Consider the following 72,089-nt stretch of genomic DNA (forward strand, 5'->3'; position numbering starts at 1 on the left):
GTTGGAGGCTACGGAAGGAGAATTGTATGGCATTGAAGCTCGTCTGGAGGGTAGTTAACACAGTGTCCATAGAAGGACCTGAAGTATACAGAATGGTGACCAAGGAGCTCTCCAAACAGGTCAGGGACAAAATGTGCAGAAGTACAGATCAGGGTTGGGTTATAAAAAAATATCAGAAACTTTGAACACCCCACGGAGCACCATTAAATCCATTTTTTTTAAATGGAAAGAATATGGCATCACAACAAACCTGTCAAGAAAGGGCCGCCCACCAAAACTCACAGACAAGACAAGGAGGGCATTACTCAGAGATGCAACAAAGAGACCAAAGAAAACCCTGAAGGAGCTGCAAAGCTCCAGAGTGAAGATTTGTGTATCTGTCCATAGGACCACTTTAAGCCACACACTACACAGAGCTAGGCTTTACGGAAGAATGGCCAGAAAAAAAACTATTGCTGAAGAAAAAACTAAGTGAACACGTCTGGGGTGCACCAAATGTCATGTGGAAGACTCCCCAAACATATGCAAGAAGGTGCTCTGGTCAGATAAGACTAAAATTGAGCTTTTTTTCCATCAATGAAAGCACTATTTCTGGCGCAAACCCAAGACCTGGTGGCAGCATCATGCTGTGGGGATGTTTTTCATCGGCAGGGACTGTGAAACTGGTCATAATTGAAGGAATGATGGATGTCGCTATTCTTGTGGGGAAACCTGTTTCAGTCTTCCAGATATTTGAGACTGGGATGGAGGTTCACCTTCTAGCAGGACAATGACCCTAAGCATACTGCTAAAGCAACACTTGAATGGTTTAAGGGGAAACATTTAAATATCTTCAAATGGCCTAGTCAAAGCCCAGACCTCAATCCAATGGAGAATCTGTGGTATGACTTAAAGAATGCTGTGTACCAGAGGAAGCCATCCAACTTGAAGGAGCTGGAGCAGTTTTGCCTTGAAGAATGTGCAAAAATCCCAGTGGCTTTATGTGCCAAGCTTATAGAGACATATCCCAAGAGACTTGCAGCTGTAATTGCTGCAAAAGGTGGCTCTACAAAGTATTGGCTTTAGGGGGGTGAATAGTAATGCACGCTCATGTTTTTTTTTTTTTTTTGGTCTTACTTCTCATTTGTTTGACAATAAAAATAATTTTGCATCTTGAAAGTGGTAGGCATGTTGCATAAATCAAATAATACAAACCCCCTAAAATCCGTTTTAATTCCAGGTTGTAAGGCAACAAAATAGGACAAATGCCAAGGGGGGTGAATACTTTCACAAGCCACTGTAAATCATCAGAGAACAACATGTACTTAGTTTTACTTGCATTCAATACTAATTTCAATGAAGGCAGACTAGTTCAAATAGAGCCTGGTCAACCATAGGGACAATAGCATACACAACAGTATCATCGGCGGGATATCTTTCGTAATATCCAGGAAACCTACCTAACACCATCAGTAGATACACATTGAGTTCTGTCTGTCAAGTCATTTTAAACCTGTTACATAAATCCTGGTCTAGGCCAATTGAGGAAAACCTCTGAATTAGCAGTGAGTGATCAACAGTATTGAAAGCGTTTGGCAGGTCAATGAGGAGGGCAGAATAATGTTGCCTTTTATCCATACAATTAACGTCATCATTTATAACTAGGGATGCAGCAGAGATAGTGCTATGGTCTAAAACCCGACTGATGTACATTTAAAATACATTTCAAAGATAAGAACGATCGTAGCTGATAATGAATCAAGGACTCTAATATTTTAGCTAGGCAAGAAAGATTAGAAATAGGGCAATCATTATTTAGGTCATAAGGATCACCACTTTTGTGAAGGGGGAGTACATGGGCCACGTTCCAAACCTTGGGGATAGTACCAGATATAATTGTTAGGTTAAAAATATGGGTTAATGATTCAGCAATCAAGGGGTAAGAGAGCTGCAGCAAAAATGGATCAAGCATATCAGCCCCAGTGGATTCTTTTCACATCAATCTTGAGCAAGGCATCTAGCACGTCACAGATAGTAAATTGCTGAAATGAAAACAAAGATTCAATTGAAGTTGACGTGTTAACCATCGAGTCAGCTAGAGGCTGGCAGAGGGACGAGCAGTCGATTGACTGGCCAGGGTCAATTAAACCACTGTTTCTCTTAAAAGCATCACTTGTCCCCTTCTTCTCAGTTATGATGCCAGAGTCAGACAGAACTTGTTTAGGCAGGGAAGAAGAGGATTTTTTTTATATCAATCTTGAGCATGGCATCTAGCGCCTCACAGATAGTAAATTGCTGAAATGAAAACAAAATTCACTAGAAGTTGACGTGTTAACCATCGAGTCAGCTAGAGGCTGACAGAGGGAAGGGCAGTTGATTGTCGGGCCAGGGTCAATTAAACCACTGTTTCTCTTAAAAGCATCACTTGTCCCTTTCTTCTCAGTTATGATGCCAGAGTCAGACAGAACTTGCTTGGCACTGAAGAAGAGGAATTTGTCATCTTTAATGCATGTACTGTTTTCCAAACAATTTAGAAGGATCACTAGCAGTGTCAGAGATTGAGTTTAAAACGTTGCTTGATTTAGCTTTCTTAATCGAGATATTACATATTATTGCATATATATTATGCTTCTCAATTGTCTGAAAAAATTGCAGTCCACAACAGAGTCAGTATTATTTGCTTTGGCTCAGACTCAGGCCTGATTTCTCATCTGAATGAGCAAGATAGTTCAGATGAAATCCAAGCGTTAGATCTATCTTTCACTCTGAATTGTTTATAAGGGGAGTGTTGATCTGCCAGATGAATAAATATGTAGGAGAAATTTCCAAGAGACAACTCAGGGCCAGGAATACAGGAGACAGTGGCTCAATCAGAGTAGAACATGACATGTAAATCAAATCAAATGTCATTGGCCACATACACATGGTTAGAAGATGTTAATGCGAGTGCAGCGAAATGCTTGTGCTTCTAGTTCCGACAGTGCAGTAATATCTAACAAGTCATCTAACAAATTCACAACGACTACCTTATACACACAAATGTAAAGGGATGGAAAAATAACGTATATATATATATATGGATGAGCGATGGCTGTGCGGCATAGGCAAGACACAATAGATGGTATGAAACACAGTATATACATATGAGATGAGTAATGTAGGTTATTGGTTGTGTCTTTGGCTATGCCGGATTAAGTGATATGACATGCTATTCTATAAAATAATTTCTCCGTAATTAATATTACCTGATTGAGCTAATCATGTAAATGTAATTAACTAGAGAGTTTGGCACCACAAAATAATATTTTTAGAGCTGTTATCTTCCGAATAAACTCTTAAAGACCTAGTAATATTTTACATCAATAGCAGTCAATATTAATCGCCATCTTAATTCAGTCTCATCTGAAAGTTATTATTGGTTATCTACACGAACAGATATGACAGCTGGTTACACAAAGAAAAGGGGCTGGGTTTGAGTGAAAGAGCGGAAAGACTGAGGAATAAAGGGTGAAGTTGTGCTTTCGTAAATACAGTATATTATGCATTCTAAATTACCGCCCATTTGGAAAAGGAAAATGCAATAAATATTTACTCTGAGATGCGCTTCGGTAGGTTGGTGGTAGATGGAAGGCTGTGTTGCCCAACCGAGTCCTTTGAAGAATGTCTCTGGTGGTCAATTGGATACGTTGTCGTAAAGTCATTGTGTGGTAGACGGGATACTCTGTCTGTTCCTTCCTAACCCTCGTTTGCATCTGCTGTTGCTAACTCAACGGCTAGGAGGTATCACTTCTGTAGTGAATAAGAGCTCAAAGTTCATAACATTCGCAATCAAAGCTCACGCTGATGTTGGCTTCGTTAGGTAGTTATTATCTGAACCATTCTGACATAGGACCGTCGTCCTCACGTTCTCGAGAACAGGAGGTTATGTTGTCGTCAAGGGCTTGTGTAGGAAGGGAGAGGAGGGCGTGTTTGAAAATGTTTATGTCCCTTCACAGGGGCGGGCCACTGATTGAGCAGAGCCCTATCTTATGAAAACCCAAATCTCATATTTTCGAAGCTAAAATCACATTTAATCCCATCACGAATAATTTCATATTCAAACGCTTAAATTGAACAACAATTCCATGTGAATCCGATAACTCTGGTGTGTAGACTTTCCATTGTAGAGCTTATGTCATCTTATCATTGATGAGAATGTCTCAGATGACAACCGAACTGACATCATTTACATTAAGTACAACCGCATATGTTCCATTGGTCGGATTACCAGAATAGAGTTAATTTCCCCCCACCTTCTAATGTTCCCAGAATCTCTATGCTAACCAAGGGTTTTGCAAATGTAACATCAGTAGGGTAGAGAGAGGAGAAAGGGGGGAAAAGGTATTTGAGACTGTCATAAACCTACCCCCCAGGCCAACGTCATGACAATATGTAAACATTATTAAAGTGGCATTATTTAAAGTGACTTTATTAAACCTTTATTACCTTTATTAAAGTGGCCAGTGATTTCAAGTCTGTATGTTGGCAGCAGCCTCTCTATGTTAGTGATTGCTGCTTAGCAGTCTGATGGCCTTGAGATAGAAGCTGTTTTTCAGTTTCTCCGTCCTGGCTTTGATTCGACTGTCCTGACCTTACCTTCTGGATGGTGGCGGGGTGAACAGGCAGTGGCTCGGGTGGTTGTTGTCCTTGATGATCTTTTTGGCCTTTCTTTGACATCGGGTGCTGTAGGTGTCCTGGAGGGCAGGTAGTTTGCCCCAGGTGATGCGTTGTGCAGACCGCACTACCCTCTGGAGGGCCTTGCGGTTGAGGGAGGTGCAGTTGCCATACCAGGTGGTGATACAGCCTGACAGGATACTCTCGATTGTGCATCTGTAAAAGTTTGTGAGGGATTTAGGTGACAAGCCACTTTTATTCAGCCTCCTGAGGTTGAAGTGGCATTCTTCACCACGCTGTCTGTGTGGGTGAACCATTTCAGTTTGTCCGTGATGTGTAAGCCGAGGAAATTAAAACTGTCCACCTTCTGTCCCGTCAATGTCATACAGGTCGCAGTTGTGGGTGGTATAAGGTGATTTGGTAACAAAACGGATGGCACTGTGATGGACTGCATCCAGTTTGCTGAGTAGAGTATTGGAAGCTATTTTGTAGATTACATCGCCGAAGTCGAGAATTGGTAGGATAGTCAGTTTTACTAGGGTAAGTTTGGCGGTGTGAGTGAAGGAGGCTTTGTTGCGAAATAGAAAGCTGATTATAGATTTGATTTTAGATTGGAGCTGTTTAATATGAGTCTGGAAGGAGAGTTTACAGTCTAGCCAGACACCTAGGTATTTATAGGTGCGGGAAGACACCTAGGTATTTATAGGTGCGGGAAGCGAACAGTTGAAAAGCATGCATTTGGTTTTACTAGTGTTTAAGAGCAGTTGAAGGCCACGGAAGGCGTGTTGTATGGCATTGAAGCTCGTTTAGAGGTTAGTTAGCACAGTGTCCAAGGAAGGGCAAGAAGTATACAGAATGGTGTCGTCTGCGTAGAGGTGAATCAGGGAATCTCCCGCAGCAAAAGCGACATCATTGAAATATACAGAGAAAATAGTCTGCCCGAGAATTGAACCCTGTGGTACCCCCATAGAGACTGCCAGAGGTCTGGACAACATGCCCTCCGATTTGACACACTGAACTCTGTCTGCAAAGTAGTTGGTGAACTGTTGGCCGGGGTGGGGAGTAGCCAGGAGGAAGGCATGGCCAGCCGTTGGGAAATGCTTATTGAAATTTTCGATTATCATGGATTTATCAGTGGTGACCGTGTTACCTCAGTGCAGTGGGAAGCTGGGAGGAGGTGCTCTTGTTCTCCTTGGACTTTACAGTGTCCCAAAACCTTTGGGAGTTAGAGCTATAGGTTGCAAATTTCTGCTTTTGCTTTCCTGACAAGCCTTTACTTTCCTGACTGACTGCGTGTATTGGTTTCTGACTTCCCTGAACAGTTGCATATCGCGGGGACTATTCGATGCTATTGCAGTCCACCACAGGATGTTTTTGTGTTGGTCAAGGGCAGTCAGGTCTGGAGTGAACCAAGGGCTAAATCTGTTCTTAGTTCTACATTTTTTGAACAGGGCATGCTTATCTAAGATGGTGAGGAAATTACTTTTAAAAAATGACCAGGCATCCTCGACTGACGTGATGAGGTCAATATCCTTCCAGGATACCCGGAACAGGTTGATTAGAAAGGCTTGCTCACAGAAGTGTTTTAGGGAGCGTTTGACAGTGATGAGGGGTGGTAGGATGAGGGTACGGCTAAAGGCTATCTAAACTGGTCGCCTGGAGTGTTGGGGACAAAGAATAAAAAAAGGAGCAGATTTCTGGCTGTGGTTGAATAGATTCAGGGCATAATGTGCAGACAGTGGTATGGTGGGGTGCGGGTACAGCAGAGGTAAGCCCAGGCACTGAGTGATGATAAGAGAGGATGTATCTCTGGATAAGCTGGTTATAATGGGTGAGGTATCATGAGTGGAACTAGGGGCTCCATTGTAAACTAAAACAATGATAACTAACCTAAACAACAGTATGTAAGGCACAGTTGTCACACCCTGGTCAAAGTATTTTGTGTTTATCTTTATTTATTTGGTCAGGCCAGGGTGTGGCATGGGTTTGTGTATGTGGTGTGTATGTATGGGGATTGTAGCTAGTGGGGTGTTCTAGCTAAGTCTATGGCTGTCTGAAGTGGTTCTCAATCAGAGGCAGGTGTTTATCGTTGTCTCTGATTGGGAACCATATTTAGGCAGCCATATTCTTTGAGTTTGTCGTGGGTGATTGTCCTTAGTGTCCTGATGTCATTGTTCTGTGTTAGGATACACAAGTATAGGCTGTTTCGGGTTTTGTTAAGTTTATTGTTTTGGTAGTGTTTGTGTTTAGTGTGTTAATTCATTAAACATGGATTGCAATAGACACGCCGCATTTTGGTCCGACTCTCCTTCTCATAAAGAAAACCGTTACAGAATCACCCACCACAAAGGGACCAAGCAGCGTGTCAACAGGCAAGTACAGCCCAAAGTGGAGTACAGTATGGACTATACTTCTTGGGAGGAGATAGACAGGTGGGCGGTCGACCCAGGGAGCGTGCCGGAGCCCGCCTGGGATTCGATGGAGCAGTGCGCGGAAGGATATAGGAGAATGGAGTTTGCGAAGCAAGCAAGGCGGCGCGGACGGAGGCCCCATTGTCAGCCCCAAAAATTTCTTGGGGGGGGGCTCAGGGAGAGTGTGGCAGAGTCAGGAGCCAGACCTGAGCCAACTCTCCCTGTTTATCGTGAGGAGCCAAGGAGGAGACCAGAGCCGGTGTTGGAGGTGAGCGAAACAGAGACTGTGAAGGAGTTAATGGGGAAATTGGAGGAGAGAGAAATGAGGGAGTTGCTGTGTTGGTGTTTTAAACATGGAATTCGTCCGACGGAGCGTGTCGGGGATTTGATGGCACCTGGGTCAGCGCTCCATACTCGTCCTGAGGTGCGTGTTAGTCGGCTGGTGAAGATGGTGCCAGTCTCACGTACCAGGCCTCCTGTGCACCTCCCTAGCCTTGCACGTCCTGTGCCAGCACCGCTCTCAAGATCTCCAGTACGCCTTCACGGTCTAACCCATCCTGTGCCTACTCCACACCCCAGCCCTCCGGTAGCAGCTCCCCGCACCAGGCTTCCTGTGCGTGTTCTCGGCCCAGTACCACCAGTGCCAGCACCACGCATCAGGCCTACAGTGCGCCTCGCCTGTCCAGCGCTGTCGGAGCCCTCCTCCTCTCCAGCGCTGTCGGAGTCTCCCGCCTGTTTAGCGCTGTTAGAGCCTTCCTTCTCTACAGCGCTGCCGGAGTCTCCCGCCTGTTCAGAACTGCCAGTTTGCAAAGAGCTGCCAGTTAGCATAGAGCTGCCAGTTAGCATAGAGCTGCCAGTTAGCATAGAGCTGCCAGTCTGCAAGGAGCTGCCAGTCTGCAAGGAGCTGCCAGAGCTGCCTGTCTGCAGGATGCCGCCAAAGCTGCCAGTCTGCAAGGAGCCGCCAGAGCTGCCAGTCTGCAAGGAGCCGCCAGAGCTGCCAGTCTGCAAGGAGCCGCCAGAGCTGCCAGTCTGCAAGGAGCCGCCAGAGCTGCCAGTTAGCATGGAGCAGCCAGGGCCGCCAGTCAGCATGGAGCAGCCAGGGCCGCCAGTCAGCATGGAGCAGCCAGGGCCGCCAGTCAGCATGGAGCAGCCAGTCAGCATGGAGCAGCCAGTCAGCATGGAGCAGCCAGAGCTGCCAGTCAGCATGGAGCAGCCAGTCAGCATGGAGCAGCCAGAGCTGCCAGTCAGCATGGAGCAGCCAGTCAGCATGGAGCAGCCAGAGCTGCCAGTCAGCATGGAGCAGCCAGTTAGCATGGAGCAGCCAGAGCTGCCAGTCATCATGGAGCAGCCAGTCAGCATGGAGCAGCCAGAGCTGCCAGTCGACCAGACTCTCCCAGATCTGCCAGTCGACCAGACTCTTCCAGATCTGCCAGTCGACCAGACTCTTCCAGATCTGCCAGTCGACCAGACTCTTCCAGATCTGCCAGTCGACCAGACTCTTCCAGATCTGCCAGTCGACCAGACTCTTCCAGATCTGCCAGTCGACCAGACTCTTCCAGATCTGCCAGTCGACCAGACTCTTCCAGATCTGCCAGTCGACCAGACTCTTCCAGATCTGCCAGTCGACCAGACTCTTCCAGATCTGCCAGTCGACCAGACTCTTCCAGATCTGCCAGTCGACCAGACTCTTCCAGATCTGCCAGTCGACCAGACTCTTCCAGATCTGCCAGTCGACCAGACTCTTCCAGATCTGCCAGTCGACCAGACTCTTCCAGATCTGCCAGTCAGCCAGGATCTGCCAGTCAGCCAGGATCTGCCGAAACCACCAGCCAGCCAGGATCTGGTAGATTCATCAACCTGCCTGAGCTTCCTCTCACTCCTGAGCTTCCTCTCACTCCTGAGCTTCCTCTCACTCCTGAGCTTCCCCTCAGTCCCGAGCTGCCTCAGTCCCGAGCTGCCCCTCAGTCCCGATCTGCTCCTCAGTCCAGTGGGGTTCTGGGTGAGGACTACTAGGCCATGGTCGGCGGCGAGGGTGGACTATCCAGGGACGCGAGGAGAAGGGACTAAGACATTGATTGAGTGGGGTCCACGTCCCGCGCCGGAGCCGCCACCATGGACAGACGCCCACCCGGACCCTCCCTATTGTTTTGAGGTGCGTTCGGGAGTCCGCACCTTAGGGGGGGGGTTCTGTCACACCCTGGTCAAAGTATTTTGTGTTTATCTTTATTTATTTGGTCAGGCCAGGGTGTGGCATGGGTTTGTGTATGTGGTGTGTATGTATGGGGATTGTAGCTAGTGGGGTGTTCTAGCTAAGTCTATGGCTGTCTGAAGTGGTTCTCAATCAGAGGCAGGTGTTTATCGTTGTCTCTGATTGGGAACCATATTTAGGCAGCCATATTCTTTGAGTTTGTCGTGGGTGATTGTCCTTAGTGTCCTGATGTCATTGTTCTGTGTTAGGATACACAAGTATAGGCTGTTTCGGGTTTTGTTAAGTTTATTGTTTTGGTAGTGTTTGTGTTTAGTGTGTTAATTCATTAAACATGGATTGCAATAGACACGCCGCATTTTGGTCCGACTCTCCTTCTCATAAAGAAAACCGTTACAACAGTGACCTATGAGAGAGACATACAGCGAGGCAAAGTAATCACAGGTGTTGATTTGGACAACAACAGCTAATCAGCTAAAACAACAACAGGTAAAATGGCGATGAATGGGCAGAGAGGGTCGGTTAACTACACACAGGGCCTGAGTTTGCGGCTGGGGCCGACAGATAAACACAAAAATAAAAAGAATGGAGTACCGTGATTAATGGACAGTCCAGCAGGCATTAGCTATGTAGCCAAGAAATCATAGGGTCCAGGGGGCAGCAATAGATGGAACAGGGAAGCCGCGGAGTAGTCGCTACTATGCTAGCACGCGGGCAACACAGAGTTTAAAGTTAGTAGCCCGGGACTGGTAGAAGCGTCTGCTCCGACGTCCGACGGAGGCCGGTTGAAGGCACAGCGGATGGAGTATTCGTCGGCAGGCCAGTCGTGGTGGTGCGGCAGGCCGCCGTTTCGACTGAGGATACAAGCCAGATTGCGAAAGAGGAATTGTAGTTGTAGTAATTTAGTTTTCTAGCCCGGGAGATGTGCCTGGCTCACGGCTAACTGGTGCTAGCTTCGGGGCAGGAGCATTAGCCACTATAGCCACTCGGTAGCAGCGGTGATCTGTTGCCAAGGTCCAGAGCATACGGCAAGGATCCTGTGGAGTAGTGTGTTCTAGCCGTGTTTGGGTGGAGTCCGGTGAACAACTGAGTAGGCCGGGAGGTGGGCCTCAGGGATAGCTTTGGTACTGGGTAACTTGGTGGGTGTTCGCTAGCTGTGAAGATCAGGAGTAATGGTCTAGGGATTACGTCAGGAATCTGGCGTTGTAGTGGAGAGACAGTCCGTTACTGGTAGGCTGGCAAGTATTATCCTGGCTAAAAAAATTACATTTAAATTAAAATTTCAAAAAGGGCTGGTACCTGTGCAGTAGGTAAAGGCCGCTAGCAGTGGCTAACAATGACTAAATAGCTTGTAGCTAATTAGCTGGGTAGCTTCTGATGGCTAGGTGGTTCTTGCTATAAATTTAAAATAATAGCGGTTCCCTATCACATTGGGTGAGGCAGGTTACCGGAAGGTATAATTGAACTAAAATAGAGAAGAGATTGAAAATAACATTGAAAAATATACAAAAAATACGAAAAAATACAAAAATACACGAGAGGACGAACAAAACTCATACCCTAATTTCGTCCACCTTGTTGTCAAGAGACCGAACATTGGCGACTAATATGCTCGGAAGCGGTGGGTGGTGTGCTCGCCTGCTAAGTCTGACCAGGAGGTCAGACTCTCCTATGGCAACGACATTGTTTTGGGTCGGCCTCTGGGATTAGATCGAATGTCCAGAGTGGAGGTCCAAACAAAGGATCCGCTTCGGGGGAAGTCATATTCCTGGTCCTAATGCTGGTAAATGGACTATGCTCTTATATCCAATAGTTTTTCCCGGCTGTATGTAATAACACTTAAGATTTTCCGGGCCAACAATGTAAGAAATAATACATAAAAAAAAAAAAATACTGTTACAATAATGCTTGTACGAACTCAAACCCAGGCGCAGAGAAACACAGCAAGCAGAGGTAAGTGTAAATTCAGATATTTTGCTTAAAGTTTTGACAAAAACAAGGCAACCGCACAAGAGCACACTAACAAAACATGAGACCTAAGCACAGATACAGGCCAACTGAGGTACCTAGCAACCAGCAACCAATAGCAAGGCAACCAGGTGAACAGAGAAGGTAATTAAACACAGGTGAAACCAAGTAATAATCAGGGTAACCTGTAAACTAGAAAACAAGGTAAAGGTGCCCTCCAGCAGTAACCTAAGGAAACAACAAATAAAACAGAAACTGTGACAATTACTGCATAGTTTCCTAAGAACTTGAAGCGAGGCGACCATCTCTGTCGGCGCCATTTTGAATCCTTGATGAGAGAACTTTTTAAAATTGATCTTCTTAATTAAACAAGGGTTAGTATTTTGCTGTTTCGTATTTATAATACATACTATGGGACAATGATCACTGAGATTATATGCAAATGCTCCACTAGACAAATAATTTTGGGGTTATTTGTAAGAAATAGCAGCAATAACATCCGCCATGACAACAGGGAGGCGGTAAATCCCAGCAACAAATAAATGTGCATTCTGGTTTATGGACATCTACTACAACCAGGAGCTTGATTTTTCTTGGTAACAGAAATATACAAAAAATTGAGATGACAGGAAATTTGATTTTACATGTATGGCCACTCCCCATTTCTGTAACCTGTCACATATACAGAACCATTAAACCATGTTTCTGAGAGAACCAAAATGTCAGGACCTAAGTTCTGTACCCAAATGTCAATTGTGTTCATTTTTTAAATTATACTTTGCACATTTAGGTGCATTAGCCCAAACCCTCTACGAGATTTCAAGTCACCTGCAGTTATTTGTTGAGTGAGCTGAGACTTTGCCAAGGTCCCTGGCCAACCACGTGAGAGCAGTGCAGACTGAGCATTTGACAGACCTCCCTCAAGTCGCTTGATGCAGGGGCTGGGGCGGGAACTGGAAGAGCAGTTTTGGCAGAACTCAGTCCACCCTGATGAAGCTCCCGCTGGAGCTGCTGCAGGGGACTGGAGTGGCTGCCAATGCTCCATTCTGGGTGTGCGCAGGAGGCCTTGTTGTGGCTCCTGTTGCAGGGTTGGGGCTGCCATTCGGAGAAGAAGTGTCCCAGGCCTGTCATGGTGATGGGAGTAGGTAGGGTAACCAAAACTAGCCTGGGAGGGAGGTTGTGGGGGGAATTGAGGAGGGTGGTGTGGAGGACAATTTGGCTAGTGAAGCTCCAAACTCTCAGCATATGAGGGTTGATGATGAGAATGATACATGGTGTGGATCATGTGGTGCACCACCCTCAAAGGTGTTTTACTAGACTGGTGTAGTGGTCGTGCTGTGTAGAACGGAGCTGTGCTGATGCGGCCCGGGTATGGTTGTCTCTCCGATGGCTGAAGGGTCTAAATGTCTCTTACCAGAAGCTGCCTCTGCATATGTGGGCTGGCAGTGAGGCTGAGGTATGGTCTGGGCCGGAGTACCCTCCTGTTGGCCACAATTTGCCCTACCCCTAGAGTACAGTCCAGTGCTGTGAAGGGTTGTGTTGGGCTGAGCTGAGCTGAGCTGTGACCAGCACCGCTAGGTTGAGCCGGGCTGGTTCCAGCACCGCTGGGCTGAGATGGGTTGGTCCTGGCACCACTTGGCTGAGCTGGGTTGGTTCTGGCACCGCTGTTCTGAACAGGTCTGGGTCTAGCACCGCTGGGCTGAGCCTGGTTGGTTCTGGCACTACCGGGCTGAGCTGGTCTAGGTCTTGCACTGCTGGGCTCTGACATGTTGGTAGGAGCCGGAGATGTCTAATGTGGCATCCTTCAGGTTCTTGGCAAAGACTCCCTCATGGTCCAGGTGTACATGGTCGTACAAGTGCTCACATGTCAGGATGTGGTGGTGAGAGGTGCTGACATTTGTTAGTGACGAGCAGTCCATGGGGATTTTTTGGTTGACATTTTGGATCATTTGCCAGGGGAGACATCTCCTTGGTAGAAGCGTGGATATAATAATGTTTCAGACAGAGAGAAAGCGAAAGAGAAAGAGACAGAGAGAGACAGAGAGAGAGAGAGAAACCAGTGAAGTACAAACACCATTGTAAATACAACCTATATTTATGTTTATTTAGTTTACCTGTTGTACTTTATCTAGTTGCACATCATTACAACACTGTATAAAGACATAATATGACATTTGGAATGTCTTTATTATTTTGTGAGTGTATTGCTCACTGTTAATTTTTTATTGTTTATTTTACTTTTGTTTATTATCTCTTTCACTTGCTTTGACAATGTAAACACATGTTTACCATACCAATAAAGCCCCTTAAATTGAAATTGAATCGACAGAGAGAAAGAGAGATAGAGACAACGTAGAGTGTGGCAGCGCCTACAGATGAGCCCTTATCAGAGTGGCCATGGAAGCCAGGGGAGGATTGGTGGGAATTAAAAGGACGACATGCCATTAGTCAAATGAAACCAAAAACAGGGTGAAGAAAATATACTTTCTCATAATCCAATATCTGCTAAAACACACATAGTCACGTAATGTAGAGAGACCATAGATACTGAGCTGACTATTTTTCTCAGTATCATTATCTCAGCTTGGAGCACACTTAACCTAGCTGATATTACACAGCAGACTAATTTCAAATAGATTGATGGGGAATGGACCACACTTGCTGTGTGTGTGTGTGTGTGTGTGTGTGTGTGTGTGTGTGTGTGTGTGTGTGTGTGTGTGTGTGTGTGTGTGTGTGTGTGTGTGTGTGTGTGTGTGTGTGTGTGTGATTGGGGGGGTGCAGCTTTCCTCCCGTTGGATGAGGAGGAGCTGTTCATCAGCACCACGGATAGAGTGAGGAAAGCAGTTGGGAGGGGTGGAGAAAAGGATGGGATAGGAAAGTATAGCAGAGACAAGACACACCTGCTGCATAGAAATGAAGCCAAATGGAGTCCCATCCCTCAGCCATCCAGGCAGTTTGATCTCTATGGGCTCCCAAGTTCCATTATGTGCTCTATAGGGGGGACACATTTTGATGTCACTCCAGACACAGGATGTATCTCCCTGTCGTCTGTGTTGTGTAGAAGTGGGTGAGGCTTCCAATCGCTCACCCTGTCACTCGTCTGCATGGTTACCGACTAAGTGTCACCATAACGGATTACACTGTTACAGCATGTGGAGCGGTCACCAACCACATCAGACTAAAGCCCTGAGTTCTGCCTTCTTGATGCATTCATTTCACACACATCAGTAGGTCCTTCACAGGACAAGGCAGTCTATTGAATTGCCCGTCTCAATCACAGCCCTTCATTACTTATACAGAGGAATGAAGTTCCGTTTGGCACCTCTGTTGGATGTCATTAGAATTCTTAAACCACACACACACTTTCTCAGCCTCTCTCTAACATAAAAGTTTGAGGCCAGAGATAGCATCAGCATGCTCTGACTGCTCTGATTGCTCTCTCTCTATCTGTCTCTTCTCTCTCACGATCTGTCTCTCTCGCTCTCTCTCACAATGCAAAGCAGAAAAACTACTTTATAGCACACTGCGTTCAGAGAGAAGCTCTCTTCTGTTATGTAAATCAGGAAAGATATTGCCAGAGACTCAAGGTTAGCCTAACACCAGCTTGTTTGGTCGCTATGCTGTAAGTGTTTTCATTTCCTCACAAACAACACACTCACTCTGGTACTGCAGTCAAAGTCATTATGTGACGCTGTTAGTAAATGTGTTTTTCAAACTGACGAAGCCTGTAAGTGATATAGGACTGTGTCAGATTCTATTGAATGACAGGTAGGATGGAATTTCATCCATTACGTGGTGTGGGTGGGTGTAAATGCTTAGATAAGTACATTTTAAAAGGTGCTTGATAGACATTCTACCAATGAGCATCCTAAGAATCAATTCCTTTATAGTGGTAGATGGGTCATTTAATGGGATTATGAGTCTTAATTGACACTGTGTGTGTGTATGTGTGTGTGTGTGTGTGTGTGTGTGTGTGTGTGTGTGTGTGTGTGTGTGTGTGCGTGCCTGCGTGTGTGTGTGCATGCGTGCACGTGTCTTGTTGCTGACAAGGGGAAGGGGAATAAGCTCTAGAGAAAATCGTGAGGAAAGCTGTGGTCGACAGGTTGACAACACAGACTCCCTTACTCCTCTCTAGTTTTACCTTTATTGGTACATTCCATTTGGGATGCAGATGCTGGTATCAAGCCAATGGATGAGACCTAGAATTGCCTCTATACAGCACACCACTTTACATTACAGTATATGGAGGGAGGAAGTACATAAACAGAAACCTCCATCACCTCTTAGGAGGATGAAATTGGGTGTAAAACAAATAATTAATTGCGAAATTCCAATAAATAAATTTGCACGTGATCGATTTTGGGGCTGGGAGTAAATTCAATAGCATCTCCATCCTCTTCCCCATCAAACAACTAATGTCATCAACTGCAAACCTGTGCCAATTGAGTTATGCTGGAGGGAAATGTATTAGCTTGTCTCCAATTTACACAATAGGGAGGACGGAAAGTCGTTTCTATGCTAATGGCGTTGACAAATGCCTTGTAGACTTTCCATTTGTTGAGAGGATCTGAATTGTCTCTAAATTGAATTGTACTCTAAATTCTCACTTAAATCGTGCTCCATAGTGATTTATGCATATACGATGGAAGACTCGTTTGTTGTCTTTGGATGGTAGGAGTCTTCAGTTGGTCTGGGAGCTAACTGAATATTCCTCTCCATCAGTAAACATCCACTTCCTTCCCCCGCCATCGTTTTCTCTCCCTGTCTTTCTTTCTCTTTCACTCTCTATGCTGTATTACCAGGATGACAAAGAGTAGATTAGACCCAGGGTTCTCTCTCTCTCTCTCTGTCTGTCTGTCTGTCTGTCTGTCTGTCTGTCTGTCTGTCTGTCTGTCTGTCTTTCTGTCTCTCGCTCTCTCTCTCTCTCACAAACACACACTCTTTATCTGTGCACTATTGTTCTCCTGCCAGTGTCTGGTGATGCTACCTTCTTTTGTGTGTGTGTGTGTGTGTGTGTGTGTGTGTGTGTGTGTGTGTGTGTGTGTGTGTGTGTGTGTGTGTGTGTGTGTTTGTGTGTGCGTGCGTGCGTGCGTGTGTGTTGTCTATTACTGAGGCCTCTCCAGACAGGTGAGATAGGCTATACACTTAATTGTTGCCTCTAGCAAACACATCACTCTGTTTCATGCTCCCTTGTCTCTCTAACTCAGACCAACTCCTGTGACATTTGACATGATGTCAGATAATAGCCAATCCCCTGGGCTAAGAAGCAACAGAACAGAACAAAGCTCTGATTTCCACCATCAGAACTGATAGTGAGGCATCCATTTCTCATAGAACCCCTCGTCATGTAATTCCCAATCGCAGAGAGCACTGTCACATGTCAATACCCAATAAGAATGGAGTATCTGATGAAACTGGGGCACGGACAAGGCAGTCTGACAGTTGAATGACAGGTACATGCTGATGGCACAGAGCCTATGCGGGGGAGAGGAGGGTGGGGCTAGATGTGGGGAGTGAGTAATTGACTAGTCATAACTCAAAGAAGAGATTTCACATGCTGACATTGAAAAATGCACTCAATATTTATGTACTGGTATAGATGTAATCTTTTAAACCAATTGACAATAATGAAATGTAAATCAGGCTCTATTTTTCTGCTCTATTAATAAAATACCAGAGTCTGGCATAACAGAAGCTACAGTCCAATTTAGACTGTTAGGCTATATACGAGATTAGGATCCATATCAGTGTTCCTTATCATGATAGGAGAAGAAATAACCATCATTGTTTTCAATATTTTCCAAGCACAAGCAATTAATTGCATCTGAACAAATAGGGTACCAGATATGGGAAACATCTCCTGAATATCCACATAGCTGGTGACAGGTGTCCAAAACCATGTAAGGGTGACCAGCATCAAACTGAAATCCTATTTCCTGCAACTAATATAATACACACTTGTTCACATTAGTAATTAGTGTTTATTTCAAGATTATTTACGATAGTGGGTTGCAACGAGACCGAGTCTAAATTAATGTCATGCTGATGGCTACTGATTGCCCTAGCTTCAAGAGAGATGTCTTTATTTCTATTCATTGAATTCTGCCAGCTCAATTGGTCTGGTGTGGACAACTTGCAGTGCAAATCAAAGTTCCGATTATCATTTAGAACGAAAGCAAACGTTTTATCAAAAGATGGTGCTTCTCTCTCTCTCTCTCTCTTTCCATCTCTCTCTCTCTCTGTCTGTCTGTAGGGTGAGTTTATCTCCATCCTCAGCGGACACTGACGTGCTTCTCTAGCAGCATAACAAAGTCTCCCTTTCTCTCTCCCCTCCTCCTCTCTTTCTCTCCCTGTCCATTCCAATCTTTCCCGTCCCCTCTCATCGCTGTCTCTCCTCTCTCTGCACTGACGCTCCCGCACCTGCTTCTCCCCACTGCCCATCAGACACCGAGTTAAGCCGCATTCATCCCGGGAATGATGTCCCTTTCTCCCATACACTACGGGAGTAGCGGCCGGTGGATATCTGCGAAAAGCTATTTCTGGTTTATCGAAACTGTTGTGGGTTGAAGGCATGTGAAGATTGCGTTTGGGATTAAATGTTGGTTTTTGAGGGGTTCGTTTCGTCGCTCTCGTTCGAGGGATATGAGGCACTTCTCCACTTTCATCTGGGAGGAGACTCATCAGCAAACAGTCCCTACGGGACGCGGACGTGACTATGTTTTCATAACCCTAAACGGGATGAATTTTGATATTTATTTGTTTATTGGAGATAAACAAAGTCTTAATTTCTAAAAATGGGACTTACGTGTTCTCTTAAAATAGCTTTGGAGAGTGCAAATTGTTGTTGCACGATCGTGGTGGGATGCTTGGATATGATGGAATGAGTGAGATAGAGTGAGTGCACCGCCCGTTTATCACCTAACTTCGGCAAAATGAAATCGCTCTTCTACAGCCGCTTCTTCATTCTCCTGCCCTGGGTCCTCATCGTCATCATCATGATCGATATTGACACCAAGAGGACACCCGTGCGAAGTCCAGTCCTGGGCCGCCCCGGGGGCGCACAGCGGCATGACAGAACCAGACTTCCTCGGGCCAATCGCTCCGCTCTCCCAGTAATATACGCCATCACTCCGACCTACAATCGGCCAGTCCAGAAAGCTGAACTTACCCGGCTGGCTAACACCTTCTGCCAGGTTCCTCGCTTCCACTGGATCGTAGTGGAGGACTCGAGCGTGCGCACAGAGCTGGTGGCGCGCTTTCTCTCCCACTCCGGGATGCCATACACACACTTGAACATCTTTACGCCCCGCCGGTTCAAACGGACCGGGATGCCTCGTGCTACTGAGCAGAGGAACACTGCTCTATCGTGGCTACGGTCACATCGCTCTCGGAAGGACGTGGGGGTAGTATTCTTCGCAGATGATGACAACACATACAGTCTGGAACTGTTTGAAGAGGTAATAAAGCACATTAATGACAGATAGGCTACATGGCATCACTCACACAAACAACAAAGTTTTGTAGTACAAGAGTTTTCAGATAGCCTATCTGTGCAATCAGGCAAAGTATTGAAATAAGCCTGGGATATATTCAAGGGTCATCTCTGGTCCTTGAGGGCCACTGTGTCCAGACACTGATTCTGGATAGAACAAAAACCTGCACATAACTCAACCCAGAGTTAATTTGCCTAAAACTTGTTTTGAGCAAGTTGGCTCTGTGATCTTCTAAATAATTTTCTCTTCAAATAACCTAATTGACAGCAGGGGCTCATCTCTCATTGATTTAAAAATGTGGTTGTGCATCAGCAGTTTTTCGCTTGTTATGTCAGTCACTGACAGTCACTCAATTAGCCCATGTCAGCTAAAACGTTTTAGATTGGTAAGTTAGCCTAGCAGCCTGCTATCTAAATTTTTTGTAATTATGGTCGAATAACCGACTGGGGGGTGGCGCCATTGATCATAGATATCACATTAAAAACTGCAAACATTGTGTCCACCCTATGGCAAAAAAATGTAGAATTGTAGGAAATTAGCTGTAAAACTGCACATTTTTCTCTCCACCTCACGGAAAAGATTATAAAAATGCATGAAATTAGTTATACAATTGCAAAATATTCTCTCCGCCCCATGACATAATGTGTAGAATTGCAGGAAATTAGCTGTAAAACTGAAGATTATTCCCTCCGCCCCACGGAAAATGTTCTAGAAATGCATGAAATTAGTTATACAATTGTTAAATATTCTCTCCGCCCCATGGCAAAATGTGTAGAATTTCAGGATATTTTCTTTAAAACTGCACTTTTTTCTCTACTCCCCACTGATTTTTAAAAGAAATTGCATGAAATTAATTTGAAAATTGTTAAATCTTCTCTCCACCCTATGGAAGATATGTAGTATTACGGCAAACTTGCTTTAAAACTGCAACAATTTCGATGCCCCATGACAAAATGTGTACAATTGCAGGAAATGTACTTTAAAACATAAATGTTTTCTCTTCACTGTCAAGAGGGTGGCCTTAGGTTTTTAACCTAAATGCTATCAGACCTCAGGATAAGACTCAGATGCTGACAGTTCGAAGTAACAAATGTTTATTACAAAAACAGGGGGCAGGCAGATGTCAGTATTCCAGCTGGAGTCCGAAAGGTACAGAACGGCAGGCAGGCTCAGGGTCAGGGCAGGAAGAATGGTCAAAACCGGGAAAACTAGAAAACAGGGACAAGAGAGAAAAACAGGAGTACGGGAAAAAACACCGGTAGGCTTGACGAGACAAGAAGAACTGGCAACAAGAAAACCAGAAAACACAGGTATAAATGCACAGGCGATAATGGGGAAAAAGGGCCGAAGCCTGGTGGGGGGGGAGGAGACAAGCATAAGACAGGTGAAACAGATCAGGGTGTGACAAATGCACTGTAATTTAAGATTTGAAACTGCTAAACTGTCTCTATGCCCCATAGGAAAATGTGTAGAATTTCATGAAATTACCTTGAAAACTAGAAAGAAATGATTGGATTTGAAGAGGGGGCCCCAAGACTTGGTTAGTCAAATCAAATACATTTTTTGGGGTCATATACACATGGTTAGCAGATGTTATTGCGAGTGTAGCGAAATGCTTATGCTTTTAGTTCCGACAGTGCAGCAATATCTAACAAGAAATCTAAAAATTCCACAACAACTACCTAATACACACAAATCTAAGTAAAGGAATGGAATAAGAATATATACATATAAGTATATGGATGAGCAATGACTAAGCGGCATAGGCAAGATGCAATAGATGGTATGAAATACAATATATGCATATGAGATGAGTAATGCAGGACATGTAAACATTATTCAAGTGGCATTATTAAAGTGACTAGTGATCCATTTATTAAAGTGGCTAATGATTTCATGTCTGTATGTAGGCAGCAGCATCTCTGTGTTAGTGATGGCTGTTTAACAGTCTGATGGCCTTGAGATAGAAGCTATTTTTCAGTCTCTCGGTCCCAGCTTTGATGCACCTGTCCTGACTTCACCTTCTGGATGGTAGCGGGGTGAACAGGTAGTGGCACGATGGTTGTTGTCTTTGATGATCTTTTTGATCTTCCTGTGACATCAGGTGTTGTAGGTGTCCTGGAGGGCAAGTAGATTGCCCCGTTGATGCGTTGTGCAGACGACACCACCCTCTGAGAGCCATGAGGTTATGGGCGGTGCAGGTGCCATACCAGGGGTTGGTGTAGCCAGACAGGAAGCTCTCAATTGTGGATCTGTACAAGTTTGTGAGGGATTTACAGTGAGGGAAAAAAAGTATTTGATCCCCTGCTGATTTTGTAAGTTTGCCCACTGACAAAGACATGATCAGTCTATAATTTTAATGGTAGGTTTATTTGAACATTGAGAGACAGAATAACAACAACAAAATCCAGAAAAACGCATGTCAAAAATGTTATCAATTGATTTCCATTTTAATGAGGGAAATAAGTATTTGACCCCCTCTCAATCAGAACGATTTCTGGCTCCCAGATGTCTTTTATACTAGCAATGAGCTGAGATTAGGAGCACACTCTTAAAAGGAGTGCTCCTATTCTCAGTATGTTACCTGTATATAAAACACCTGTCTACAGAGCAATAAATCAATCAGATTCTAAACTCTCCACCATGGCCAAGACCAAAGAGCTCTCCAAGGATGTCAGGGACAAGATCGTAGATCTACACAAGGCTGGAATGGGCTATAAAACCATCGCCAAGCAGCTTGGTGAGAAGGTGACAACAGTTGATGCGATTATTCGCAAATGGAAGAAACACAAAATAACTGTCAATCTCCCTCGGCCTGGGGCTCCATGCAAGATCTCACCTCGTTGGAGTTGCAATGATCATGAGAACGGTGAGGAATCAGCCCAGAACTACATGGGAGGATCTTGTCAATGATCTCAAGGCAGCTGGGACCATAGTCACCAAGAAAACGATTGGTAACACACTACGCCGTGAAGGTCTGAAATCATGCAGCGCCCGCAAAGTCCCCCTGCTCAAGGAAACACATATACATGCCCATCTGAAGTTTGCCAATGAACATCTGAATGATTCAGAGGACAACTGGGTGAAAGTGTTGTGGTCAGATGAGACCAAAATGGAGCTATTTGGCATCAACTCAACTCGCAGTGTTTGGAGGAGGAGGAATGCTGCCTATGACCCCAAGAACACCATCCCCACCGTCAAACATGGAGGTGGAAACTTTATGCTTTGGGAGTGTTTTTCTGCTAAGGAGACAGGACAACTTCACCGCATCAATGGGACGATGGACGGGGCCATGTACCGTCAAATCTTGGGTGAGAACCTCCTTCCCTCAGCCAGGGCATTGAAAATGGGTCGTGGATGGGTATTCCAGCATGACAATGACCCAAAACACACGGCCAAGGCAAAAAAGGAGTGGCTCAAGAAGAAGCACATTAAGGTCCTGGAGTGGCCTAGCCAGTCTCCAGACCTTAATCCCATAGAAATTCTGTGGAGGGAGCTGAAGGTTTGAGTTGCCAAACGTCAGCCTCAAAACATCAATGACTTGGAGAAGATCTGCAAAGAGGAGTGGGACAAAATCCCTCCTGAGATGTGTGCAAACCTGGGTGGCCAACTACAAGAAACAGAAGACCTCTGTGATTGCCAACAAGGGTTTTGCCACCAAGTACTAAGTTATATTTTGCAAAGGGGTCAAATACTTATTTCCCTCATTTCCCTCATTGTTGTTATTCTGTCTCTCACTGTTCAAATAAACCTACCATTAAAATTATAGAAGGATACTTTCTTTGTCAGTGGGCAAACATACAAAATCAGCAGGGGATCAAATACTTTTTTTCCCTCACTGTAGGTGACAAGTCAAATTTCTTCAGCCTCCTGAGCGCTGTTGCACCTTCCTCACCACACTGTCTGTGTGGGTGGAACATTTCAGTTTGTCCGTGATGTGTACGCAGAGTAACTTAAAATGTTCCACCTTCTCCACTGCTGTTCCATCGATGCCCCCTCGGCTGTTTCATTAAGTCCACGATAACCTATTTTATTTTTGTGACGTTAAGTGAGTGGTTGCTTTACTAACAGCACATTCCGAATGCCATCACCTCCTCCCTATTATCTGTCTAGTTTGTTTTGGTAATCAAGACTACTACTGTTGTGCCATCTGCAAACTTGATGATTGCGTTGGAGGCGTGCATGGCCATGCAGTCATAGGTGAACAAGAAGGTACAAAAGGGGGCTGAGCACACACCCTTGTGGGGACCCAGTTTTGAGGATCAGTGAAGTGGAGATGTTGTTTCCTACCTTCACCACCTGTGGGTGGCCCGTCAGGAAGTCCAGGACCCAATTGCACAGGGCGGGGTTGAGACCCAGGGCCTCAAGCTTAATGATGAGCTTGGAGGGTACTATGGTGTTGAATTCTGAGCTGTAGTCAATGAACAGCATTCTTACATACAGTTGAAGTTGGAAGTTTACATACACTTAGGTTGGAGTCATTAAAACTCGTTTTTCAACCACTCCACAATTTTCATGTTAACAAACTATAGATTTGGCAAGTCGGTTAGGACATCTAATTTTCCAACAATTGTTTACAGACAGATTATTTCACTTACAATTCAAATGTTTCAGAAATGTACATACACAAAGTTGACTGTGCCTTTAAAGAGCTTGGAAATTCCAGAAAATATCATGGCTTTAGAAGCTTCTGATAGGCTACTTGACATTATTTAAGTCAATCGTAGGTGTACCTGTGGATGTATTTCAAGGCCTACCTTCAAACTTAGTACCTCTTTGCTTGACATCATGGGAAAATCAAAACAAATCAGCCAGACCTCAGAAAAAAATTGTAGACCTCCACAAGTCTGATTCATACTTGGGAGCAATTTCCAAATGCCTGAACGTACCACGTTCATCGGTACAAAAAAAATAATACGCAAGTATAAACATTATGGGACCACGCAGCCATCATACCACTCAGGAAGGAGACACGTTCGGTTTCCTAGAGATGAACGTACTTTGCTGCGAAAAGTGCAAATCAATCCCAGAACAACAGGAAAGGACCTTGTGAAGATGTTGGAGGAAACAGTTACAAAAGTATCTATATCTACAGTAAAACGAGTCCTATATCGACATAGCCTGAAAGGCTGCTCAGCAAGGAAGAAGCCTCTGCTCCAAAACCACCATAAAAAAAGCCAGACTACGGATTGCAACTGCACATGGGGACAAAGATTGTACTTTTTGGAGAAATCTCCTCTGGTCTGATGAAACAAAAATAAAACTGTTTGGCCAAAATGACCATCATTATGTTTGGAGGAAAAAGGGTGAAGCTTGAAAGCTGAAGAACACTATCCCAACCGTGAAGCCCGGGGGTGGCAGCATCATGTTGTGGGGGTGCTTTGCTGCAGGAGGGACTGGTGCATTTCACAAAATAGATTGCTTCATGAGGAAGGGAAATTATGTGGATATATTGAAGCAACATCTCAAGACATCAGTCAGGAAGTTAAAGCTTGGTCGCAAATGGGTCTTCCAAATGGACAATGACCCCAAGCACACTTCCAAAGTTGTGGCAAAATGGCTTAAGGACATCAAAATCAAGGTATTGGAGTGGCCATCACAAAGCTCTTACCTCAATCTTATAGAAAATTTGTGGGCAGAACTGAAAAGTGTGTGCGAGCAAGGAGGCCTACAAACCTGACTCAGTTACACCAGCTCTGTCAGGAGTAATGGGCCAAAATTCACCCAACTTATTGTGGGTAGCTTGTGGAAAGTTATCAGAAATTTTTGACTCAAGTTAAACAATTTAAAGGCAATGCTACCAAATACGAAGTAAGTGTATATAACCTTCTGACCCACTGGGAATGTGATGAAATAAATACAATCTGAAATAAATTATTCTCTCCACTATTATTCTCACATTTCACATTCTTAAAATAAAGTGGTGATCCTAACTGAACTAAGACAGGGATTTTTTACTACAATTGAATGTCAGGAATTGAGATAAACTGAGTTTAAATGCATTTGGCTAAGGTGTATGTAAACTTCTGACTTCAACTGTAGGTCTTCCACTTGTCCAGGTGGGATAGGGATGTGTGCTGTGTGATGGCGATTGCATCGTCTGTGGACCTATTGGGGCATATGCAAACTGAAGTGAGTCTAGGGTGACAGGCAAGGTGGAGGTGATATGATCTTTGACTAGTCTCTCAAAGCACTATATAATGACCGAGGTGAGTCCTACGATAGTCATTAAGTTCAGTTACTTTTGCCTTATTGGATACAGGAACAATGGTGGCCATCTTGACGCATGTGTTGACAGCAGACTGGGATAGGTAGCGATTGAATATGAGACTGCCGTCTGGGCTGGCAGCCTTGCGAGAGTTAACACGCTTAAATGTCTTACTCACATTATGCCATGGAGAAGGAGAGCCCACAGTCCTTGGCCGTGTCGGTGGCACTATATTATCCTCAAAGCGGGCACAGAAGGCGTTTAGTTTTTTTGGATGCATGACGTCGGTGTCCGTGACGTGGCTGGTTTTCTTTTGGTAGTCCATGATTGTCTGTAGTCCCTGCCATATATGTCCCATGCCTGAGCCGTTAAATTGCGACTCCACTTTGCCTCTATACTGACATTTCGCTTGTTAGATTACCTTGCGGAGGGAATAACTACACTGTTTGTATTCAGCCATATTCCCAGTCAACTTTCCATGGTTAAATGCGGTGGTTTGCACTTTCAGTTTTGTGCAAATGCTGCCATCTATCCACGGTTTCTGGTTAGGGTAGTTTTTAATAGTCACAATAGGTACAACATCTCCTTGGCACTTCCTAAAAAACTCACTCACCGAATCAACAAATAAATCAGTATTATTATCTGAGGTTATCCGGAACATGTCCCAGTCCACGTGATCAAAACAATTTTGAAGCGTTGATTCCGATTGGTCAGACCAGCTTTGAATAGTCCTTGTCACAGGTACATCCTGTTTGAGTTTCTGCCTATAGGAAGGGAGGAGCAAATTGGAGTGGTGGTCAGATATGCCGAAGGGAGGGCGGGGGAGTGCCTTGTATGCATCGCGGAAGTTAGAGTAGCAGTGATCCAGAGTTCTGCCAGCACGAGTACTGCAATCAATCAATATGCTGATAGAATTGAGTTGGTCTTGTTCTAAAATTTGCTTTGTTAAAATCCCCAGCTACAATAAATGCTGCCTCAGGATATATGGTTTCCAGTTTGCATAAAGACCAGTGAAGTTCCTTGAGGGCCGTTGTGGTATCGGTTTGAGGGGGGATATGCTAAGGACTAGAAGTGAGGCGGCCCTCTCTGTTGGCACCATCTTGTCCGGTCATGTCCTGCAGCAGTCATAGTAAAACTCCTTGTATGCTATTTTTAATCGCACTCTAAAGGTCGGAGTTGTGTTATGATTTTGAACGGGTCCCTAATGAAAGTGCTATCAAAAAAAGGGGTCCCCGGCCCCAACAAGTTTGGGAAAGTTTGTTTTAAGTTACGATTTGGGGAGATAAAGAGCCTTAATCTGTGCCTAATTGCAATGTCTAGCCGCAGCTCCAACGATAGGCCTGTGTAAATATCAGTTATTTGATTGGCTGATAGTCAGCCTGCTCGCCCCACATCAACCAGGACATTACAGAACTAATCTCTATGGTAATAATCTGTCGTAGTTTGGTAATGACCATATATTATATATATCATATAGTGTTAATAACCTGACATATAGTGGTAATAACCTGTCAAACCTGTTATGCAGTTGATTTTAGCATTGCACAGATGGTGCCGCTGTCAAACATAGGCACATTTTTTCATATAGCAGCTTTGTGTCCAAAATAAATAATATAGAGATGGACCACATTAGAACTGAATTTGTAGTCAATGAGCAAAAAACATTATGAATAGCCTATAAATGCATACTTAATATCATCCTATTCAATTCTCTCACAATACCAACACCATTCAATTAATACTAAGTGAGTGATGTCACTATAGGCTTACTGATTTTAGAAGAGGTATTTGATCATGCTAGACGCGATGAAACAACACCTGAAAGAGATTCTGTTATTTCTCTCTTATGTATTATGTCTGAGTTGAAGAGGAAACCATCCAGAAACAATTTGCATAAAGACAGATTATTGGATGTTTTCTCTGTTCTCAAGCATTAACAAGTCACGGCTCGGTGCAAATCATTATGTGTGCGAGACATTCCGCCAGCTTTGCTGCCTCGAAATGGGGTGTCAGCAAACAGAGTCGTCCACATCATAGCCTAGCCTACCTCTCTCCTCTCCCCACTCACAGCCAGGCCAGACGGCTACTTTCGGTGAGTTTGCATTTTGCCCTCGGGCTGTAGAGAGTCGTGAGCTAGCTGTAGCGCTAGAACTGCAGCATTGTAGTCAATACTGAATGTCTCCCAAGTGTTTAGTTAAACATAGTCTGTCAGTCAGAAATATGTATTGGTCTGACTTGAAAACTACTGCAACCAGACAGCTTGTCAAATAAACCTGTTCACTTAAAGGCTTGAAGGAAATGGCAAGCCATTTGTCTTACCGATGGCTGAAAGGAAGATGACACAATTTGATCTCTCCCGCCTCAACATGGGTATAAACGACTTGCTGAAATGAGAAGACTATTAATTGGTGTGAAGATAGGCATACATACGTGACCAGAATTGGACTTGAAATACACTGACACATCGTCAGGACAAATTAAATCAAGGGCCATAGTTTCGGAGTGTACAGTAGGCACATAGAGAGGGCACAAAGGAACCGCAAGACAGAACAGAAGAGCAAAATCCAATTCCATCAAACCGATGTGAGCAATTATCATAATTACATACTGGATAGTTTTCTTCTCTCTGGGAGCTAAAGCAGAAAGGAGAGAATCTCATAGAGAGAAATTGTCCGTGGCTGAGTGGATGGAGGGGAGAAGGGAGAAAGAGAAGGGTATTGTAGTGAAGACGATAGAGGGGTGAGAAAGGTGGAGGTGAGAGGGTTGATGAATGCAGAACTTCATCCAGGGGAAGGCCTGCCAGCTCAATGACCTCTCCATCACGGTTGACAACTCCACAGTGTTGCCCTCCCTGAGTGTAAAGAACCTTGGCGTGACCCTGGACAACACCCTGTCATTCTCTGCAAACATCAAAGCAGCTCCTACAGGTTCATACTCTACAACATTGGTAGAGTACGAACCTACCTCACACAGGAAGCGGTGCAGGTCCTAATCCAGGCACTTGTCATCTCCTGTCTGGACTACTGCAACTCGCTGTTGGCTGGGCTCCCCGCTTGTGCCATCAATTCCATGCAACTTAGCCAGAAACCAGCAGCCCGCCTGGTTTTCAACCTTCCAAGTTGTCTCATCACCCCACTCTTCCGCACACTCTGCCGGCCTCCAGTCGAAGCTCGCATCCACTACAACATGGTACTTATCTACGGAACAGCAAGAGGAACTGCCCCACCCTACCTTCAGGCTATGCTCAAACCTTTCACCCCAACCCGAGCACTCCGTTCTGCCACCTCTGGTCTCTTGGCCTTCCCACCCCTGGACTGGGCAGCTTCTGCTCAGCCCAGTCCAAGCTCTTCTCTGTCCTGATACCCCAGTGGTGGAACCAGCTTCCCCTTGAAGCCACCCCCCCCACCCCAACCTGTTATAGCTCTGACTCTACTGGTTGCTAGGTTATTGAAGAAAAATGTACGTTCAGTGCCTTTGATGTATGGTTGTCCCTCCTAGCTATCTTATTAATCACTCTATATAAGAGTGCTGCTAAATGTATAAAATGTAGCACTCACATCTGTAGCCATGAAAAGCTTTAAACTGCTGGTCATTGCTCACATGAACACCATCATCCCAGACACCCTGGACCCACTCAAATTTGCATACCGCCCAAACAGATCCACAGATGATGCGATCTTTATTGTACTCCACACTGTCCTCTCCCACCTGGACAGAGGAACACATCACGGACAAATTGAAATGGTCCACCCACACAGACGGTGTGGTGAAGAAGGCCCAACAGAATTTTAGCTTGTCACCTAAAACCCTCACAAACATTTACAGATGCACAATTGAGAACATCATGTTGGGCTGTTTCATAGCCTGGTATGGCAACTGCACTGCCCACAACCATAAGGCTCTCCAGAGGCTGGTGCGGTACTAAAATGTGATGTGGTCTGCACAACACATTACCGGGGGCAAACTACCTGCCCTCCAGGACACCTACAGCACCCGATGTCACAGGAAGGCCAAAAAGATAATCAAAGACAACAACCACGCGAGCCACCTCCTATTCACCCCGCTACCATCCAGAAGGCGAAGTCAGTACAAGTGTATGAAAGCTGGGACCGAGAGACTGAAAAACAGCTTCTATCTCAAGGCCAACAGACTGTTAAACAGCCTTCACTAACACAGAGAGGCTGCTGCTTACATACAGACTTGTATTCATTGGCCACTTGAATAAACGGATCACTTGTCACTTTAATAATGCCAGTTTAATAATGTTTACATATCTTGCATCCCTCATCTCATATGTATATATGCATTTTATACCATCTATTGCATATTGTCAATGCAGCTCTGTCACTGCTCATCCATATACTTATATATTCTTATTCCATTCCTTTACTTAGATGTGTGTGTATTAGGTAGTTGTTGTGGAATTGTTAGATTACACGTTAGATATTGCTGCACTGTCGGAACTAGAAGCACAAACATTTCGCTACACCCGCAATAACATCTGCTAACCATGTGTATGTGACCAATGCAATTTGATTCGATTTGACCAAGTCTGGCACCAACAGGATTCTGAACAGCTTCTACCCACAAGCCATAAGACTGCTAAATAGTTAACCAAATAGTTACCCAGACTATTTGCATTGACCCTTTTTTCACAGTGTGAAAAAAAGGGTCATTATCTAACCCGTGTTATCCATCTTGTTACCTAGTCACTTTACCCTTACTCACATGAACATATGTATATTGTATATAGCTAAGTTATCATTACTCATTGTGTATTTAGTCCTCGTGTTATTCTTTTTTTCTATTATTTTTCCATTTGTCTCTTTGCATTGTTGGGAAAGGCCCGTAAGTAAGCATTTCACTGTTAGTCCACACCTGTTGTTTACGAAGCATGTGACAAATAACATGTGATTAGATGTATTCCTCCATCCTGTCCTCTCCCATTTCCTTCCTTCTTGCCTTTTCCATACTCTCCCTCTCTTCTCTGTCCTCCTTTTCTCACATCCCTGTCATGTCCTACCCCCCCCCCCCCTCCTCGTCCCTGTCCTTGTCTATTCCCTCAGGAGCAGTGTGAGTCTGTCTAAATGCTGGCATTGTCTACCCTTCAACCCTGAACCCAATCCACCCCCAGCTGGTTTGAAAGGATAGAGACAGAAACAATCCCCCACACAAACACATCATGCATCATTGCATCACAATTTCATAACCTCTTAATTTTCTCCCCTCTAATTTGATTCATTATTTTTTTCCTCCCTCTCGCTCTCTCATTGCTCCCGCTATGCATATTAATCACACATGGAGAAGGCTTGATTAAAATCCGAAAGAGCATTTGAGCACACAATGAAATGACAGCTTCTTCTCTGGGGGAGAAACACATTTATAATGGATTTATACCGCATCATTTAAAGTCCAATTGTATATGCATACACTTCATATATTACCTCTCTTAATAATATGGCGTAAACAAAGGCAGCCTAGGCATACACTGACCAAGTTGCTACTCAATATTAGATAGATGACATGGCTGCATGTCAAATGGTAAGCTTCTGTATTCCCCCCTATTCCCCTGGCTCTAGTCTCTACCACTCAGTCAGATGATGCCTCTGGACAGGACTTCCCTTTCAGATAGAGACCAGGAACTCAGCCACAGTGTCTCACTCCAATTGAATGGGTTCTGGTTTCCTCCATGTCCCAAATCGCTATCAAAGAGCCAGTGGATGTTATGGCTCACAAGAACAATATTTTTTGAATATTCACTTTTCCACTTTTATAGCTAGAATTCTCTGCAGATGGATTCTGTCTGAAGGGTATTGACGAACTCAGGTGTTAGAGGTTGATGTTGGTTTTGACAGTCTGGGTCTATGGCTGCAGAGGCTGGAGCATTTAGTCGCTCTTCACGGTTCCCAAGTCTCCATATGCTTTTCGTATTGAGGCGCTGGTTCAATTGAACATTCATCCTTCTTTCCTCCCTTCCTTGAAGTCATCACTGATCTGTATGTGATTGGATAAATGCAACCACAGTTGTTTCTTCCCGCTGCTCTCGTCACAATGCTATGCTCTCAGATTAACATATGACTGCTACCCCCGTAGGCACTCCTGTAGATCTGAAAGTATCCGAGAGAAGCAACACTATGATAGACGTTTCCTACTGAAAGGCTGGGTGGAATTTCCACTATATTGCTCACAACTATCCAATCATGTCAGACTTATAGGAGTGCCTTGTGGGTAGGGCAAGAAGTACATTTGTAATTCAAAAATTGCATTTTTGTATTTTTAAGGATGCATTTTAAACACCTGAACCATCCCTTAGTCTCAATTAATTGGAGAAATTATGCATATCCAAATGGGCCACAGAAGCTGTACAAAACCGAATTAGAACCAAATGAATGTCCACTCATTTCTTTTGCTGCTCCCTAGTGTCATCTATATGATTCATCCACAAAAGTCATAGCGGAAACAGAAAGGGGGGGGGGGTTTAGTGTCGCGCAAGGTCAAGGGCCACAGCGTTAGAAGAGAGGGCTTCAAAGATGTGTCCATCGCTCAGGGGTAAAGGAGGAGAAGAAGGAAGAGAGAGAGAGCCTTCCCAACAGTCTGTTGAGTGCTGAGAGTGAGAGAGGAGACACGAAAGATGTAGGCCCTGCCCTGACCGTTTGTGTGAAGAATCACACAGCGACATTGTCGCTATGTAATCAAATATTGCCTTGTATGATTTGCCCCTTACAAGTGACTTCCTCCAGGTGGTTTGATGTTCTGAAAAGAGAATTGCACTAGAATGGCATCCGTAGTGGGGCTGGAATAAGGAACAAAATAGTACACACACACACACACAAGGGTACATATGCACACACAAGCAAGCATATTACAGTGCCTTCAGAAAGTATTCACACCCCTTGAATTTTCCATATGTTATTGTGTTACAGTGAAATGGAGTAAATTAATATTTTTTTGTTACTGGCCTACACACCATAACGTCAAAGTGAAATTATGATTTTTGGAAATTCTTACAGATTAATTAAATATGAAAAGCTGAAATGTCGAGTCAATAAGTATTCAATCCATTTGTTATGTCAAGCCGAAATAACTTAAAGAGTAAAAATGTGCTTAACAAGTGTCATGGCCACGACACAAGGCAGATAATTAGTTGCATTGACTAACTCTATGCAATATTGGTGACTAACATATGTTTTGAATCACTACCTCATCTCTGTAACCCACACATCTGTAAGGTCCCTCAGTCAAGCAGTGAATTTCAAACACAGATTCAACCACAAAGACCAGGGAGGTTTTCCAAGGGCTCGCAAAGAAGGGCATCTATTGGTAGTTGGAGTAAAAAAGCAGACATTCAATATCTCTTTGTGCATGGTGAACTTATTAATTACACTTTGGATGGTGTATCTATACACCCAGTCACTACAAGATACAGGTGTCCTTCCTAACTCAGTTGCCGGAGAGGAAGGAAATCGCTCAGGGATGTCACCATGATTCCAATTTTTTAAAATATATATATATATATTTTGGGGTTTTGCTTTTTTTCCCCCAATTTCGGGATATCCAATTGGTAGTTACAGTCTGGTCACATCGCTGCAACTCCAGTACGCACTCGGGAGAGGCGAAGGTTGAAAGCCGTGCGTCCTCCGTAACACAACCCCGCCAAGCCGCACTGCTTTTTGACACAATGCTCGCTTAACCCGGAAGCCAGACGCACCAATGTGTTGGAGGAAACACCATATACCTGGTGACCATGTCAGCGTGCATTGCGCCTGGCCCGCCACAGGAGTCGCTAGAGCGCAATGGGACAAGGACATCCCGGCCGGCCAAATCCTCCCCTAACCCGGACGACGCTGGTCCCACCGCCTCATGGGTTTCCTGGTCGTGGCCGGCTGTGATAGAGCCTGGTATCAAACCAGGATCTGTAGTGACACAGCTAGCACTGTGATGCAGTGCTATAGACTGCAGTGCCTTAGGCCCTTCCATGAGGCCAATGTTGTAAAACAGTTACAGAATTTATTTCCTGTGAAAGGAGAAAACTTAGGATGGTTCAACAACATTGTAGTTACTCCACAATACTAACCTAATTGTCTGAGTGAAAAGAAAGAAGCCTGTACAGAATAAAAATATTCCAAAACATGCATACTGTTTGAAACAAGGTACTAAAGTAATACTGCAAAAAATGTGGTAAAGCAGTTAACTTAAGTTATGTTTGGGGAACACCCAATACAGCACATTGGTGAGTACCACGCTCCATATTTGCAAGCATAGTGGTGGCTGCATCATGTTATGGGTATGATTGTAATCCTTAAGGACTGGGGTTTTTCAGGAAAAAAAATAAACAGAATGGAGCTATGCAAAGGCAAAATCTTGGAGATGAATTCACCTTTCAAAAGGACAATAACCGTAAACACATGGCCAAATCTACTCTGGAATTTCTTACCAAGAAGACAGTGAATGTTCCTGAGTGGCCGAGTTACACTTTTGATTTACTGGAAAATCTATGGCAAGACATGAAAGTGTGTTTTGTTTGACAAGTAATTATTTTTTCTCAAAAAGAGACGGGGCAAAACTATTAGCACCCGTTTTCAATACCTCACCTTGGAAGATAACGGCACTGAGACTAGAATCTTTTATGAGATTTAAGAACACAAAATCAACATTGCAATGGTCATTTCAGTCTCTGGACTTGAACCCCATTAAAAACATGTGGTTTGAATTGAAAAGGGCAGTCCAGAAGCGCAGACGAAAGACATCAAGGATCTGGAAATATTTTTTATGGAGGAATGATCGAGATCCCTCCCAATGTTCTCCAATCTCATAATTATTTTTAGAAAAAGGCTCTGTGCCGTTATCCTGGCAAGGTGAGTTACTGAAAGGTATTGAAAACAGGGGTGCCAATACTTTTGACCACTATCTTTTTGGGATAAAAAAAAATAATTACTTGTTTTTGAGCATACAATATGGCTCAGTAGATGTATTATTTGTTTTATACTCTTTGTTGCCCATCTTTATCAAGGATGCCAATTATTTTGGACTTAACAGTAGTAACTGTACACACAGACACACACACACACACACACACACACACACACACAGAGTCTGGGTCTACACTGCTCCCGTCTGTGTGTGAATTCATTCACAGTGAAAATGTACCCAGGTCTTGTTCTACTCTGCTATTTCATTTAGTGTAGAATCCAGAGAAGAAAGCCGTCTAGCCAAGCTTATTTTCCTCTTTTCACATTTCACCAAACATATCTGCTTTTCCACAAAAGTTAATCAAAAGGGGACCATAGTGCTCTCCCAGAAGTTTGGTTGGTGTGTAAAACCCATCATTTCAGATAAGCAAAAGGGTGTGATGGGTCTGCACTCAAAAAGATGTTGCATAAAACATACTTAAATGTTTAATTTGTTGTATTTTTATCACTCTATCAGCGTACACAGCCGTTTGCAGCCTTCAGTGTGTGGGTACACATTTTTCTTGGAAAATTATATTTTTCAGTGAAAATAATACAAAAAAATGAATATTTTTTGTTTTCCACAAAATAAAGGTGGTTGTTGATCAACTTCACAGATGTATCTTTTTTTTAGGGGGGCAGGCAGTTCTACATATGGACAGATCTCAAAAGTCTAAAACAGCCTTCTTGTCTGCTATCCTCCATCTACACTGATATGAAAGAGCTGGACAAGCCTGGAGAAAATTCACACCAATAATCCTATTGCTTTGACCTCTCCTGTGTTTTCGGATCAGTGTGTCTGTCTGTGAGGCCCATGGGGCTTCTGTGTGTTTGTGTTTGTGTGTCTAACCCTCTCTACCACTGTTTCTCTAGATGCGTTCAACACGGGGTGTGTCAGTGTGGCCAGTTGGGCTGGTCAGTGGGCGCCGGTACGAGCGTCCCATAGTGGAGAAGGGCAAAGTGGTGGGCTGGTACACTGGCTGGAGGCCCGACCGTCCCTTCGCTATCGACATGGCAGGTATAGTGCATTTACTGTAGTTAGTCATCTAAGGTAGAGGAACAGACACCAGTGGTTCCCTTTCAGTTGTTCAACTTCTTACAGCACAGCTATTGGGAGTTTGTACGCTAGCGACCTCTACCGAAGAACATTAGAATCATGCCTGACATTGCCAATGAACACCGTGACTCACATGTATTTTTTTTAAACATTGGAAGACTAAATTTATCAGGCTTTGCTCCAACTTAATTGTCCCACTTAAGGAGGGTGTAGTCATCCTTCTGGATGTTGCGAGTTAAAGGTTGGTAACTATACTAACCAAAATATAAACGCAACATGTAAAGTGTTGGTCCCATCATTCATGAGCTGAAATGAAAATCCCAGAAATGTTCTATGCGCACAAAATGACTACTTATCTCAAATTGTGTACACAAATTTGTTTACATTCTTGTTAGTGAGCATTTCTCTTTTGCCAAGATAATCCATCCACCATACAGGTGTGGCATATCAAGAAGCTGATTAAAAAAGCATGATCAATACACAAGTGCACCTTGTGCTGAGGACAATAAAAGGCAACTCTAAAATGTGCAGTTTTGTCATACAACACATGCCACAGATGTCTCAACTTTTGAGGGAGCATGCAATTGGCATGCTGACTGCAGGAATGTCCAACAGAGCTGTTGCCAGAGAATTGTATGTTAATTTCCCTACAGTAAGCCGCCTCCCATGTTGATTTAGAGAATTTGGCAGTACGACCAACCGGCCTCACAAATGCAGACCACGTGTAACCATACTCACCAAATACTCACCTTCTATGGCCACTGGCACCCGGTAGAAGTCTGCTCTTCACTGATGAATCCCAGTTTCAACTGTACCGGGCAGATGGCGTGTGGGCGAGCGGTTTGCTGATGTCAATGTTGTGAACAGAGTGCCCCGTTGTGGCGGTGGGTTATGATATGGGCAGGCATAAGCTACAAACAACAAACACAATATATTTTATTGATGGCAATTTGAAAGCACAGAGGTACCGTGACGAGATCCTGAGGCCCATTATCGTGACATTCATCCGCCGCCATCACCTCCTTTTTCAGCATAATAATGCACTGCCCCATGTCGCAAGGATCTGCACACAATTCCTGGAAGCTGGAAATGTCCCAGTACTTCCAAGCGTGTTTCAGTTCCCGCCAATATCCAGCAACTTTGCACAGGCATTGAAGATGAATCGGACAATATTCCGCAGGCCACAATCAACAGCCTGATCACCTCTATGCAAAGGAGATGTGTCTCGCTGCATGAGGCAAATGATGGTCACACCAGATACTGGCTGTTTTCCTCATCCATGCACCTACCTATTTTTAAAAGGTACTGTATCTGTGACCAACAGATGCATATCTATATTCCCAGTCATGTGAAATCCATAGATTAGAGCCTAATTCATTTATTTAAATTGACTGATATCCTTATACAAACTGTAACTCAGTAAAACAACGAAGGCTAAGAAGCCGGGTTTAGGTTCAAGACCATGCCCAAATAATATTAATAGAAACACACATTTTATTGCCTGGTATGTCTCGTTGTGGTGCTTGCTACGGCTGCCTCCGCTCGGGTCAGTAACAGTGGCTTGCCCAGCAGCTGGCACTGTTCCCCTAGTCCATGGTGCGCACAGGTTCCCTTGGCAAACGTGTGGAATTCTCATGGCTTCCTCTCACAGGTGCCCGTACCTCGGCTAGGTCTGAGTAAAGGGACCCGGGGATGAATTGGGGCCTGGGCCGGATCAAATGCCTTGTCTGCCTGGGCATGCAGAAACTGCCCTAACTCAACCCAGTTGCTGTGCACTGTCTCCAAATAAGTGCGAAGTGAGACGACTTGAAGGGAGAGGGCAGCTGGGTCAGTAAACACTCCCTGCTTGGTGCCTGTGCCTGCCTCAGTCAAGCACCGTTCACCTCTCTTCCCAGACTTGGTTGATAATCCAATTTTATGTGGACGGGATCAGGCTAGCTAAACAGCGCCGCATAGCGTGCTAGCCAGGTTAGCTGACTTTTCAAGGCGAGCTAGCGTACTGCCACTGGCAATTCCTACCTCCCATGGTGGAATTGTTTGTGTAGCGTGCTCTCTCTCTCTCGTTTAGCATACGTTCCTTTCAGTCTCTTGGTTATTCTAGATGAACCGTGTTGCATTCGGAGAGATTTTCGAGACCGAAGGAAGACGCCACTCATTGTTCTTTGGCTAGTTCCTTGTTGGCAGCGGGCTTGGCAAGTGCTAGCCCACAGGGATAATGCAGATAGCTGGGTTCTGGCATAGCAAGACTAAGAAGCCGTATGGCTGACGTCGGTTAGCATACGGTACTGTGACAACAGTGCCTCCGTGTTTGGCTATGGCCGACCTGGGTACATTGTCGGCCATTGCTGGAGTTCCTATACCCATAAAAGGGCCAGGTTTCAGGCGGGCTATACAGTACCAGGTGCTCTTTGTCCAAAGAGCACACCTCTCCCCACAGGTGGCATATTACTGGATTCATTGCTGATTCCTCCCTCTAGCTCACTGGTCCCTTTGAGGTGCTTAGTCATACAGATTATGGACTCGGTAGGTGGTTGGAAATCATGCTTTTATCCCACACACAGTCGCTGTGGTTCTTATGAACTCCAAAATGAGCTGTCTTTCTCCTCGTCAATGCATTTCATTCCTGGGAATTGGATTCAATTATGTATTGCCCTGTCTGTTATCACAGATGGGGTACATTTTTCAGAGCTGTCTGTCCCTTTTTCCAGCTGGCTTACAAGGTGCAGTGTCACCGGTACCTATGACTGATGGGCATGATAACCTCTATGATAAAGTTTTTTTTTACAAGCATACAGGGGTTATTTCAGCATGTCATGTGGGAATTGATGGTGCCACTCCAGGGGCTCATCCCCTGGCAGTGCAGTTTTTAAAAGGTATATGCAGTCTTCGGCCGGTTTCTAAACCAATTGCGCCCATTCGGGATTTGGGTGCAGGTAGCATAGGACAGCAGGTAACCTAGGGGTTAGAGCATTGGGCCAGTAATCGAAAGGTCGCTGGTACTAATACCCGAGCAGGCAAGGTGAAAAATCTGTCAATCTGCCCTTATGGCTGGGGCAGGAGAGGGTCATTAGGCAGCGCGCAGATTGTGAAACACTCAGGTACAGGAGGATTTCCTATTGGGTTGGAACTCTGAATGGTTTGCCGGTAGGCCATTTCATATTGTGTCAGCAAAAGCCGGGCCGGGATGTGATTTCATGTCCCCATAGCTGTGTTGTACCGAGTTGTCAGACTGAAAGGGAATGTACAGTTATGACTATAACTACTGTTCTCTGAAGGAGGGAAACGAGGTACAACAGCTGTTCGGACCCGTTCCGCCCAGTTCTGGGCTTGGTGAAGAGTGGTACTGAATTGAAAGAATGAATTTGTGCCTGGTGTTTATCACCTGTGGAAGGCGGGGCTTCCGGTGAGGCCCTGTGTTCATTGGCCTTGTCAGGCATGATTCTAATGTTCTTCAGTAGAGGTCCGTAGCGCACAAACTCCCGATAGCTGTGTTGTACCCCACTCCCTCTTTCAGGAAACAATAGTTATAGTCATAACGTTTTCAGTTTGGAATACATCCCAACTTGGTGGTGTAAACTGCTCCACACAATGAATGGCCTTTTGTGTTTGGGGAGTTCCCTCTCTGAAAGGGTCAGTCAGGGACAAGCTTCTGTAAGCACATTTAAAAGTAAAGTGGGACGCCGTGATGCTGCTCACCACTTCAGCCCCATCTCTCTCTTTCGCCTGTCTCTCTCTTGCTCTCTGCACAAAACAAACCCATCTAGTGGTCCCTGCGGCATGAATGGTCCCACTAACCACACATACTAACACTCAGGAGTGCACATAAATGGTCACAGCCAGACAAGTGATACACACAAAAGACACAGATACACGCGTACACCCACGTGTTTTCACACTTGCATACGCATGCACAATAACCCCCTTTAATCACTATACATCCAGTGTAGAATGGGCAGTGTTGAGCAGTGAATAAATTGCAGCTTTTGCCTTAATAACTTGTATTGTGGTATTGGAGGCTATTGTTGGCAGCCAAATGAGCCCACTAAGCTGTCCCATCTCTACTCCATCCCATTTAATAGGCCACAATTGGACCAGAGAATGAGGAGATGGTTTAGTATTCTTCTGGTGCAGGCACACACACACACACACACACACACACACACACAATTCTGTACATCTCTACCCTTATTTTACCTGGTAAGTAATAAAACATTTCAAAACGAAGATGTCTTGATTGCGTATCAAATCAAATTTTAATTGTCGCATACACTGAATACCGTGAAATGTTAAAATAAAATATTTACTAACTAAACTAAAGTAAAAAATTAAAGAAGTAACACAATAAAAAAACAATAATGAGGCTATGCAAATAGTCCGGGTGGCCGTTTGATGAATTGTTCAGCAGTCTTATGGCTTGTGGGTAGAAGCTGTAAAGGAGCCTTTTGGACCTAGACTTGGTGCTCCAGTACTGCTTGCCATGCAGTAGCAGAGAGAACAGTCTATGACTTGGGTGACTGGAGTCTTTGACAATTTTTGGGACCTTCCTCTGACACCGCCTAGTATATAAGTCCTGGATGTTAGGAAGCTTTGCCCCAGTGCCGTACTGGGCCATACGCACTACCCTCTGTTGCGCCTTCCGGTTGGATGCGGAGCAGTTGTCATACCAGGCAGTGATGCAACCAGTCAGGATGCTCTCAGTGGTTCAGCTGTAGAACTTTTTGAGAATCTTGGGACCCATGCCAAGTCTTTTCAATTTCCTGATGAGGATAAGGCGTTGTCGTGCCCTCTTTAAACATTTCTTGGTGTGTTTGGACCATGATAGTTTGTTGGTGATGTGGACACCAAGGAACTTGAAACTCTCGACCCGCTCCCATGTGAAAGGGGGCGTGTTCGGCCCTCATTTTCCTGTATTCCACAATCTCCTTTGTTTTGCTCACGTTGAGGGAGAGGTTGTTGTCCTGGCACCACACTGCCAGGTCTCTGACCTCCTCCCTATAGGCTATCCCATTGTTGTCGGTGATCAGGCCTACCACTGTTGTGTCTTCAGCAAACGTAATAATGGTGTTGGAGTTGTGCTTGGCCATGCAGTCGTGGGTGAACAGGGAGTATAGGAGGGGACTAAGAATGCAACCCTGAGAGGCCCCCATGTTGAGGATCAGCTTGGCAGATGTGTTGTTGCCTACCCTTACCACCTGGGGGTGGCCTGTCAGGAAGTCCAGGACCCAGTTGCAGAGGGAGGTGTTTAGTCCCAGGGTCCTTAGCTTACTAATGAGCTTCATGGGCACTATGGTGTTGAACACTGAGCTGTAGTCAATGAACAGTATTCTCACACACAGTACCAGTCAAAGGTTTGGACACACCAACTCATTCCAGGGTTTTTCTTTTCTTTTTATTATTTTCAACATTGAAAACTAATATTGAAGAAATCAAACTATAAAATAACACATATGGAACCATGTAGTAACCAAAAAAGTGTTAAACAAATCAAAATATATTTTCTATTTGAGATTCTTCAAAGTAACCACTTTTTGCCTTGGTGACAGCTTTGCACAACCTCTTGGCATTCTCTCAACCAGCTACATGAGGAATGCTTTTCCAACAGTCTTTCTTGAGCACAGGGACTATGGTGGTCTGCTTGAAATATGTAGGTATTACAGACTCGGTCAGAGAGAGGTTGAAATTGTCAGTGAAGACACTTGTCAGTTGGTCAACGCATGCTCTGAGTAGACGTCCTGGTAATCCGTCTGGCCCCACGGCATTGTGAATTTTTCTTGCTCACATCAGCTATGGATAGTGTGAACACAAATTCGTCAGGAACAGAGCCGGCGTAGTAGAATTCAATCTTAGTCCTGTAGTTACGCTTTGCCTGTTTGATGGTTCGTCTCAGGGCATAGCGGGATTTATTATTAGCATCCGATTAGTATCCCGCTCCTTGAAAGCGGCAGCTCCAGCCTTTAGCGAGGTGCAGATGTTGCTTGTGATCCATGGCTTCTGGTTGGGTTATGTACGTACGGTCACCGCGGGGGCGACGTCATGCACTTATTGAGGAAGCTGGGGACTGAGGTGATATACTCCTCAATGTCATTGGATGAATCCCAGAACATATTCCTGTCTGTGCTTGAAAAATACGCATCCGCGTCATCTGACCACTTCCATATTGAGCGTGTCACTGGTACTACCTGCTTTAGTTTTTGCTTGTAAGCAGGAATCAGGATGATAGAATTATGGTAAGATTTGCCAAATGGAGGGCGAGGGAGAGCATTGTACGCATCTCTGTGTGTGAGCAATACCTCAAGACGAGCAACATCTCAAGACAACCTTAATATTATTTCCGAAAACTGGAAAGTTTGTGTCGTCGTTCAGCCACGACTTGGTAAAACATAAGATATTGCAGATTTTAATGTCCGTTAGTAGGATAGTCTCAAACGGAGCTCATCCAGTTTATTCTCCAGTTATTGCACGTTGGCCAATAGAACAGATGGTAGAGGCAGGTTACCCACTTGCCGACTAATCCTCACAAGGTTCCCTGATCTGCACCCCCGGTATCTCCTTTTCTTAATGTGAATGACAGGGATTTGTGCCTTTTCCGAGATTTGTCCAGTTCGAGGTGAGTAGTCTTTGTTCTGATATCCAGAAGCTCTTTTCGGGCATAAGAGACGGTAGCATGAACATTATGTACAAATTAAGTTACAAACAATGCGTAAAAAACACACAAAATAGCACAATTGGTTAGGAGCCTGTAAAACTGCAGCCATCCCCACCGGTGACATTTTCCAATAGTATGTCTTCACACCCCAGAGTTAATACTTGGTGGAAGCACATTTGGCAGCCATCAGAGCTGTGAATCATTTTGAATAAGATTTTATTCAACATTGCACAACTCTTAGGGTAGCATACTCTATATACATTGTTTTTGTGTTGGTAACAAAGACGTTAAGTACTACTGCAAGAAAAAAAACAGCAACAATGTTAATCTACAGGATCAGGTCAAATCCAATACAACATAGCTCAGAGTGAAACCCTGTGTATTTTCAAGTATTGTGGTGGCAGCATCATGTTATGTGCAAAGGGTGTGTAGACTTTCACTACTTTACATATGATGCACAGAAGCAGAACCATAGAGAAAAGGACACAAGGAAATGAAGCAAGGAAAGGAAGCTGGACGAAACTATTGAGACAGAAACTGCATTGATAACAGGCGGGCATTGCTAACAGATGCACTAATCTTCATACCATTTTAGCTGCAGGTTAAGAGATTAAGAGTCAATCTTGTAATGGCTTTCATATTCATCTATCATACCTGTTACAGCTTCTGGGCTTTCATTGTGGTATCACTTAATTCTCAGTAATATGCCTGATAGAACAAGGAGGCAAGGACACACAATACGCTATTTCATGCAGCTATTAGCACACCCCATTCCCAACATGAGTTAACATTTAAACGTGTTAACCCTCGTTAACCCTCGCAAGGCTGTCGGCTTGCACAGACCAGCTGACTGGTGTGTTTACAGACATATTCAATCAATCACTATCCCAGTCTGCTGTTCCCACATGCTTCAAGAGGGCCAGCATTGTTCCTGTTCCCAAGAAAGCTAAGGTAACTGAGCTAAACGACTATCGTAGCACTCACCTCCATCATCATGAAGTGCTTTGAGAGACTAGTCAAGGATCATATCACCTCCACCTTACCTGAAACCCTAGACCCGCTCCAATTTGCTTACCGCCCCAATAGGTCCATAGACGACACAATCGCAATCACACTGCACACTGCCCTAACACATCTGGACAGGAGGAATACTGTAACTATGTAAGAATGCTGTTCATCGACTACAGCTAAACATTTAACACCATAGTACCCTCCAAACTTGTCATTAAGCTCGAGACCCTGGGTCTCGACCCCACCCTGTGCAACTGTGGTAGGCTTGATTACCAACAACGACGAGACGGCCTACAGGGAGGAGGTGAGGGCCCTCGGAGTGTGGTGTCAGGAAAATAACCTCACACTCAACGTCAACAAAACTAAGGAGATGATTGTGGACTTCAGGAAACAGCAGAGGGAACACCCCCCTATCCATATCGATGGAACAGTAGTGGAGAGGGTAGCAAATTTTAAGTTCCTCGGCATACACATCACAGACAAACTGAATTGGTCCACTCACACAGACAGCATCGTGAAGAAGGCGCAGCAGCGCCTCTTCAACCTCAGGAGGCTGAAGAAATTCGGCTTGTCACCAAAAGCACTCACAAACTTCTACAGATGCACAATCGAGAGCATCCTGGCGGGCTGTATCACCGCCTGGTACGGCAACTGCACCGCCCTCAACCGTAAGGCTCTCCAGAGGGTAGTGAGGTCTGCACAACGCATCACCGGGGGCAAACTACCTGCCCTCCAGGACACCTACACCACCCGATGTCACAGGAAGGCCATAAAGATCATCAAGGACATCAACCACCCGAGCCACTGCCTGTTCACCCCGCTATCATCCAGAAGGCGAGGTCAGTACAGGTGCATCAAAGCTGGGACCGAGAGACTGAAAAACAGCTTCTATCTCAAGGCCATCAGACTGTTAAACAGCCACCACTAACACTGAGTGGTTGCTGCCAACACACTGACACTGACTCAACTCCAGCCACTTTAATAATGGGAACTGATGGGAAATTATGTAAATATATCACTAGCCACTTTAAACAATGCTACCTTATATAATGTTACTTACCCTACATTATTCATCTCATATGCATACGTATATACTGTACTCTATATCATCGACTGTATCCTTATGTAATACATGTATCACTAGCCACTTTAAACTATGCCACTTTGTTTACATACTCATCTCATTTGTACATACTGTACTCGATACCATCTACTGTATCTTGCCTATGCTGCTCTGTACCATCACTCATTCATATATCCTTATGTACATATTATTTATCCCCTTACACTGTGTACAAGACAGTAGTTTTGGAATTGTTAGTTAGATTGCTTGTTATTACTGCATTGTCGGAACTAGAAGCACAAGCATTTCGCTACACTCGCATTAACATCTGCTAACCATGTGTATGTGACAAATAAAATTTGATTTGATTTGAACTGGGTCCTGGACTTTCTGATGGGCTGCCCCCTGGTGGTGAGGGTAGGAAACAACATCTCCACCCAGCTGATCCTCAACACTGGGGCCCCACAAGGGTGCGTTCTCAGCCCTGTCCTGTACTCCCTGTTCACCCATGACTGCGTGGCCATGCATGCCTCCAACTCAATCATCAAGTTTGCAGACGACACTACAGTGGTAGGCTTGATTACCAACAATGACGAGACGGCCTACAGGGAGGAGGTGAGGGCCCTCGGAGTGTGGTGTCAGGAAAATAACCTCACACTCAACATCAACAAAACAAAAGAGATGATTGTGAACTTCGGGAAACAGCAGAGTGATCACCCCTCTATCCACATCGACGGGACAGTAGTGGAGAAGGTGGAAAGTTTTAAGTTCCTCGGCGTACACATCACGGACAAACTGAAATGGTCCACCCACACAGACAGCATGGTGAAGAAGGCGCAACAGCGCGAGGTCAGTACAGGTGCATCAAAGCTGGGACCGAGAGACTGAAAAACAGCTTCTTTCTCAAGGCCATAAGACTGTTAAACAGCCATCAATAACATTGAGTGGCTGCTGCCAACATACTCAAATCTCTAGCCACTTTAATAATAAAAAATTTGATGTAATAAATGTATCACTAGTCACTTTAAACAGTGCCACTTTATATAATGTTTACATACCCTACATTACTTATCTCATATGTACAGTGCCTTGCGAAAGTATTCGGCCCCCTTGAACTTTGCGACCTTTTGCCACATTTCAGGCTTCAAACATTAAGATATAAAACTGTATTTTTTTGTGAAGAATCAACAACAAGTGGGACACAATCATGAAGTGGAACGACATTTATTGGATATTTCAAACTTTTTTAACAAATCAAAAACTGAAAAATTGGGCGTGCAAAATTATTCAGCCCCTTTACTTTCAGTGCAGCAAACTCTCTCCAGAAGTTCAGTGAGGATCTCTGAATGATCCAATGTTGACCTAAATGACTAATGATGATACATACAATCCACCTGTGTGTAATCAAGTCTCCGTATAAATGCACCTGCACTGTGATAGTCTCAGAGGTCCGTCAAAAGCGCAGAGAGCATCATGAAGAACAAGGAACACACCAGGCAGGTCCGAGATACTGTTGTGAAGAAGTTTAAAGCCGGATTTGGATACAAAAAGATTTCCCAAGCTTTAAACATCCCAAGGAGCACTGTGCAAGCGATAATATTGAAATGGAAGGAGTATCAGACCACTGCAAATCTACCAAGACCTGGCCGTCCCTCTAAACTTTCAGCTCATACAAGGAGAAGACTGATCAGAGATGCAGCCAAGAGGCCCATGATCACTCTGGATGAACTGCAGAGATCTACAGCTGAGGTGGGAGACTCTGTCCATAGGACAACAATCAGTTGTATATTGCACAAATCTGGCCTTTATGGAAGAGTGGCAAGAAGAAAGCCATTTCTTAAAGATATCCATAAAAAGTGGCGTTTAAAGTTTGCCACAAGCCACCTGGGAGACACACCAAACATATGGAAGAAGGTGCTCTGGTCAGATGAAACCAAAATTGAACTTTTTGGCAACAATGCAAAACGTTATGTTTGGCGTAAAAGCAACACAGCCCATCACCCTGACCACACCATCCCCACTGTCAAACATGGTGGTGGCAGCATCATGGTTTGGGCCTGCTTTTCTTCAGCAGGGACAGGGAAGATGGTTAAAATTGATGGGAAGATGGATGGAGCCAAATACAGGACTATTCTGGAAGAAAACCTGATGGAGTCTGCAAAAGACCTGAGACTGGGACAGAGATTTGTCTTCCAACAAGACAATGATCCAAAACATAAAGCAAAATCTACAATGGAATGGTTCAAAAATAAACATATCCAGGTGTTAGAATGGCCAAGTCAAAGTCCAGACCTGAATCCAATCGAGAATCTGTGGAAAGAACTGAAAACTGCTGTTCACAAATGGTCTCCATCCAACCTCACTGAGCTCGAGCTGTTTTTCAAGGAGGAATGGGAAAAAAATTTGGTCTCTCGATGTGCAATACTGATAGAGACATACCCCAAGCGACTTACAGCTGTAATCGCAGCAAAAGGTGGCGCTACAAAGTATTAACTTAAGGGGGCTGAATGATTTTGCACGCCCAATTTTTCAGTTTTTGATTTGTTAAAACAGTTTGAAATATCCAATAAATGTCATTCCACTTCATGATTGTGTCCCACTTGTTGTTGATTCTTCACAAAAAAATACAGTTTTATATCTTTATGTTTGAAGCCTGAAATGTGGCAAAAGGTCTCAAAGTTCATGGGGGCGAATACTTTCGCAAGGCACTGTATATACACTGTACTCTATACCATCTACTGCATCTTGCCTATGCCGTTCGGCCATCGGTCATCCATATATTTATTTGTACATATTCTTATTAATTTCTTTACACTTGTGTGTATAAGGTAGTTGTTGTGAAATTGTTTGTTTTCTTGTTAGATATTGCTGCATGGTCAGAACTAGAAGCACAATGTTACGGTTTTCTAGGTGTGAAGGAGAGTCGGACCAAAATGCGGCGTGTAGATTGCGATCCATGTTTATTAAACTGAAGCAACATGAATCTAAATACAAACACTACGAAACAATAAACATAACGAAAACCGAAACAGCCTAATACCCGTGCACATAAACACAGAATACGGACACTAAGGACATAAGGACAATCACCCACAAACACACAGTGAAACCCAGGCTACCTAAATATGGTTCCCAATCAGAGACAATGACTAACACCTGCCTCTGATTGAGAACCATATCAGGCCAGACATAGAAATAGACAAACAAGACATCCAACATAGAATGCCCACCCAGCTCACGTCCTGACCAACACTAAAACAAGGAAAACACACACGAACGATGGTCAGAACGTGACACACAAGCATTTCGCTACACTCGCATTAACATCTGCTAACCATGTGTATGTGACAAATAACATTTGATTTGATTTAGAACTGACCCAATAGGCAGATCTCACTGGACTGACTCAGACACTGCGGATCTGTGTGTTAAACTGGTGACTTCAAAATACAGGAAATACACAACACACTCTCACACATGCACATAAACGTGCATGCACACTCTCACTCACAAACACTCACACGAACAATCTCACAATGTCTCAGTGGAGAAAGAGCATACCCATGTGAGTAGCGTTTTGGCCTAGAAAACAGTGTGCTCACTGGAAACGAGGAGGCAAGGACACATAATACGCTGTTCCATGCAGCCATTAGAACACCCCATTCCCAGTAGGATGGCATATTCACTGAGTGTACAAATCATTAGGAACACCTGCTGGAACCCCATGACAGGCTGGCCAGGTGAATCCAGGTCAAAGCTATGATCTCTTATTGATGTCACTTGTTAAATCCACTTTGATCGGTATAGATGAAGGGGAGGAGACCGGTTAAAGAAGGATGTTAAAGCCTTGAGACAATTGAGACATGGATTGTGTATGTGTGCCATTCAGAGGGTGAAGGGCATGACAAAAGATTTAACGGCCTTTGAATTGGGCATGGTAGTAGGTTCCAAGTGCAACGTCTTGAGCGTGTCAAGAACTGCAACGCTACTGGACTTTTCAGTTTCCTGTGTGCATCAAGAATGGTCCACCACCCAAAGGACATCCAGCCAACTTGACACAACTGTGGTAAGCATCACTGTGGAACGCTTTTGACACCTTGTAGTCCATGCTATGACGAATTGAGGCTGTGCAACTCAATATTAGGAAGGTGTTCGTAATGGTTTCCACACTCCGTGTGTACTGTAACTGAGATAAGGAGGGTAATATGAGCTACTGTAGCGGGCTCTTCCAGTGTCAAAGCTTCGCATTCTCAATGCATAGTCATGAACAACAAACACACGTGCACGCACACTCAAATGTGTTGTGATCTCAGTCTTACCTGATCTCTAGTATGCAGTTCACCATAGTGGGATAGGGACTCAGTTCCAATAGTTTAAGGTTATCAATGATCTGTATATAATTACGTCAAGGAGTGATGCAAGAAATGAATTGATCCCGTTGCCCCTCTCAATTGCTCTCTCCTAACAGTATAGCACATCCAACGTGAGAATGACATGTAATGGTTGAGACTGAATTTTTGTATAATCCTCAGACCATGATCATAGAAGGCCTTAAACCCTCCTCTTCCTCTTCTCCAGGTTTTGCAGTAAACCTCCAGGTGGTTCTGGGCAGCCCGAGGGCGCAGTTTAAGCGCAGGGGTTCCCAGCCCGGCATGCAAGAGTCTGACTTCCTGAAGCAGATCACGAAGGTGGGAGACCTGGAGCCGAAAGCCAACAACTGCACAAGGGTGAGTAGTCTAGCCTATCACTGTTACCGTGGCAACAGTTTTATTAGGTAAAAAAAAGTTGCCCTGACAGTAACACTGTTTCCATTGGTTAAACTTTCTGGGATGAAACACTATCTCCTAATATAGCCTCTTGTCTGACTGTGTCATCTCATCAGTTAGGCTAACCCTCTCCCTCCTCTCCTGTGCAGCTCATGACACTAGTAGTCATCATCATTATCAGCCCATTAAGTTAATGGGGCCGCAGTAGGCTGGTATTAATATACACCATTAGCAGGATATGACATCATCACTTATCACCAATTGCTACATTGCCAGCAGGACGTGAAATCATCCCCAATAACAAACCAGCCAGGCTCTATGTACAGTAGGTTGCCCTTAGTTACAGATCTGGGATAAGCTTACATTCTTCACTTGCTAACCTTAAGCATCAGAGAGGAAATATCCTGAACAAAAATATTAAACAACATATAAAGTGTTGGTTTCACGAGCTGAAATAAAAGATCCCAGAAGTGTTCCTTACGCACAAAAAACTAATTTCTTTCAAATGTTGGTCACAAATGTGTTTAAATCCCTGTTATTGAGCATTTGTACTTTTTCAAGATAATCCATCCACCTGACAGGTTTGGCATATCAAGAAGCTGATTAAACAGCATGATCATTACACTGGTGCAGCTTGTGCTGGGGACAATAAAAGGCCACTTTAAAATGTGCATTTTTTTCACACAACACAATGCCTCAAGTTTTGAAGGAGCGCGCAATTGGCATGCTGACTACAGGAATTTCTACCAGAGCTGTTACCAGATAATTGTATGTTAATTTCTCTACCATAAGCCGCCTCTCCAACGTCGTTTTAGAGAATTTGGCAGTACGTCCAACCGGCCTCACAAGCGCAAACCAGATGTAACCACTCCAGCACAGGACCTCCACATCCGGCTTCTTCACATGCGGGATCGTCTGAGACCAGCCACCGCGACAGCTGTTGAAACTGTCGGTTTGCACAATGGAATTTCTGCACAAACTGTCATGGAAGCTCATCTGTGTGCTCGTCGTCCTCACCAGGGTCTTGATCTGACTGCATTTCGGTGTTGGCCAAATGCTCACCTTCGATGGCCATAGGAATGCTGGAGAAGGGTGCTCTTCACGGCTAAATCCCGAAGGAGGAGACTTATCACTAGACACACTGGCACAGGGCGCTCTGTCCACTCTTTGGGTGTGAACAGACTGGACTGCACGCAGGCAACCCCCCCCCCCCCCCCATTCTCCCCTACCTCTCCCAGAACATCATATTACACATGGGTTCTAACTAGATTTTGATCAGGACTAGAATATTGGGTGGGGTTCGGGAGAACAATGGAATGCACACAAACTGCGTAGAAATGTTGACACACACATGCTGCTCCCCACCCTCTGCACCGCTTCGCTGGCTGAAGCATTGGTCTTGTTAGATATGCAAAGCGGGACAATTAGCAGCCGCGTGCAGGAAATGACATGTGGAGACGGGAACGGATAGCACCACACACCAAACAATCAATCACTGTGAACACACAAATGACCACCATCGACTGGGTTGGAAATAGAAGTGAGACACTTTCACATGTACTAAAGTACAAGGTAGAACTATCAGTCTGTTCAGTCTGACACACTCCCTCACTTTCTCTGTCACAGAGCCTTTTCTTGAACATTTGAACAGTCACCATTCCTTTTCACAGGGTTGGCTCTGCTTGGGTCACCAAGATGGCATAGCAGTCAGACGTCTTTTGTTCTCGTCTTGTCGTGTCCCGTATATATATATATATATTTACAACTTTCTTCGCATACCTTTTTATATATATATTTTATTTTCCATAAACTCATCTTCAAAACACTCTCCTGCAACCCGCATCACCAATTTATATTTAAAAAAAGAAAGTATTATTTACCTCATCTGTAATCCTCCATAGAAGCTAACCAGAAGCTAGCCAGAAGCTAGCCTGAAGCTAACCAGAAGCTAATAAGAAGCTAGCCAGAAGCTAGTTATCTTCTTTACTGGCTAATCGTTAGTATTCAGCTAACCACGGTTTGTTGTCATCAGCTGACCTTTAGCTCGAAAATCTATCGCCAGTTTTGTACGGCGCGGCTCGGACCGGAACATACCGGACCTATTTTTCTCTCCATGTCCCCGGATTTCACCCGCAAGCTCTGGACATTTATACCTGGATCTCGCAGCTAGTCACACTGCTATCCGTGTGACTATCGGCTTACATCGATTCCGGAGCAAACATCAATTATTCCGGAGCTAGCCAGCTGAAGAGTTCCATCAGTCACTCTTGGGCTACAATCACCTATCCGGACCCGTTTTACTGCCAACGCGGAGCCCCACCGGGCCTTCACAACTGGACTACCGACGTTATCTGCCCGAGGGAGTTATCCGGCTGGCTCCTCCGTCGCGATGTTACCTGAACGCCCATCTGGGGTCCGCTAATCGTTAGCTGTCTTATCGGCTGCTATCTGAATAGACCTATCGGACAATTTCTTTTTTCTTTTTCTTTTCTTTCTTGGGCCTCTATAACTATATCTATCTATTTTTTTTTGCGAATTGGATTGATCCCCTCTACCACACGGAACCCCACTAATGCTACCTACGGAAATGCACGAGGTGGCTAAAAACAGACCTCCATCCCATGCCCCTGTGATATGCAGCTTTTCAGGGAAGCTAGAAACCATTATACACAGGCAGTTAGAAAAGCCAAGGCTAGCTTTTTCAAGCATAAATTTGCTTCCTGCAACACTAACTCAAAAAAGTTCTGGGACACTGTAAAGTCCATGGAGAATAAGAACACCTCCTCCCAGCTGCCCACTGCACTGACGATAGGAAACACTGTCACCACACATGCTTTCCACCTGGCTACCCCTACCCCGGTCAACAGCACTGCACCCCCCACAGCAACTCGCCCAAGCCTTCCCCATTTCTCCTTATCCTAAATCCAGTCAGCTGATGTTCTGAAAGAGCTGCAAAATCTGGACCCCTACAAACAGCCGGTCTAGACAATCTGGACCCTTTCTTTCTAAAATTATCTGCCGAAATTGTTGCCACCCCTATTACTAGCCTATTCAACCTCTCTTTCGTGTCGTCTGAGATTCCCAAAGATTGGAAAGCAGCTGCGGTCATCCCCCTCTTCAAAGGGGGGGACACTCTTGACCCAAACTGCTACAGACCTATATCTATTCTACCCTGCCTTTCTAAGGTCTTCGAAAGCCAAGTCAACAAACAGATTACTGACCATTTCGAATCTCACCATACCTTCTCTGCTATGCAATCTGGAATCTGGTTTCAGAGCTGGTCATGGGTGCACCTCAGCCACGCTCAAGGTCCTAAACGATATCTTAACCACCATCGATAAGAAACATTACTGTGCAGCCATATTCATTGATCTGGCCAAAGCTTTCAACTCTGTCAATCACCACATCCTCATCGGCAGACTCGACAGCCTTGGTTTCTTAAATTATTGTCTCACCTGGTTCACCAACTACTCTGATAGAGTTCAGTGTGTCAAATCGGAAGGTCTGCTTTCCGGACCTCTGGAAGTCTCTATGGGGGTGCCACAGGGTTCAATTCTTGGACTGACTCTCTTCTCTGTATACATCAATGATTTCGCTCTTGCTGCTGGTGTGTCTCTGATCCACCTCTACGCAGACGACACCATTCTGTATCCTTCTGGCCCTTCTTTGGACACTGTGTTAACAACCCTCCAGGCAAGCTTCAATGCCATACAACTCTCCTTCCGTGGCCTCCAATTGCTCTTAAATACAAGTAAAACTAAATGCATGCTCTTCAACCGATCGCTGCCTGCACCTGCCCGCCTGTCCAACATCACTACTCTGGACGGCTCTGACTTAGAATACGTGGACAACTACAAATACCTAGGTGTCTGGTTAGACTGTAAACTCTCCTTCCAGACTCACATCAAACATCTCCAATCCAAAGTTAAATTTAGAATTGGCTTCCTATTTCGCAAAACAAAGCATCCTTCACTCGTGCTGCCAAAACTGACCATCCTACCAATCCTCGTCTTCGGCGATGTCATTTACAAAATAGCCTCCAATACCCTACTCAACAAATTGGATGCAGTCTATCACAGTGCCATCCGTTTTGTCACCAAAGTCCCATATACAACCCACCATTGTGACCTGTACGCTCTCATTGGCTGACCCTCGCTTCATACTCGTCGCCAAACCCACTGGCTCCATGTCATCTACAAGACGCTGCTAGGTAAAGTCCCCCCTTATCTCAGCTCGCTGGTCACCATAGCATCACCCACCTGTAGCACGCGCTCCAGCAGGTATATCTCTCTGGTCACTCCAAAACCAAGTCTTTCTTTGGCCGCCTCTCCTTCCAGTTCTCTGCTGCCAATGACTGGAACGAATTACAAAAATCTCTGAAACTGGAAACACTTATCTCCCTCACTAGCTTTAAGCACCAGCTGTCAGAGCAGCTCACAGATTACTGCACCTGTACATAGCCCACCTATAATTTAGCCCAAACAATTACCTCTTTCCCTACTGTATTTATTTTATTTATTTATTTTGCTCCTTTGCACCCCATTATTTTTATTTCTACTTTGCACATTCTTCCACTGCAAATCTACCATTCCAGTGTTTTACTTGCCTAATTGTATTTACTTTGCCACCATGGCCTTTTTTTTGCCTTTACCTCCCTTATCTCACCTCATTTGCTCACATCGTATATAGACTTGTTTCTACTGTATTATTGACTGTATGTTTGTTTTACTCCATGTGTAACTCTGTGTCGTATGTGTCGAACTGCTTTGCTTTATCTTGGCCAGGTCGCAATTATAAATGAGAACTTGTTCTCAACTTGCCTACCTGGTTAAATAAAGTTGAAATAAAAATAAAAAAAATAGTGGAACCCTTGCTTTTGCAAACCCAATTGTATCAGTTCACTGGTGTGCACTCTAACCCTCTCTCCCCCTCTGTCTCAGGTGTTGGTGTGGCACACTCGTACAGAGAAGGTGAATCTGGGCAACGAGCCCAAACATCGACAGGACAGTATGGTCATCGAGGTCTAAGGGGCGGGATAACCAGAGAGGAATAAACAAGCCCATTGGTCGGACAGACTGCCAGGAATTTATGGAACTACACTACCGATAGCACCTTGCTTGACCATAACCTTGACTACACTACGATGGACACTTTAGACCAATTGCATGGATGGGAACTGCTGCCTGAATGTTGTGATTGACTCAATGAGGTCCCCGATTAATTTGTAACTCAAAGTGGACCAAAATGCACTGGGGTGACCTGTGCGTTCCCAGTGGACTCTGCTCTTGTAATATGTGGACCAGTCCCTTATGAGGGGACTTCCTCTGAAGTATGTGGGCTAAACCTGTCTGTCTGTGTTTGTGTGTGTGTGTGTGTGTCTGTCTGTCGATCTGTGCCTGATCATTGAGTATGTAAGTTCAGTTTGTATGAAACGGAACAAGATTTGTGTTCAGTATGTGTGTTTATCTGTAAAAGGAAGTGCGAAGTAGATCACTTGCTGGGTGCCGATGAACGGTGGACATTCAACATGTTGAATAATTGGGAAATGACCAGAAAATGTGATCTGATGTTCTATGGTCAAAGGTGACAGGACAGCCACCAGTTGTGTACTGCCGACGTTAATGTTGGTCTTCTTGGCCTCAAGTGTCTGTGGGTCTGACACACTGGACTACCAAGAACAAACTCCAGGAGTACAACTTCTATTCCAAATGAACCCTCTTGTAAAAGAAGGAAAAAAGAAAAGAAAATAACCAAAAGATAAACTACAACTTTACAATAAAAGAGTCATTGGACAAAAATGGTCACACAGTTCATGGCTATTCACTGTTTAAACCACGGAAACTAGTTTTCTCTGTACTAGGCACCAGAAAATGTAAACACCATTATAAATAAACCTGGAGTACGCGCTGTGTGTGTTTGTGTGTTCTCTTTCGTTATTGTTTGGCAGAGGGATAGAATCTCCACCTTAGAACCACACTACACAATATCTCTGTGTGTGTATGTCTGGGATTGGGTGTGTTTGTTCTGTTGTAGGTTTGTCCCATATTCCCCCATGTCCTATAGTATTTCTTCACTTGGATTTCCTATTTCCCCTCTATATAATCTATTGAATGACATAAAGCAGGATTAGACAGAGATTATGACATAATAGAGACCAGGAAGTACACATGATGTTGAGACGACTGTTTCAATCTCTGACAGCTCCATTAGGCTCCCAATGTCAACACACTTCCCGAATTATCTGGAGCTTTTTGTTGTCAATGTTATCATATCTTTCTTCATACCATTCTGGTCTCCTTCCCCACCCATCCCTCGTTAGCTCCTTGCCCCACTGACTGTGTTCCAGGTTTGTTTGCCTCAATCTAATGTCTGATTCACACTATATGGCCGAGCCGAACCATACTGCGCTGGCTGAGATATTGTCTTTTCACATTGTCATGTCCGGCACGGTCCAGCACGGTTCTAGCAACTAATGTGAACACGTAACACGCTCTATTGTGTGAATCATGCATAACATTGCGTCTTCTTGTACTGCACACAACCAAACACCACAGTAAGATAGGGGACAGTAGAACACAACATGACGGGGAGGGATAGGTGGGAGGCCTCTATCTCAGACACACATACAGCAATACAGTACTGGATCATACAATGCTTTGCTACAGGGGCTCTGATTGCCCAGAGGGGAGGAAGGGGGAGGGTACAGTACAATATACACAGATGAGATTGATTGGGTCACCAACATGATAGCCATATCCTCCATTTCAATATCTCTTTACTCTCTATTGGTTTTGGTAATGATACTTAATATTATGAGACGTTTGATTCTCTTTCGCCAATGTGTTTTTGTTTTTTTACCAAATGAAAAAAAGGTCAAAAGAAGATGCAATTAAAAGTCACGTGCAGAGATAGACCAGCAGCCTCACACGAGACTCCGCCCTGTTTCCCTTTGACTCTCTTCAACACACAGAGAGAGGTAGAGAGAGGTGGGGGAGGGGGGTCTCTAAAGGAATGATAAAAGGGAAGGAGGGAGGACAGTGGAGCAGTCCATAGATTACCATCTGTGTGTTGTTTCCTGTTTTGGGGTTGTTGGAAGAGGGCAAAAGAGGGGATTTGGTTGGGACATGGGGGCTCTGCCTCCCATTCACATTTTACCCCTGTCCCCTCCCTCACTTCCACAGCTGGGCGCTGAGGGTCTGGCCCGAGGGGGGTCCCACCCAACCCCCTACAGGAGCACCTGGTTGGACAAAGCTGGGTGGCGCTGACACACTACCACTCATGGCGATGCCCGACATCTGCTGGGTCATCTGAGAGAGAGATGGTAGGAGGTGTGTGAGTGTGTGAGAGAGAGGGGGGGGGGCAGAGAAAACAGAAAGGTTAGAGGGTTGCACAAACCCAGTTAAAGAACTCTAGAATGACAGCAACAACCTGCTTAACACAGCAGACATGATTCCCTTACTGCATATATAAGGACCAGAGAGTAGACCCTCCTTCTCTCTTTTCTCCTTCTCGGTTCATTTCCTTTATTTCACTCCCATTCATTCTCCCTTCCCTATCTCTCCTCTGCTCTCCTCCCCCCTCTCCTCTCTTGCCTCCTGTCCACTTACAAACCATTATAAATGCACCTTCATGCCCGGGGTTTCCATTAGCCGCTTTTGTCCGCTATTTTCTTTTGGTGGGAAAAGCCGATGTAAAAAAAAAATGCCATTGTGAAATAATGCTTTCTAGCCTATTCATTGATGGAAATACCAGTCGACGGAAACACATTTGACTGGTCATGCTTATCGGTCTATTAGGTTGATTAGCATAATTTGGTGGAACTACATTGGCGCATGTGTACTGTATAGTTGTTGTGTATCTTATTTATCACATGCACACAGCATACAGATACAGAGCCTTTGAGTGGAACACCTATCAGGCTCACGCAAAAGCTGCCCCTGCTGCAGACAACTGGAAACGATGATGTCAGTGATCTTTAGCTCAGAAAGTCGGAGCTCTAGAAAGAAGCCCGAGTTGGAATTCTGAGCTGGATGACTGTTCAAAGTGATTTTTCCCTGTCTGAGATTTTTTTTTCTCTCCCAATTCCCAGTTGTTTTGAACGTGGCATCAAACGCGAACAGAAGGCAGGCATCATCAGCGGATCACACACCCCTTTGCAACGTGCTGGAGACAGTATGCCTTTTTGTAAACATATACTTACTAATTGTTTGAAACTGGAACGTTTTAATAAATATTAGGAGTCATATATTACCTTGCTTCAAAGTAGCCTATTAGATCTTTCTAACAGATATTTTCATCTACAGTACCAGTCAAAAGTTTGGACACATCTAGTCATTCAAGGGTTTTTCTTTATTTTGACTTCATAATAATGAAGACATCAAAACTATGAATTAACAAATATGTAATCATGTAGAAACCAAGAAAGTGTAAAACAAATCAACATATATTGTAGATTTTTCAAGGTAGCCACCCTTTGCCTTGATGACAGCTTTGCACACTTTTGGCATTCTCGCATCCAGCTTCACTTGGAATGCTTTTCCAACAGTCTTGAAGGAGTTCCCACATATGCTGAGCACCTGTTGGCTGCTTTTCCTTCACTCCACGGTCCAACTCATCCCAAACCATCTCAATTGGGGTGAGGTCGGGTGATTGTGGAGGCCAGGTCATCTGATGCAGCACTCCATCAATCTCCAAGGTCAAATAGCCTGGAGGTGTGCTTTGGGTCATTGTCCTGTTGAAAAACATTTATTTAATTTTATTTATTTCACCTTTATTTAACCAGGTAGGCTAGTTAATGATATTAAGGATAGTCCCCTAAGCGCAAACCAGATGGGATGGCATATCGCTGCAGAATGCTGTGGTAGCCATGCTGGTTAAGTGTGCCTTGAATTCTAAATAAATCACAGACAGTGCCACCAGCAAAGCATCCCCACACCATCTCCTCAACAGTGGGAACCACAAATGCCGAGATCATCCATTCACCAACTCTGCGTGTCACAAAATCACGGCGTTTGGAACAAAAAGAAAACATTTCGACTCATCAGACCAAAGGACAGATTTCCACCAGTCTAATGTCCATTGTTCGTGTTTCTCTGCCCAAGCAAGTCTCTTCTTATTTTTTGGTGTCGTTTGGTAGTGGTTTCTTTGCAGCAATTCAACCAGGAAGGCCAAATTCATGCAGTCTCCTGTGAACAGTTTATGTTGAGATGTGTCTGTTACTTGAACTCTGTGAAGCATTTATTTGGGATGTAATCTGAGGTGCAGTTAACACTAATGAACTTATCCTCTACAGCAGAGGTAACTATGGGTCTGTCTTTCCTGTAGCGGTGCTCATGAGAGCCAGTTTCATCACAGCGCTGGATGGTTTCTGCGACTGCACTGGAAGAAACCTTCAACGTTCTTGAAATCTTCCGAATTGACTGACCTTCACGTCTTAAAGTAATGGTGGACTGTGATTTCTCTTCGCTTATTTGAGCTGTTATTGCCAAAATATGGACATGGGTATTTTGCCAAATAGGCCTATCTTCTGTATACCACCCCTACCAGGTCACAACACAACTGATTGGCTCAAATGCATTAAGAACGAAAGACATTCCACAAATGAACTTTTAACAAGGCACACCTGTTAATTAAAATGCATTCCAGTTGACTACCTCATGAAGCTGGTTGAGAGACTGCCAAGAGTGTGCAAAGCTGTCATCAAGGCAAAAGGTGGCTACTTTGAAGAACCTCAACTTTAAAATATGTTTTGATTTGGTTAAAACACTTTTTTTGGGGTACTACATGATTCCATATGTGTTCTCCATAGATTTGATGTCTTCACTTGTATTCTACAATGTAGAAAATAGTAAAAAAATAGAAAAACCCTGGAATGAGGAGGTGTGTCCTAACTTGACTGGTACTGTATGTCACATGAAACCGCTGGCATGTGCAGTGCCCTTTTGACAATGGTGTTTTCCCGCTAATTGCATTATGGAATGAACATTCACGCGTAGCCTACCGCATTGTGCACATTGCTGCGCTTATAACGTGAAGAAATAGTTGACATTTTAAGCTAAACATTCTGGTCTTTTGCATCAGACTCATAGCTTTTTATCATTTTCATTTTATTTTATGCGGCCCAGGCCTCCTGGTTGTATGAATTTGGGCTCTTATCGTCCCACAGCTGTCCCAGAGTCTGTTTGGAATAAGCCATTTCTTTCTTGACAAGCTGATGAATAGAACAGGTAGCCTAAACTTTTCTACTATAGTAGATGTATGTAGGCTAGTGATTTAGCTGTTCATCTTGTTGGTTGAGGAAAAGTGAATGTGGACAGTTCATGTTCAAAGTGCACATCAGAATTCAATAAAAAGGACCGCACATGGTGGCATCCTCCACTTGCATGTCCTGTTCATATGAATGACCATTTTCTAAATGTGATGTCTGTCATTCTGCGCACTCTGGGTGGACACCCTAATTAGGCAACTCCCCAATGCATATGAGTCTGGTAAATAAAAATGATGCCGGTCCAATGTCTGGTGCCACATCTTCCTAACGAAACCCTGCTTCATGCCCCTGCAGCAGCAGAACTATCAGGCTTGTGTGAGACGTGTGTGTGTGTGTGTGTGTGTGTGTAGCACAGACAAGCCTAATGACCCCAGAGCACTTTGGGCTTTAACCCATCAAAGGTTAAAGCCCAACAGCTTGCCCTGAACCCATTACAGTACACACACAACCAATCATATCACGTACTTGACAAAGGCAGAGTGTCTGTGTGTGTGTGTGTGTGTGTGTGTCGGTGTTTGGTGTGTGTGTGTATATGTGTGTGTTGTCAGTGGGAGCACAGTGATTTATCATCTCTCATTAATCTCCTGCAGGACACAACGCCTCTTGGAAAGCCATTCTGGTGTGTCTGTCTTTGGCATAAAAATGTGTGTAATTGTTCCACTGAAAAATACCACTCTACCCCAGGGTTAGGTTTTCAGAAGACAACAGTGGATTTCCTCTGTCATTTTACCTGGGCTTTGTTCCTTTCACATTTCTTTTGATTCCGACAAACACCCTGGTCCCTGCCGGTTGCAAACATACCCATAACATGATTCTGCCACAACAATACTTGAAAATACAGAGGATCAACAACATTGCATTCATTCCACGTCACTGGCTTGTATGACAAAGTGAAAAGAATGAAGCCTGTGCTAAAATGGCCACTCTAAACCATCCATTCTGTTTGCAACAAGGACGTTAAGTGAGGGCACGTTCGTAAATTCAGAGGACTCTCAGCAGCTCAGCAGCACAGTTGCAGTCACCAATGCTCTGGATAACATGAAAACAGCCTAACCAGCTATGCTCGGTCAAGTAAAATGGTCAAGGTGAGGTGTTCTCTCATTTTTATCTGGAAGTAGCTAGCAAGCTTGCTAACTTTAGCCAGTTAGCTTGGGTGCTTGACTGCCGTTGAGGTCAGAACGTTTGGATCAACCCTACTCCTTGGCTAGAGCGTCCAGTGTGTGCTCTGAATGCTCCGAGTGTGAATTTGAGAACACGACAAAGAAATGCATTTTTTGGCCTACATTTAAAAAAGGTTTGGGTCAAATCCAATAGAACACGAAACAGAATGAAACCCTCTGTACTTTCAAGTATTGTGGTGGCAGCATCATGTTATGCTCGTCAATGGCAGGGATGGGGGAGTTTGTCCAGACCAAAATAAAACGTGAAAGGAGCAAAGGCCAGGTAAGAGAGGAAAACCCGCTTCAACCTAACCCCGGGTCAAAATAAATACAGTGTGACAATTACACAATGTTCATTTCAAAGACACGCCACAATAGCTTTCCAAGAGGTGCTAAGTGTTCCCGAATGGGCCAGTCTCAGTCCTGACTTAAATTAGCTTGAAATTCTGAGACAATATTCCCAACCAAATTCTTGAGCAATCTCGACCAAAAAAATTGATAAACACTGAGTGTACAAAGTATTATGAACACCTGCTCTTTCCATGACAGACTGAGCAGGTGAATCCAGGTGAAAGTTTTGATCCCTTAATTGATGTCACTTGTTAAATCCACTTCAGTCAGTGTAGATGAAGGGGAGGAGACAGGTTAAATAATTATTTTTAAGCCCTGAGACAATTGGAGACATATATTGTGTATGTGTGCCAAGAAGAGGTGTTGTCACCTTAAGTGAGATGGATGATATTAATTAGACTGGCGCAAGAGAGAGAGATGAAGAGAGGATGAGCATGAGAAGACACACACCCTTTATAAAAAAACAAAAACTTTTAAACAGAAACATACCTTTGCAATTCCAACACCCATTAAGTCTAATGGATGGGGAGGGCAAATATGAAAAGGAGCATGTATGTAGGCAGGGAGGGCTAAGGTAGAGGCTGCCGAGAGGAAGAGAGGCAAAGGGGAGAGGACAGGTGAAATGATAGGAGGGAAAGAGAGGAGAGAGAAAGCAGAAAAACGGAGTGAGCTGATGAATAAGATAAGGTGAGACAGGATGGAAGTTGTGTGTGATTGCCGAGCTTCACACACACACACACACACACACACACACACACACACATACGCGCCACAGGAAGGGCTTTGTGTGTTGTGGCATTTGGCTGCTTAGCAGGCAGTGCTGGTCTCCCATCTCTCTGCAGCCCCTTTGACTGGGGAACACGGAGGGAATGAACAGAGCGAAGTAGACGAGCAGTGACTCGTACTCACACACCTGTACACATGCCCTTGTACAAACACACAGACTGAGACAGACAGCTGATGCAGACACAAGCAGGTGATTAAGCACATGATGTGTAATTGGAGCAGGGACTTAAACATCCATGAGCATGACCCTCTACTGTCTGTGCACACACACACACACACACACACACACACACACACACAAGTAAGGTGCATTTGCACTGTATTAAGGCAGAGACCGATTGAGGTGACTAGCAGGCGGCTCTGGAGTGTTGAAATATGTATCCATTTTCTATAAATACCCAGGCATTTGCATGTGGCCCAATGAGGAGCGTTTTTACTAATGTTGGATCTGTGTGTCTGCCTGACTACCTTCTGGATCATTAGCGAAGTGGGAGTAGGAAGGGTGGGGGGTGTCTGGTCAATGTGGAGGGAATAAATAGGTAAAAGAGGAAGAAAAAGCAGGGACTGTCCTTCTAGTGGGCACAGTCAGGTACACAACAACACACACACAGATCTGTGCATAGCTGGGCTCCCACTCTAGCACACGGTGTTCCAGTATCCATATTATATTCCCCTCTGTTGAATCCCCACAAAGCTGTGAATTAGAAGTGGCATTTCCATCCAACAGCCATTTCCCACTGTGTCAGTATTCATACACTTCTACACTCAGACCCACAAACACTAGCAGCGTGTGTTCCAGCCAGCCTGAATCTGGCAGAATGCATACACACTCAGGCATGTAGGCACACACAATCCCCCTCTGATACACCATCTGCAGTCAACAATCCTACTGAGCAATGTGTCCGACAGACAGAAGGTTTTGTGTGTGTGTGTGTGTGTGTGTGTGTGTGTGTGTGTGTGTGTGTGTGTGTGTGTGTGTGTGTGTGTGTGTGTGTGTGTGTGTGTGTGTGTGTGTGAGAGAGAGAGAGAGAATAGAGCCCTTGTGTCAAGTCCAACATCACTCAGAAAACAATGATGCATTGTGGATGAACACATCTGATCTAGCAGTCCATGCATGAGCCCATTGTTCTGCCATGTGTAACATGGTATGGCTTGTGCGAGTGGGCAAGTGCGCATGTCACATTACTAAAGTCAACAAGACGTCACAAGCTCGCTGTCTAAGACCACCTGACACTACTGGGCCAATCAGCACCCTAATTAGGCAACTCCCCAATGCATATGAATCTGGTAAATAAAAATGATGCCGGTCCAATGTCTGGTGCCACATCTTCCTAACGAAACCCTGCTTCATGCCCCTGCAGCAGCAGAACTATCAGGCTTGTGTGTGTGTGTGTGTGTGTGTGTGTGTGTGTGTGTGTGTGTGTGTGTGTGTGTGTGTGTGTGTGTGTGTGTGTGTGTGTGTGTGTGTGTGTGTGTGTGTGTGTGTGTGTAGCACAGACAAGCCTAATGACTAATGAAAAAAGAGAGAACAGATTGAAAGACTAATACCCGAAGTGGGAGAACCCCCTCTCTATTTCTCTCCATCTCCATCAATATTTCTCTTCCCACTCCATCTCTCAGCCTCTTTTTTTCCAGAATATTCAGAGAGAAAAAAGGCATGCTTGGTTGAAAAGCCGGGGATAACACAAATCCCAGATCATGAAGAGCTCTAATCGTATTTTTATAATTGACATATTCAGAGATAGCAGAGCATACCCGAAATCCTGTTGTATAGTTGAGGGAAAGCTGCTCAGTGGTGTCTTATGTGTGTGTGTGAGTGTGTGTGAGTGTGTGTGAGTTTGTGTGTGTGTGTGTGTGTGTGTGTGTGCTCAAAACAGTAGCACAAAATAATAATGGGCAGCCAGTAGGAAAGTGATGTGTGTATTCATGTGTATTCTTTCTTTGTGTGTCCGAATTCATCCCACATGCAAGCAGTGCAAATGTATTGAGTGTGTCCTAGATGCACGGTATGAAGGCAGGGAGGGGGAGACAGGGATGGGAAATGAAGGGGAGGGGGGAAGCAGGGAGCCCTGAAGGAGGAGGGAGGGAGGGAGGGGTGGAGAGCAGATGGTAGAGAGAATGGAGGGTAGTGGGGATGAGGGAGGGAGGGAGGGAGGGAGGGAGGGAGGGAGGGAGGGAGGGAGGGAGGGAGGGAGGGAGGGAGGGAGGGAGGGAGGGAGGGAGGGAGGGAGGGAGGGAGGGAGGGAGGGAGGGAGGGAGGGAGGGAGGGAGGGCAGATGGTGGAGAGGATGGAGGGTAGTGGGGATGAGTGAGGGATGGAGGGAGGAGAGGGGTTTTAAGTATGAAGGGAGAGGCTGAGAGAGAGAAAGCAGGGGGTTGGTACCAGGCTAGCAGTGGTAGTTGGAGGTAAGTGTAGCGGGTTGCCAGGGCTCCCAGGTGGCATGTAGCCGGCGTGTGCTGCGAGCCGTGCAACGAAAGAGGGGATATCCATGTTCTGTGTGTCAGCAGGGGAGGGGCCAAGGGAATAGGGGAGTGGGATGGGGACGAAGGTAAGGGTGGGGAAATAACTGTGGCACCTCTCAAACACACCTCATTGACAAATGTTTAATTTAAACAACTGTTTTCCCCCTCTCGCTTTTTTCCACATCTGTTCTCGGACTGGTGAGACAGCTGAGAATGCCAGCTCGTCTCTTCCAGTCTCTGTACGACGTTGAGACTATACTCTCTCTCTCTGTTCCTGCACTCCGTCCCAATCTCCCTCTTCTCCATCCCTCTCCGTTCCCCTCTCATCCTCTTCCCTCTCCTCCCCCGTGGTAATGTACAGACATTATTGAGGTGTGTCCTTTCTTCTGACAGGCCTGTAACCGACAGTGTTAGCTATGGCTGGGGAGCTGGTGAGCTGGAACACACTGCCTTTGTTTACACTGTGAAATGTTAACGATGCACTCCAACCTCGCTCCAGCTCTCTGAGGACATGGACTGGGAGACTGCACACTGTGTGTGTGTGTGTGTGTGAGAGAGGGGTGTTTGAACTAGGGTCAGTGTGTGTGTGTATGAATGAATACATAGGTGTGTTTGTGTGTGTTCTTACTGCAGAGGAAAACAATGCCCAGTGCTGCAGTCTTCACCGAACACAGCAACCGTGTCCATAGTGGAGATGGCATAGGCAGACAACACTGGGAGGTTGATGGGGAGAGAGGTGAGAAAGAAGATTGTGAGACATGGGATTGTGGAGTAGGGGTCTCAAACTCATTCCATGGTGGGCCCAGTGCCTTCTGGTTTTTGCTTTCTCCTTTCAATTTGTGTCCAATTAAGACCTAAACAACTAGTTGAGGAGAGTTCCTTACCGATCAGTGACCTCAACTCATCAATGAAGTACAAGGGAGGAATGAAATCCTGCAGACGCTCGGCCTTCCACGGGAAGAGTTTGACACATGCTCTGGAGGGAGAGGTGGTACCTGAGTGTTGTCGGAGGACGGCAAAGGGTTGGACACCATTGGACCAAAAGATGTCCTCATCGCTGATGGGTGCAGCAGCCGAACTGGTTGCAGCTCTGCCTGCAGGTGCATCTGAGAGAGATTAAACATTGACCTGTAGGAAGTATTGATTGTGTGTAAAATCCTATCTCTGTGTGTGTGTGACTCCTGGTTATCCATGATGTGTGCTGCCTACACCCCTTCCCTCCTCAAGATGTAGGAGGATGTTTTCAGAGATGGGGTTCAGAACCTCAATGTGCAACGAAAAAGCGCAGTCATCTCTCTCGACAATGCCACCTCAAAACAGTCAACTAAGAGAAATAATGACTATCATACCATTTTACCATTCCGTTCTGTTGGATATGCATTTTAATTAAATGAATCCTCAGTGATTTCACTTCCCGAAGTGCAAATGGAATTGAATTTGTGGATACATTATTTTTTGGAACCATTAATCAGAATTCCAAAGACAAGTCATGAGGAGGATATATATGTATGTGATGTGGATTATGTAGGGATGTGCATCTCTCCTTTCATGAACGACTCGATATGCATCTAGATGCATGGGCTCCGATGAGACACAGGAACGAGACCTTTTGGTTAGACATGAATCAGTGAGTTTAATTTTGATTCGGAAGACGAATTTATGTGATACACTAACATTTTTGCATGAACATTCATTTCCTATTTTAAATTCATTCCTGCTGGTGATGGGAGCTGGGCCTCTCTGAGCAGAGCCTTTGGACAGACTGAGGATCTACCGCCCCACTATCAACTTTTATCTGAAATCACCCACTGATTAACTTGTTATATTTATAAATCAGCATGTAATTTAGCCAATTAACATAATGCAGCTTTGGATTTTACTCCAGTCTCGAAATTGTGTTGTTTGAGACTGTTTGGAATGTTACAGATAGCTTCTCCTGCTCTGGCCAATAAATACGGAAATTATTGCTGTCCTTTAGGAAATTAGGGTCCAAACATGTTCATGTAAAAATGACCAAATGCACTAACTGTTTAAAGTAAAATGATGTCTTATGGAGTACCTGAACAGCCTAATTAAAATCGTAATGATTGAAAACCCCAATCAGCAGTTGGATGTGAGTTGCGTCCACTCCAGTAGGCTACACAACTCAGGTAAAACACAATTTTCTACAGTGCATTAGGAAACCCAGCAAATTACAATGGTTGTCACTCTACTGATAAAGCCTATGATTTGACATTGCGAAAGCCATTTAACATGCTGAAGGTGCGAGACGTACGAATAGCCTATTAGAATAACGGGCAGACCCACCTCTCATTGGCGCAGCTGTATCTCCCCCACTGTGCGCACTTATCTGACAGTCATTCACAGCTACATGCTTAAAAGTTCGATATGCTACCGGGGTGAAGGAGAGGACTCTTCAATTAAATCACAACAGATAAGAGGTATTTTCAGAAGGAAAAAATATGAGTAAAAGAACAGTGAACCCGAGATTCATAACGTTCGAATAGGTTTTCTGACCTATGCATGCTTCATTTGGATCGGTTTGGGCTCCCACAGATCGATGCACTCATCTTAAACATTTGAACCAGGGACCCCTACATACAATAACCCCATAATGTAAAAGTGGAATTCTGTTTTTTTCCCCGAAGATTTTACAAAATAATAAAAAATGAAAAGCTGAAATGTCTTGAGTCAATAAGTATTCAACCCCTTTGAATATGGCAAGCCTAAATATGTTCAGGAGTAAAAATGTGATGAACAAATCACATAATAAGTTGCATGATTTTAAACAGCAATAATAGTGTTTAACATGATTTTTAAATGACTAACTTATCTCTGTACACCACACATACAATTATCTATAAGGTCCCTCAGTCAAGCAGTGCATTTCAAACCCAGATTTAACCACAAACACCAGGGAGGTTTTCCAGTGCCTAGCAATGAAGGGCACCTTTTGGTAGATGGGTAAACATTCAAAAAGCAGCCATTGAATATCCCTTTGAGCTTGGTGAAGTTATTAATTACACTTTGGATGGTGTATCAATACACCCAGTCACTACAAAAGATACAGGCATCCTTCCTAACTCAGTTGCCGGAGTGGAAGGAAGCCTCCCAGGGATTTCACCATGAGGCCAATGGTGACGTTAAAACGGTTAGTGTTTAATGGCTGTGATAGGAGAAAACTGAGGATGGATCGACAATAACGTAGTTACTCCACAGTACTAACCTATTTGACAGAGGGAGAAGGAAGCCTGTACAAACACATTCCAAAACATCCATCCTGTTCGCAATAAGGCGCTAAAATAATACAGCAACAAATGTGGCAAAGCAATTAGCTTTTTGTCCTGAATACAAAGTGTTATGTTTGGGGAGAATCCAATACAACAGATTACTGAGTACCACTCTCCATATTTTCAAGCATAGTGGTGGGTGCATCATGTTATGGGTATGCTTGTAATCGTTACGGACGGCAGTTTTTCAGGATAAAAAAATTAATGTAATGGTGCTAAGCACAGGCAAAATCCTTGTAGAAAACCTAGTTTAGTCTGCGTTCCACCAGACACTGGGAGATGAATTCACCTTTCAGTAGGACATTAACCTAAAACACAAGGCCAAATCTACACTGGATTTGCTTACCAAGAAGACAGTGAATGTTCCTGGCCGAGTTACAGTTTTGTCTTAAATCTACTGGAAAATCAACAACCAATTTGAAAAGAGTATGAGCATGTTTTTTAAAGAATAATGGGCAAATGTTGCACAATCCAGATGTGTAAAGCTCTTAAGAGAATTACCCAGAAAGACTCACAGTTGTAATCACTGCCAAAGGTACCTCCACAAAGTATTGACTCGGGGGTGTGAATACTTATTTATATGAGATATTTCTATATTTAAATTTCAATAAAGTAGCAAAATTGTCTAAAAACATGTTTTTACTTTGTCTTTATGTGGTATTGTGCGTAGATGGGTGAGAAAATAAATATAGGCACTGTAACACTAATAGAACACCCATAATTGATCCCTTTTACGTGTGAACAAAATTTAGCCCCTTGAGAGAGACAGAACAAGGGAAATCATTTAGAGAGAGAGAGAGAAAAAGAAAGAGAGGGATGAGTCGTGAGTGCATGATGGGGAGTTTGACCAGAGAGAGGGAGAGGGCGATGAAATGAGAGACAGCGCCCCAGGCTTTTCAATTTCTCTTCTCCCCTTGACAATAGCTTCCCTTCGTTATTATGGTGAAAGGTTGGCCATCATCTCAGTCAGCCGGCTCCATCTGACCATCTATTATGGGATGGCCACTCTGGGAGCGAAGGCTGGGGGAGCCATGGAAACGTACAGGGCTCCATTAGGAAGACACATGGTTTCATTTGAGGGTCCTTTCAGACAGACCCAATCCTCCACCCCACTCCCTTGGCCACATCAGTTTAAACAACCTGACACCTCTCGCGCCTCTACACGCCTCTTACACTCTGTCATACTCCCCCCCCCGACACACACACAGCGAGACACGGAGAAAGAGAGAGACAGAGAGAGACAGCGAGACTCGGGCTGTGTAATTGAATAACTGACCGTTATGGATGAAGACCGTCATGAAAATATAATAACTGTCCAAACCATTTATTAAGGCATACAGAAAAAATAATAAAATGTGTAAATGTTTTTATTTACATGTAGATAAGCTTTACCCAATTGCGTGCATATTTACTAATGATGATAAGCAATTGTTTTGCTAACTTAGTTTGTCTATTTAACTAACTACATCTCCTTCTCTTTCCAACTGTGATTTGATGCTCCAGCAACAAAACTACTAGATGCATGGGTGTGTAGAAGCTCTAGCTTATAGGCTATGGCACTTGATGCGCATACTTTCTTTTATACAATGTGTGTTTTCATAGCTTGCTAGTAAATAAATAACAGTTTTCTTTAAAAAAAAGGTTGGATGTGTCTGACTATACATTCATTATTTAACAGCAGTTGACCAATCGAGCACGGCCTAATTTGACAGGGAGTCCTCTCTTAATTTTCGACCAATCAACGGGTTCGGCAGGGGTTCGGCCGGGGTTCGGCCGGGGTAGGCCGTCATTGAACATAAGAATTTGTCCCTAACTGACTTGCCTAGTTAAATAAAGGTTAAGTAAATACATACATTTCATCTACACTGATTGAAGTGGATTTAACAGGTAACATCAATAAAGCGTCATAGCTTTCACCTGGATTCAGCTGGACAGTCGATATCATGGAAAGAGCAGGTGTCCTTAATGTTTTGTACACTCAGTGTAAATGTTCATTCAGTTTCCTAAAGTAGCCGTTCTGGACTCCTCTTTAATAAGAATCAAACGCTGATTTCATCTTGTAAAAGGCTTATTTTCAGTAGCTTAGGCTAAATCACTTCTCTCATTACAGCGTCCTCTCTTTGAAGAATATATGCCAATGATGGTGTCAAATCGGATTCAAAAGTCGAACGAGCACTAGATGGAGCGCGCACGAAAGATGAAACATCATTACGGGAGCAAACAGAGTCAAGAGAAAAGATATATGGTCATGCGAGCAGAGGATGGGTCCCGCGAATCCCCAGGCCAGTCGAGAGCACAAATTAAACTTGAGCTTGCAAGTGTGACTGAGTGAGTAGAACATCATTGTCACAGATCAAAAATAAACATTTCTTAAACAGTACATATATAACTGTAAGCAAAGAAACGTGATTCAAACATGTTAAACAAATATTTTAATGCATTAAATTGTCCACCAGCAATAGTCACTTGTCATTGTTAAGTTTTCACTCTCAATTTCTCAAATTGTTCTCTCTCTCATGTGGCACCTTTGGGTTTGGATTTCAGGCTGATGGGGGGCGGTCTTAAAGATGGGTGCGTGTCTAGAAACCTTAGATTGACCACTTACACTGGAGTGAACGAACTAACAAATTCCTGACATTGGCCAGTCTAGTGTTGTGATTGGCTATTACTAGCCTTCTGTTTGCACTGCAGAGTCATCTGTTTAACTAGCTACTCGGGGAAGCCCAGCAGTTTAGTCAAATTATTTCGGAAATAAGTTCTAATGGGTATACTATTTATACCGTGAGTTGAGTGGAATCTACCCGCTGCAAGTTAGCTAGCTTATTACTTGTTAGCCAGCAAAGTTTGTCTGTAAAACAAAAGCAGACAGTCATAGCAGACACCATAAGGAGTCTCAGCAGATCAGATGTTATCAGAAAGCCAGAGCCATCTGTGGAAAGAGTACAAGTAGAACAAAGATAAAGTGCAAACAGAATAAATGTACCATTCAACATAAGTTCCCACCTAAAACAATAACATGAGCTCTGTCCCAATTCATCTCTGCTTAACTCCTCACCATTGGAGGAGGTCTGAGGCGAGGAACCTTCGGTCGTCTCCACCAATGGGATTCTAGAAGGAGGTGTGATGGTCAGTCGTTGCATCTATAGCACTGTCTATGAATTGGAGTGTCTCAAGCCCCATCCCTCAGCTTTTTACCTAAACAGGGGCGGGGAGTAGGCTTTGTTATTGTTCAACTACTGATTTCCACTTTAAGATACACTTAAACGAGCATATAAGTATGTTCAAGCATACATGACTGTTGGGAGTGAGGTGCCATAATTTTAGCTCCCAGGTGCAGCAGAGGACACACTAAAGACGAGTTGTGTAAGGCATAAGATGAGTTGGTGACTAACTGGTCCAAACTTGGCATCCTCGGCCTCATTGGTGTAGTGGTCCAGGGCGATGAAGTAGAAGCCTGACTCCACTTGGTCAAACGTGTTCTCTCTACACACACAGACCTGTTTCCTGAAAACAACTGGAGTGAGAGAGAGGACATAAGATGTCTGGAAATGTCACAGACAGAGCCAATTGGAGTTGAAATGTTTCAGTATCTTAATATTACTTTCAAGGTAACAGTCCATTTTAAGACTGCTGTGGCTGTGTCAAAAGAGGCAACTATGGACAATCATTTAGCCAAATGAGTGATAACACACAATGTGGGAGGGGACTGAGCTGAGCTTTAGGGCAATTCCACTGAGCCAGATGTTTCACTTTAAAATGTATGTCAAACTAAAACTAATGATGTCAAAGTGAAACAAAACATATTATCTATGCACAATGACTACTTTTAACAATTTGCAATCATTGGTTTCTTTGACATATCTTTTAAATTGAACATTTTGAGTCTCTGACAAGGTATGCGTGAAGGGCTGTGGGAAGTCAGGCACAGGAGAGCAGATATTTGGTAGCAAAACGGAGCCTTTTATTTGGCGAACAGAAAGCACACGGCACAAACGAACACGAAATACAAATACGGGTTGAACATAACCTAGCGCAACCAGCCTAACGTGCACATACATGAAAACAGATAAACAATACCACACAAAGACATGGGGGAAACAGAGGGTTAAATACCCAACACATAATGAGGGAAATGAGAACCAGGTGTGTGGGAAAACGAGACAAAACAAATGGAAAATTAAAAATGGATCGACGATGGCTAGAAGACCGGCGACGTCGACCGCCGAACGCCGCCTGAACAAGGAGAGGCATCGACTTTGTAAGAAGTGGTGACAGTCTCAGCACTACTCTGTTACCGTGGAATAAAAATCTAATGTTCAATGTGTTTCCATCGTATTTTCAATACTACCAATATTTTTGTTATAAACTGTTGCTTTAAATAGAAAATGTGCCTTCTCTTGACTTGGCATGTGCGCTCTGCAGGTAGGTTAGTCTACATGATGAGATTATAATGGGTAAGAGCGAGAATATTTTTATTGTCAAATGGCAGTCAAGCATCGATCATCACGCCACCAGAATAATTTATTGGACATTTATTGGAAAGGAGCATCAAGCTCATACCTTGCACTTTCACCACCCTGTGAAGTTCATCATAACTTATTTCATATTTCATCTGTAGTTTAATAAACTGCATGGGCTCCAGAGTCATAGTGGGAGGACCACACACCATTTTGTTGCGTGACTCCAAGTTTACTTCAATATGATAGCTATTAATAGGGATGCATGATATATCGGTGAACATATCGGAATCGGCAGATAATATTTAAAAATGGCAACATCGTTATCAGCCCGATGTCTAGTTTAACGGCGATGTTAAAAACCGATGTCAAAGCTATCGTGCATACCTATATAACGTAATGATACCACATAAAATTTTACACAACAAGTGCAACACAGCTATCCTAACCTAGCACACAATGTCAGCTGTGTGGATCGAACAGTCATTTTCAGCGAGACAACTCAAAGGCAAAATCCAAGATAATGGAATTCATTGCCCTTGGCAATCAACCGTTCTCTGTCGTGGGTGATGTTGGCTTTCGCTGACTGGTCAAGCACCGGTACACACTACCAAGAACGCTATTTTTCGGATGTGGCCCTACCGGAGTGACACAGTAATAGCGTTACTGCTATTAGCTTCACGACATACATACTACGGAATGCCAGTTGGGTCTTTGCTCGTCAAAAAAGATCCAGTAGCACTGTCAAAGCTGTACAAAAAAGACTGCATACAAGCAAACACCAGGCCACAAACCATGTGTTTACAATACCTCATTGGTAATAAAGCATCATTTGTTCGAACGCATCTTCTGGGGTAGCTAGCTACCAGCCTGAAAACAATGACCAGTAGAAACTGCAGTCATTTT

The 72,089-nt window shown here is 44.3% G+C and overlaps 1 protein-coding gene across 1 annotated transcript; it reads left to right on the plus strand.

Moving 5' to 3' along the window:
• Nucleotides 1–17,211: 17,211 nt before the first annotated feature.
• On the plus strand, nucleotides 17,212–54,316 carry LOC110502459 (galactosylgalactosylxylosylprotein 3-beta-glucuronosyltransferase 2). Its single transcript, XM_021580482.3, has 4 exons — nucleotides 17,212–18,674; nucleotides 34,740–34,884; nucleotides 48,222–48,370; nucleotides 53,350–54,316. Exons 1-4 carry the CDS (start codon nucleotides 18,150–18,152, stop codon nucleotides 53,434–53,436), a joined length of 906 nt encoding a protein of 301 aa, XP_021436157.3. The 5' UTR covers nucleotides 17,212–18,149; the 3' UTR covers nucleotides 53,437–54,316.
• Nucleotides 54,317–72,089: the final 17,773 nt, after the last annotated feature.

The sequence above is a fragment of the Oncorhynchus mykiss genome, chromosome 23 (genome assembly GCF_057628025.1).
Source record: "Oncorhynchus mykiss isolate SJ-2025 chromosome 23, ASM5762802v1, whole genome shotgun sequence".
Classification (NCBI taxonomy): domain Eukaryota; kingdom Metazoa; phylum Chordata; class Actinopteri; order Salmoniformes; family Salmonidae; genus Oncorhynchus; species Oncorhynchus mykiss.

Excerpts from the sequence above, each read along its gene's own strand:
- LOC110502459 (XM_021580482.3), top strand. The coding sequence starts at position 18,150 with ATGAAATCGCTCTTCTACAGCCGCTTCTTCATTCTCCTGCCCTGGGTC. Across the intron at positions 18,675-34,739 it reads GTCTGGAACTGTTTGAAGAG|ATGCGTTCAACACGGGGTGT; the intron begins GTAATAAAGCAC and ends CTGTTTCTCTAG. Across the intron at positions 48,371-53,349 it reads AAGCCAACAACTGCACAAGG|GTGTTGGTGTGGCACACTCG; the intron begins GTGAGTAGTCTA and ends CCTCTGTCTCAG.